At 32.7% G+C, this 72089-nt stretch overlaps 5 protein-coding genes across 5 annotated transcripts in view; 2 read left to right on the top strand and 3 right to left on the bottom strand.

The window, feature by feature from the left end:
* The window catches only part of LOC132727504 (E3 ubiquitin-protein ligase TRIM71-like), a 10923-nt gene extending 8351 nt beyond the window's left edge, over positions 1-2572 (bottom strand). The window contains exon 1 of the mRNA XM_060713037.1: positions 2487-2572. The gene's annotated coding sequence lies outside the window, so the exon portion shown is untranslated. The remainder of the gene's footprint in view (positions 1-2486) is intronic.
* Positions 2573-11209: 8637 nt separating this feature from the next.
* Positions 11210-17846, top strand: LOC132727502 (pre-piRNA 3'-exonuclease trimmer-like). Its single transcript, XM_060713034.1, has 4 exons — positions 11210-11233; positions 15474-15562; positions 16558-16656; positions 17263-17846. The coding sequence occupies exons 1-4, from the start codon at positions 11210-11212 to the stop codon at positions 17306-17308; spliced, it is 258 nt and encodes an 85-aa protein (XP_060569017.1). The 3' UTR covers positions 17309-17846.
* A 4404-nt stretch (positions 17847-22250) lies between these two features.
* LOC132727503 (uncharacterized) lies at positions 22251-26448 on the bottom strand. The gene is made up of 2 exons (XM_060713035.1): positions 26327-26448; positions 22251-24245 (listed from the first exon to the last, which is right to left on the bottom strand). The coding sequence occupies exon 2, from the start codon at positions 24235-24237 to the stop codon at positions 22462-22464; it is 1776 nt and encodes a 591-aa protein (XP_060569018.1). The 5' UTR covers positions 24238-24245; positions 26327-26448; the 3' UTR covers positions 22251-22461.
* Positions 26449-40982: 14534 nt separating this feature from the next.
* On the top strand, positions 40983-61658 carry LOC132727499 (pre-piRNA 3'-exonuclease trimmer-like). Its single transcript, XM_060713028.1, has 6 exons — positions 40983-41020; positions 47770-47869; positions 55086-55175; positions 58055-58143; positions 60760-60858; positions 61471-61658. The coding sequence occupies exons 2-6, from the start codon at positions 47792-47794 to the stop codon at positions 61535-61537; spliced, it is 423 nt and encodes a 140-aa protein (XP_060569011.1). The 5' UTR covers positions 40983-41020; positions 47770-47791; the 3' UTR covers positions 61538-61658.
* LOC132727497 (uncharacterized) lies at positions 47382-52534 on the bottom strand. The gene is made up of 2 exons (XM_060713027.1): positions 52430-52534; positions 47382-50401 (listed from the first exon to the last, which is right to left on the bottom strand). Exon 2 carries the CDS (start codon positions 50391-50393, stop codon positions 48624-48626), a length of 1770 nt encoding a protein of 589 aa, XP_060569010.1. The 5' UTR covers positions 50394-50401; positions 52430-52534; the 3' UTR covers positions 47382-48623.
* Positions 61659-72089: the final 10431 nt, after the last annotated feature.

The following is a 72089-nucleotide window of genomic DNA, read 5'->3' as shown; positions in this document are numbered from 1 at the left end:
TTCTCTCTATCCGTTCAAAAGATACAGAGCAAACATAATATTTTGAAATTAATACATTATGACTAACTGTGACCTTGTCCTTGACATTAGAAAGGTCAAAACCTTTGCACTGCATATTGTCTTAATATTGTTAATATTTCTGCCAATTTAGTGATTTCAATTTCCTTAAATTTCATTCTATTGGTTCAAAAGATACAGACTGGACACAAAAAAAATGCTTACAGTATAGAGGTCATTGATGGACATGGTTTGTAGTTTTGGCTTCATGGTCCCAAACTTAAGTAACTTAGTCATACACCTAGGGTCAAAATTGCCAGCCCTTAAGTTTATATATGCTTTTACAGGAACATGTTCTTTAAAGCCTTATTTTATAAAACTGCAATGCCCAAAGTTTTGATATTTGGCACGTATCATTGCCAAGAAGACCTCTACAAGAGTTATATACGCATATCCCATAGGTCAAATTCAATTGGTTCCATCCTAGTGTTTACTTTATTGAAATAGACTTGTACAACAAAATAATCTTAAAATGTTCTCAAAAACTACAATGCCTAGGGTTTAAATATTTGACATGTCCTCTATAAATCATGTCACAGGGGTAAAAAAATTGACCCTGTTCCAGGAGTCACTTACTTTATAAAGACTTATACTTCTCTTGTGAATCTTCAATTCCAAGATCTTAGATATTTGGCATGTAGCATTACCAAGTGGATCTACACATTAGTTGTAATAGTCAAAAATTGCCCTGCAATGGGGTTTACTAAGTTTACATAGATCTGTGTAGTAAACATGTCTTAAACATATTCTTCCCCCCTGAAATTACAATGCCCAGAGCAGTGTAGAATTCTACACAATGATGTAAACCATGCCCATGGGCTCAAATTTAGCACAGAATCGGCCACGGGGTCACTTGATTTATATTATTACTTGTATAGGAGGAAAAACATTCAAGCCTGCTTTTGTAAAATTTCAATGCCAATAGCGATAATAATTGTCATCAAGCATTTCTAAGCCTTTTTGTTATAGTTTGGGCTGGTCTAAAAATACTTCATAAATTTCATTAAATTTTTAAACATAATATACGAGGGGTGTTCCAGAATTACGTGGACTTTTGCTGTAACTCAAAAACTACTTAAAATAAAAACAAACAAAATTAACATGAACAAAATGCAACTTTATTGCATTAGTACAAAAAAATTTCAAGTTGTCCGGCAACCGCAGATCAGTGTCTTGGGCCAGGGTAATGAGACAAGGGGTAGCGGGTGCGGGGGCAGTCCATTCCGACGTTACGGGACGTCATTCGGTGGCGTCGCTAGTTGTTAATAAATGCGTGTGTCGAATGTCAGTTTTTCTCAACATAGTCGCCGCCTAACTCAATACACTATGGGTGTCCGATATATCCACTGGTCGTAAACCGCCTGTATAATAATAATAAAGCATACTAATAACTTTTGTTATAATTGTGATAATAGTGTTAAAGACGACGGTGAAAATGCTGACGCCGTATTATTATTATTATTATTTATCATTATTATTTTTATTATTATTATTATTATTCTTTTTATTATTATTATTATAAATTATTATTGTGGAGTTTATTTTGTACGGGCAAGACAAGTGCGTTAACAAGGGAAAATAACCTATCATCCGCACTGCTTAACTATAGCAGTTTGAGTTTCACTTTCTTAAAAGCTGAAGCGGATAAACTTGCGTTTAAAATAATATAATTGTGATTAGCTTAATTTTTGAAAATCATTTTTTTTAAACACAAAATTATAGCTTTACCCTTGAATGGTACTTCAGCATTGACCTTGGTGTAACGCCTGTCCCGATCTATGACGTTCCTTTGACTTCCTTAATTGACGCGCCATCAACGTTGACTTTCTCCCACGCCCTTGTCTTCTCAAAATGTCCTCTCGGTCGTCTCGAAACGCTTATGCCACTTGAAAACGAGTGATCGACAAACAGGGAGGTCTCACTTTTGAAGTATCCTCAACTTTCCTGCGTCGTGTTGGCGTCTCCCAAAAATTAACACAAACTTGATGATAGTCCGATGTGCGCGTAATCCGTGGACGTCATTTTTTGTTAAATATCCAAAGAGCAACGGTTGTCAGTTCTCCGCTGGTAAACAATAACGGAAACAGCCATGTCGTCAAAATTTCAAACGAACGTTCAATGAACGTCACTGCATATGCCTTACGACGTCGCGCCATTTTTTACGTAAAATACGCAAGCATATACGAAAGTAAAGACAACTTATTAATACAAAATATTGGACTGCCCCGCCCTGCGCATACTGCGTTACTATAGCGACGTAAAATATAGAGAAGCAATATTAGAAATTTAAAAATAATGGAAATATTTATTAAGGATATGTTAAAGGTATTTTGAATAAATTTGCTAAAAATGCATTAAAAATAAAAAAGGTAAAGCAAAAGTCCACGTAATTCTGGGACACCCCTGGTATATTGAGTAAATTGACTCACCAGTAATTTATACTGCTCACTAGGCTATTGAAAAAAAGTATTTCCTTCTTTAATTTCCTATCTGACTAGTCACTTTCCTTCTATTCACTGCTATGTATTTTACCTGTGTATAAACTTTAATTTTACCAGTAAGTATCATCTTACAATAGATGATTGTACCTTAAACAGAAACTAATATACTACATTTAATGTAGTATTTTTGGGCTATTATTCCTTTTAAGCTCGACTATACGAAGTATATGGAAAGCTGTCCAACTTGTATCGGCGTCCGCGTCCAGATTTCAGATAAAAGTTTTAGTGCAACTAAAACTTTTTCTTTTCACAAGGTTTCAACTTCACTGCGTTCGTCATCCGTCCGTAAACTTTAAATTAAAACGACATCTCCTCATAAACCACTTTCCAAACCACAAAGCTAATTTCATCGCAACTTCAATTCACAGGAATGTTCCTTTGGTGATCACCTTAAAAAAATTGTTCAAAGAATTTGATTCCATGCAGAACTGTGGTTGCCATGGCAACATAAAGAAAAAAACTTAAAAATGTTCTTACTAAAAAACCAAGAAGCTAGAGCTTAGATATTTAGCATGAAACATGTTCTTGTGGGTGTCTACCAGGTTTGTTCGAATAAAAATTCAAAATTGGCCCTGCCCCAGGGGTCATTGATTTTCCTTATATGTATAGAGTAAAATCAAAAAAATCTTATGGTAAAAAAGCCAAAGACGTATTATATATATATAATACTATTATTTATATATTTAGCACAAAACATCTGCCAGTTGGTGTCTATTAAAGAAGTTTATGGGAGTTTTAGCTCGAGTATACGAAGTATATGAAGAACTGTCCTACTCGCCCCGGCGTCGGCGTCCGCATCCAGATTTTAGTTTAAAGTTTTGGTGCAGTAAAATATTTTTCACTATAACTTGTCATTTCTTAAGTTATCAAGTTTTACCTTCAAATATATGTTTTTTATCATCAACAACATCTATGTGTTAAGCTTTATTTCTTAAGGAATCAACTTCAAACTTCAAATTTATGTTTCTTATCATCAACCACATCTTATGTGTCAAGGTTCTTAACTCTAGCACCAATATTTTCAGATTTATCTCCCCTAGAACTTAGAAATTTCCTTAGAAAATACATTTTTTTCTGTAACTACTTTATTTCTTAAGGGATTTAACTTCATACTTCAAATATATGTACCTTATCATCAACCATATCTTATGTGACAAGGTTCATAACTCTTGCATCGATATTTTCAGATTTATCTTCCCTTGAACTTAGAATTTTCCTTTAAAAAAGTTATTTTTTAATGTCACTTATTTATTTGTTAAGGGATCAACTTCATACTACAAATATATGTACCTTATCATTAACCACATTTTATGTGACAAGGTTCACAACTCTAGCACCAATATTGCAAGAATTACCTCCCCATAAACTTAGATTTTTTTACTTGAAAAATATTATTTTTTTCTATATTTTTTTAGTTTTAAAGGTATCTACCTCAAACTTCAAATACTTATTCCTTATCATCAATTACATTTTATGTGACAAGGTTCATAACTATTGAAGCAATATTTACAGATAAATCTCTCTTTGAACTTAGGATTTTCTTTATGAAACATTATAACTGCTTTACTTTTTTATCTACTTCAAACTTCAAAAATATTTTTCTTATCATTTCACACATGTTGTGTGACAAGGTTCATAACACTTGCGTGACTTTTTCCAAAATTATTGCACTTGATTTTGGAATTTACGTTAACAATGTTATTTTTTACAATAACTTAAAACATAATTATACATAATTGATTTTTCTTTCATAGTTTTGTCTTCCTTACTGCGTCCAGTATTTTATTGTCGAGCTTCGCTGTCTTCTGTGACAGCTCTTGTTCTATATACTAATAGGCAAAATTTAAACTCTGCAATAGAATTTCATAAAACTTGGCATGTTGTTATAATATATATTAAGTGAAAAATGGGGTCACCGCCATGCTCATTAACTTATTGAGTTATTTGCCCCTGAATTGAACCTTTTTGCCTAAATCAAGGACTGATAGTTCACAATCAAGGTAAACAATACTTTTTTGTCGCTTATTTTATAAAGTGTACTTCAGGTTGAGTCAATGTGGAAAATTTCAATAAAGAAAAACAAGTGGATTGGCTTTTTCTCTTCTTTTCTTAACCTGTGACTATTTTTCTTAAAATATAGCAAATTTTTAAAGAATATTAAGTCACTTTATTCAAACTGAAATACTTTAACGTAAATTAGATATGGTATAACCTGTAATTATGTATTGTGATAAAAAAAACATAACCAGAAGTAAAAACACTATTTTAAAGATAAACGTATAAGTTATCTGCCCTTGAAATGACCTCGAATAAGTAAAATATTCTGAATCAGGGGAGATAACTCAGAAGTCAGAACGGTGACACCCAAATTTGTTTCGCTTAACATGTTTTATTATTATATTCTAACAACATGTCAAGTTTAAAGAAATTCTATTGAACAGTTTTAATTTTGCCTGTATGTTTATATGGAAACTCCTGAGTGTCTTCCAAGTTTGTTCAAATTAAATCCCTCGGGTCAAAATTTGCCATGACCCAGGGGGTCATTGATTTTTCTTTTATGTTTATAGTAAAAGGGAAAAAAAATCTTCACCTAAAAAAAGAAAAAGCTTGAGCTAAAATATTTAGCATGAAGCATCTTTTTAGTGGGCGTCTACCGAGTCAGTTCAAATAAACTTTCAAGGATGAATATTGACCCCGCCCCAAGGGGTCATTGATTTTCCTTAAATGTATACAGGAAAAAAATCTTCTAAAAAAGCTAGGGATTAGGTATTTGGCATGTAAGGGTTTACCAAATTTGTTCAAATAAAAGCCCTTTGGTATAAATTGGCCAGCCCTAGGGGGTCATGGGTAATTTTCCTTATAATTTCATGCATATTGAAAAACAAAAAAAAACTTCATCTTAAACAACTGAAAGAGCTAGAACGTAAATATTTAGCATTAAACATCTTTTGGTGTCTACCAAATTTGTTCAAATGAAAACCAAGGGGTAAAAATTTGCCAGCCCCAGGGAGTCATTGGTTTTCCTTATTTTTATTTAGTAGAAACAAAAACGTCTTCTATTATACTATACAGCCTTTAGCTTAGATAATTGGTATAAAACATGTTCTGGTGGACGGCTATAAAAATTGTTCAAATTAGTGCCCTTAAAATTACCCCGCCCGTGGGGAACATAAATTTGTCTAACATAAATATAAATCTACAAGAGTTTTCATAGAACTAGTGACTTCATAGCAGCTATTTACTTTTCATAGTAAACTGTAAATTTTCAAAGCAAATACTAAATAATGCCCTGCATATATAAGAAATAAGAAGATCTGAACATTAGTCAGATTGATTTTCAAAGCAACTAACAATTATTAACTTTCCACAGCAACAAGTTAATGTACTTTTGATTTTCATAGTAGGCACTGACTTCTAATGAAACCATTTATTTTGTGTAGCAAACAGTGACATATTTTGGAACTTTTATTATCCCCCGCCGAAAGGCGGTGAAGGATATAGAAATAGTCTCCGTCTGTCCGTCCTTCCGTCCATCCGCACTCACAGGACAGTAATTATGTGGCTAGAGGGACAATAGGTAACTGTTCTTTCTCTTTGTTGTCATTCATTCCGTAATGCTTTTATTCGGTTATTTTCTTTTGTGTGGCTAAAAAGAACAATAGAGAGAACAATAGAGTAGCCCCATTATTACTTTCCTGTTAGAACGTCCGTTCTTCAGTCTAGCATTTTTGTCCGGAGCATATCTCAAAAAGTGTTTTAGGTATCAACTTGAAACTTCATAGGTGGTTAGATCATATTGATTGTAATGGTTTATATTAAGACGCAAGCAAAATTTGGACATTAGACCTTGAAGGTCAAGGTCATTTACAGATAAAGATCAAGGTTAGTGTGGTCTACTGAAAGGTCTTGTCCAAAGGGTTTTTGTGGCCATGTATGACAATACACCAAGAACTTAAAAAGTTAAGATCTAGGTTCAAGGTTAGCGTGGTCTACTGAAAGGTCTTGTCCAAAGGGTTTTTGTGGCCATGTATGACAATACACCAAAAACTTAAAAAGTTAAGATCTAGGTTCAAGTTTGCGGACAGCAACGCCGCCAGGACTATAAAAAAAAGTCAAGCTAAAAAGAGGGCCATGATGACCCTATTATTGCTCACCTGAATATAAATATTCTCCATGACAAGAAACAAGTAATAATATAAACCATTACTATTACTATTTTCGGCGGGGGAAAATAAAAGTTCCACACACACACATATATATTCAGAATTCATAGTCAAAACTAATGTGACAGACAGACCGATTAAATTTATAAAAAGGATACATTAAGATTTGTTCAAACATTTCTTTGTTTGCTTTTAGAAAAAAGTAAAAAGTCGAGCGTTGTCCCCGCCAGGCGGTGGCTCTTTTTTGTATTCATGTTGTATAAATGGATTGATTATTGAAACGTCTGAATAAAGAATGAATTAAGCGCTCGTAGATAATTAAGAGTTGAAATCTTATAACATAAAAACAGTAATTTTGAACAAAATACCAATGATATAGCAGGTTTAAAATATTGATTTTATAGGTCATGGTTTTACCAAACTATTTCAATTTAAATCAGTTATTGTAAATTTCAATCAAAATAGAAGTATAATACTTACGATATTTTTGTGTTATATTAATGGGACAATTTAAAAAAAATGACATTTAAAAAGATCATTTATCTTGATTTTGTTTGTTTGGCTGTTTGGGTAGTTATGAGTTACTGTTAGGTGCAAACTAAAGAAAGGGGAATGGTGGTCTAGTGGTTATGGTGTGTTATAACGTCTGCAGAGTCCCGAGGAACGGTTGGTGCCCGAGCCCGGTAGGGCGAGGGCTCCAACAGTTCTGAGGGACTCTGCAGATTTTATAACACGAAATAAACGTGCGTTGACGCTATTATAGCTTAAAATTTTTAAACAGACTCGTGATGTATAGTTAATACAAAACACAATTACATTAAACTCTTGTGCTTGGACGGTATTTATCCAATTCTACATGTTTTACGTATGCGTTTTATTTTTCCGTGGCTAACAACTTAGAAAATTCGCAGAACCGAACGAAATTTTGAATTTTAATTGATTTAACAAAGCTTGACATTGGAGATTTATTATCTCAAGAAAAAAACAACGTTACATTACTCTACCCTCTACCCAAGACAAAACATGACCCTCAGAAATTCTTAGAATGATTTCAGATTGACGGAAGAAAAAAGATCAGTGACATCAGAATCGTTTTTTTTTCAAGCAAACAAGTTTATAAAAAAAAAAATCAGACACTAAGCATTATTCTCTCAAAGAAATATAAAGAGCATTTATCAACATTAATATAAATAAAACAACATTTTCTCATATTCAATTTTTGTTATCTAGTTTTGTAAGTTAATCGGAGTGTAAAACTGAATGACAGGTTCTGTATTTGTTTACATTGACAACTGTCCGTTTCTTAGAAAGGGCGACAACCAAGATTAGCAGCGATGTCTATGCGCCGTATTTCCGGCATAGTTACTTGAATGCTGCTCGTCGTTATATGCGATTGGGGACATCGAATCAATAATTTCAATATAACAAAAGCGCATGACTCTTTGGCAAACAGGCCATATCGTCAATTTTTTGTTTGTTTACTGGGCACTGTATGTATTGCGCATAGGTGAAACCGGGCTATAACAAGAGCGCGTGACTATGTTAACACATGGGTTTGGTCCCGTTATAACATGGGCAAAATAGGGGAAAATAGCCGATTTTATGCTATAATTATTATAATTATATATATACATATATAGTAAAAACTTAAAAAATCTTCTTGTGAAAATCCAAAAGAGCTAGAGCTAAGATATTTGGCATAAAACATGTTCTGGTGGATGTCTACTAAGTTTGTTCATATAAAACCCCTTGGGTAAAAATTCTCATTAAAATTATTATTAATAATAATGTTAACACGGAAATGCTTTTTATCATGTTTTATTGAAGTTTTTAAAGTTAACCTACGTCGGAATTTTGAGGAAAGTTTATAAGATGAGGAGTTTGAAGTAAGTATCTATAAAGTATATTCTTATAGAATTAATTAAAGGGATACTTAGACAAATGAATGACAAAAATAGTTAACTGATGTTATTTACTCAAATAATGCTAAAATGTCATTCTCTAAAGTCCTAGCATAAATTTCTGTATAAATATACTATATATTTTGGGTTTGAAGCGTAATTATCTGTCCATATATTAAACGAAATTAATTAAGACGCCGACAGAGTCACCGAGTAGTTTTAAAACAAATCATATAACTGGAAAACCCTCATGAAATTACAATTACAGATATTATGGATATTGTTAGATTAAAATAAGTATTAGTCATTCATTTGACAGATACTTAAACGTTTTCATAGTTCTCTATAACAGCTATTTTGAATTCTAAATGCTATAACCTGACCTAAGTGGGTCAAGTCGGGAAACCACAATTTTATTCATTATAAAGAGGTAGGTTTTGTTCCTCTGACTGCTTAGTGTTTTCATCTCGAGGACTTTTATAGAACATTGAAAGAAAATTCAAATCGTAGAAATGAAACTTTTGCCTGTGTCTCCCTACACTTAAGAATTGAAAAGCATTAACTAGTGCCATATGTTACCTATTCAGGTGATATCGTGATTTTTTTTACCGTAATTATAAAGATCGTTGCTTTAATAAAGTTCAAATGCGCTGTTTTTACCTCTATCTTCAATGTACATTATGCGCAATGGTTGAGTTCAATTGACTATATATATTTAAAAAGATGGACTATTATAATGGCCATTGAACAATAGTTGATTATGAAAATTGCCAAGGATAAAATATGATTAATAGCCTGAAATATAAAAGGCCGGCCCACTCTTTTTATCAAAGAAACTTTAACGACATATTCCGAAGGATATCTATAGAAATTATCGTGATTCATGTGGGTTATTGATTATTCAAATGGACTTTTATCTATAATTTAAAATTGAAACCTATTATGGAAAACCCAAGTTGTTTTGACTTGACCTTTTCAGTCACCATTTATATTTGGATAGTCATAATGTCACTTTAATTTATGTTTAACTATTGGTCTTTTTTTTGTTATTTGATAGGTAATGAGGGTACACGGCGTAATGTTGCCACACGTGACACTGAAAAAATGTTTGACCTTCAATCAGAATGTCAGTTTGCCTCTTTTTTTCTCACCAGATGGGCTGAATATACTTTTTAACCCTGCGTTAAATCCAGACTGCCTACAACAACTTAATTTCCTGAACGACGGAGGTCAAACGATTGGTTCAGTCGGTAAAGGGACCTGACGCTGTGCTGTCGATTGTAGACTGGACATTTCAGAATCAAGTTAATCAGACTCCTGCGAGTAATGAAAATCTAGAAGTTGTCGAGAAATTCAAATAGGAGTATTATTTAGTAAAAGTGGTAGTTTCTTTAAAGCGAAGACTTAGGGCTTTCTTAAGGTATTCTGTTTTTCACTATTTCATTATCACATCCGTGTTATTTGTGCCGTGTGGCGGCTGTAAAAAGTCTCCCCGAACATTTAATCAATGATGTTTTATTTTCGATCCTTGAAAATCGTTCAGCACTACATTATTGTTGTGAATACATTTTACATGGTATTTTTAGTTTCTTGTATTTGGCCTTTATCAATTTGGGTGGTTCTAGTATTCCTACTTGAATACTGTATAATCACCCTTAGGATATGTTGCCTGCTTTTTAAATTTGTCTTTTGACGTCTTGTATGTGATATGCAGGCTTCATAACCTCAGATCCTCTTACAAAATTCCATTTTATTCACGTCCGCCTATTGTTTTCTCGTTTAGAGCACACGCATTTTTTTCCTTTGGGACCATACGTCGCGTTTCATGGCATGACACTACTGTCTCACATTTAAGGTTCAATGATGACTGCCGTATGAACACATCTGTGGATGTTTGTAAATTCAAAATTTCACCACTTAAGTGTTTTAATGTTGAATTCTGCTTAAGCCGGTGCTAGGGGGCGTGGACGGTAACTTGCAATTTCCGTTACCGTCCATGAACGGGCTCAATCAAACCGAGCCTGCAACATTTTACAATTTGCCGTGTTGGGCTTTCTTTAGGTTTCTTTTTTCAGTATTTTATATAGCTAACCGAACAATAAATGCCTTGTATTGTTTAATTGAAAAAAAAACAACAAAACTTCAATTACCTTTGAATATGTAAATAGATTTGTTTGACAAACTTGTAAAACCAATTTTACTATACGGTTGTGAATGCTTGGGATATGGTAATAACAGTATACTTGAAAAGCAACAATTGAAATATCTTAAATATATATTAGGCCTTAAATCCAGTACACCAAATTGTATTTTAAACGTCGAATGTGGTGTTAAACCAATTTCTATTTATATTGATTTTAGAATAATTAATCTTTGGTGTGATCTAGTTGTACATAATGAATTAAAACTATCTAGCACACTTAATCTAATTGCTCTTAAAACTTATAAAACAAGTAGTTATGGTAATAGACAGACATTTCTGTGCTTTAAGAATATTAAATATATATACTTGTCAAATGTGGAAACCCCAATCTATGGACATATCAGATGTTTCCGTGTCATAAGCGGTTGCTAATGTGAAGCAAAAATGACTGGTATTGTAAAGAATCGAGTAAATGTAAAAATTATAAATTATTTAAAGAAAATCTATTTCAAACCCTATTTAACAAATACACCAAAAAACTTACTAAGATATGTAACAACAAACAACAGGCTTCCTTTAGAAACCGGAAGTTGGAATGGTCAAAATTTAAATTTATGTAAATGTACACTTTGTTACAGCTCCAGAAGTATTGGAGAGAAATTCCATTATCTCTTTGAATGCAAATAATTATCTGTATTAAGAATAAGAATGTTAGATCGTAGTTATGTACGACATCCACAATTTATTAACTTTTAAATCTATTATGAATATAAATATAACTCATTGTAATGAATACAGTAATTTTTGTTTATATGTTAAATATGTTAAATATAATATGGAAATAATCACAAAATTTGATAACAGATTTCTACATATTTGTTCATCATGTCCTTCAAAATGTGTGTCCTTCTCCATTTTGGTAAGAAGAATTGTATTAAATAAATATTATTATTTTCCTGTGTATGCTATGCCTCTTTATGTAATGTATGCTTATATGCTATAGCTCATATTGTCATGTGTGTACATGAATTAAGTTCTGAAATAAACTTTGAAACTAACTTTTTACAGTTAGATCAAACTTAGAGTTGATTTAAGATAAATAAAAATTGCCGCTTTAAAATTCTTCAATTAATAAACGTCAACTAATTTCTTCGACGTCATTTGTTAATAAAGTGTTCAAATATATGACTTTCTCAAATATTGGTTATTCATATGTAGAAGCCAATATCTATTGATTTAAGGGTCACTAGGTCAAAGGACAACGTCACATGGGCCTTTATAGTGAGAACTGTTTCCCCTCATTATCTTGACAACTATTTATGACAAAGTCTTCGTATTTACATATTGATTAGTCATATGTAGTAGATGACCCATATTGATTTTTTATGTGACTAGGTTCATGTTCAAGGTCACATGGGCCTTAAATGTCAGAACAGTTTTCGCTCATTATCTTGACAACTATTTCTCGCATAGTCTTCATATTTCATATAATTATTAGTCATATGTTTTGTTTGTTTGTTTCATTTAACGCCTTTTTCCAACAGTATTTCAGTAATATAGGCGGGTAGTTTCCTAACCATCGTTCCTGGAGAGTTACACCAGTACTAGACTACCTTCCTCCGTGCTAAACTACCAAAGCATCTCCCGGGGAGAGGTAGTAACTGGATAAGAAGTCATCGACTCTAACCCCTAGACCAAGGAGGCGGCCGATTAGTCATATGTAGTAGATGACACCTATTAATTTTGGTGTTGCTAGGTCAAGGTAAAAGGTCAAAGGGGCCTTAAATGTCAGAATGTTTTCCGGTCATTATCTTAAAAGCTATCTATCACAAAGTCTTCATATTTCACAAATTGTTTGGTCTTAACTAGAGGATGACCTTTTTAGCTCACCCGAGCTAGCTCATGGTGAGCTTTCAGGATCTTTGAATGTCGTCGTCCATCCACACTTGTTCGTTAACATTTTTGCGGTCACTTTTTTGCCTCAATTATCATCAAACTTTGTCAGGATGCTTATGTAGGTAATAGCTCAGATGAGTTCGAACATGGTTCATCTCGAATAAAAAACTAGGTAACAGGAGCTTAAAATAGAAAAACATTGTTAACACTATAGGGGTCGCATTTTTGTCTCGATCATCATCAAACTTTTCAGAATGCTGTGCTAGGTAATTGCTCAAATAAGTTTGAACATGGGTTATCTCGAATGAAAAACTAGGTCACATGAGCTAAAAATAAAAAAACATTGTTAACACTCTAGCGGTCACATTTTTGTCTACTTTGTCAGGATGCTTATCTAGGTAATAGCTCAAAGACGTTTTAAAATGGGTCAGTCATCTCGAATAAAAAACTACGTCACAGGAGCTAAAAATAGAAAAAGCTTGGTAACACTGTAGCGTTCACATTTTTGCCTCAATCATCATCAAACTTTGTCAGGATTCTTGTCTAGGTAATTGCTCAGATGAGTTCGAACATTGGTCATCTTGGATGAAAAACTAGGTCACAGGAGCTAAAAATAGATTAACCTTGTTAACACTCTAGTGGTCATATTTTTGACTCATTTATCATCAAATTTGGTCAGGATGCTTGTCTAGGTAAATGCCCGGATAAGTTCAAAAGTTGGTCATCTTAGATGAAAAACTATGTCACATGAGCTTAAAATAGAAAAATCTTGTTTACACTCTATTGGCTACTGTTTTAATCCAAATATCCTAGAAATTGGTCTCAAAGTTTCTTTTGATGATTTTAAGGTCAAGTTTTAAAATTGGTCATCTGAGGTAAAAATCTAGGTCACACTGCTCAAAAATGGATAATCCTTGTTAACAGTCGTGGTCAAATTTTTGACTCACCTGTCATGAAACTTGGTCTGAGAATGCTTGTCTAGGTAGTTGTTCGGCTGAGTTAAATGGGTCAGGTGAGCGATGTAGGGCCATCTTAGCCCTCTTGGTTGATTTTAGGTTCAGTAGGTCAAAGGTCAACATCACAGTAACCTAAAATATAAAAGTGGTTTTGAATTAATAACTTTTGAATGGCAAGTCTTACAGATGTCAAAGTTGGTAGAACACTTCCATGTACCCATTTATGACATGTTTCTTTTACAAAATTACCAACAGTATGAGCCAAGTTCTTTAACAAAATTACCAACAGTATGAGCCAAGGGCAAGAAGGGGGGGGGGCATATGTGTCATTCGACATTTTTGTTTCTGTTTTATTTTTATTCATAGAAATAGAAATTAGCTGGCTGTTGTTTTAATTCTTCCTATTGACCAAGCATTTGTGGAGATTATTGTTAAAGTCAATTTTATATGAAACGCTATCCAACAATATATATTATGCTTTGCATCATTACCCACATGAACTTAACATTATGATGTTAGTCTGAAATCAAGGGCAGGTATTTGTCTGCCAAGAACTTTTTTTGCAGATTTATGCCCCTTCTCCTTTTTCAATTTCATTACCTAGTATACTTTCCATATCTGACAAAAGTGAAGAGTTATGTCCTGTGATAAACGACAGTTAGGACATATTTGTTGCTTTTCTTGCAATCTGTTTGATTAAACATGTCATATATATGTGTTTAAGAACTTAGAGGGCGATGACCATAAATCAATATGACCAGAGCTACTGTATGTACGTGGGAGAATGTTTAAACAAAAATTAAACATTGATCAGGTACAGGTTAGCTAACTTGACCCTCTATTTATAAATGTTTATAAGTAAATGAAGTGCTTTCTTCCATGATTTTAATTTTAACTAGAAACAAAATTGAATTTAAATGAATATTGCGACTTTTTCATGAACCTGTATTCATGTCCTGCACAACAAAACGTGATTCCAATGGTCGTTGATTTTATCTAGGTGACTGCTTTTGAATAATTATATTAGGTCTGTTTCAACTTACATGGAAAGTCGTCTTGCAATCTAACAGTGTCAATTTTCGTGCATTTTTAGCCCAATATGAGTGAAAAGCGTTGCAACACTTTTTGTTTTTGTGCCATTTTACACATAAAAAATGATTATTCTGGTAAAACAAGGTGGGGTTATGAACTGGAAATGTGCACATAAGTAATGAAGTTATTCTTTTCACATCAAATGATACATACGATCGTATAGGAAAAAAAATTCAGTCGAACCAGGCCAAAAAATTCTGTAGAGTGCCTTTGATTATATAAATAAAAGCCCAGGTCAACTTGCATGTCTGAGAAATGAGTAATCCGTCCAGACTCGCGATGCTGAATTTTATTATTAGTTTCTGAAATTCTTGTTAGACCGATAGTTTACAGTCCCAAATTCAAAATAGAATGTGTTCTTTTTTGTAGTATAGAAGTTGAGAACGTTAATGTGTGTTTTTTTAAACTACGATTTGAACATAATTTTAGTCATTTTTGGCACTAATATGATCAGCCTTAACGGCTTTCTTTGATAGCAACGCACTAAACCAGTAAATTTTATTTTCTCTGCAAGTGACCAATTAAACCCATATAATTTCTTAATCAGCTGTGAGTGATAATTGACAATAAGACACAATGTCCGAATTCAGATTTAATGTCCGAGTTCAGACTGAATGTCTGAGTCAGACTGAATATCAGTTCAGTTGTCATTTAGCCTGTTCGGAGGATCAACCAAGCAACACCTTGATTAAAAATCCTTTGTATTTATAATATAAAATTGTAGTTGTATAGAGAATAATTTTATCGTACTTGTATTGTTACAGTTAGCAAAATGGTTCTCCCTCTATGTAAATGTTGATGTGAAAGCGTATGGCCAAAATAAAGCATTGGTTGCTACATCAAACCACTACTGGTAAGACATTTAATTCTGTTTTTATTTTTTTGTGCCCATATCTGAATAACTAAAATATTTTGTGTTAAAAAATAATATATGCCAAAATAATACTCAAATAAATACAATAATTTTGAAATATACTTCATGTGCTTCCTCAGGCCTGAAAAAGTGCACTTTCTAACAAAATCTTTATGTAGTGAAAAACCCAAAGAAAAATAATAACATTATATTTTATCTCCAAACATAACACAATGTTGGTTAGATATGAGAACAGTAGACTGTTTGACTGAGAAATTGATAACATAACAACAGTTATTATGAAATATCAATCCATAACACACTATTTAAAGCCCATTTAGAATTAACCTTATAATAATTACTGAAAATCTCAAAAGTTATAAAAAACAAAACTTTTTAATTCATTTATTCTATTGTATTATTCTTGTATAATACTAAAGAATGAAAAAACACCATCTACGCCATGTATTTATCCAACCAAATCTCCAAACTAAAGAGTATCAAAGAATGGCCACTTATGGACTCATGTTTTAATATATAAGACCAGAAGAGTTAACTTTCTTGAATGCTTAATACAGTACACTGACTATGTTTCCTTGCTTCTAATCAGGGACTTCTCGGGGCTTCCTTAGGCATTTTAAAAGCTGAATAGATATCTATATTACATTAATTAATATTGTAAGCGAGACCTTAAATTTAAGTCACCCAAAACCCCCTAATAATCATTGTTTTAAAAACACAATTTGTGTTTCGTGAAGCATTTGTTTAATTTATTGTTTGAAAAGGAACATATTTCATGATAAACATGTTTAAGGTCATAACTTATTTAAACTGTAATGTCTAAAGGTTGTTAACTTGTTGTGTGGATTTACGTGAAATTCTTTATGAAAGTGACTGAAATGTTTTTCTTTTGAAAAGTAACTATAGATAGTTTTATTCTTTAATTAATGTTATATCGTAGAAAATGTTTTTGTATTTCATTATTATTTTTACAGTGCCAAAGATATTTTACGAGCATTTAAACAGCACAACACAATATATATGACATATTATAGTGTATGGAAACACTCACCTATTGCCAGGGGACTTTTGTGGTAAGTTTTTGTTTTAGATAATATTCTAATCTCGTAACTAGAACTGGTGAATTTGGATCAGAAATTCATCCAATTTTCTGCATTCTATGCCTTATTTTAAATGTTTTGCTTCAACAAATCAATTCAAGGTATTATTATCATTTCATCTGCTAATAGCATATTACTTTATATGGTAATAAAAATAATGAATTGAAAAATCTTGCTTCTATTAAAAAAAATATTTCATTTGCTACTGCTTTTTCTGATTTTGCATATAACAGTGTTGAAAAAACTTCATTTACCTAAATGACTCATTTAAATGAAAACTTATTGTTTTATATATTAATGCTCTAACTAAGTATTATCGAGGCATCTCTTTTACCAACTTATGTCAAATTTACATCGAAATCAACTAGTTTTGACTGGGTTGTACATAAACGCATTGTATGAAGTAAATAATTTGCCTTTACTCAATATGTAAATTATTGAGTTCACCAAAGAAACTCGATGCGAACATAGTTGAAACTGTAAGTATGTACTTTATAAAGGAAAAAATATATAATGAAAATCCTGTAGCAAACATAAAAGAAAAATACAAGAGCTTAAACTTCTTTCCTTATATTTTAGGACAGGGGTTTTGCTATCAGGAAATGATTGTGTTGTTGCCTTATGACTGGTGATAAGAAAACATGACCCAAAAGAGACTTAACTAAAGGAAAAGATTTGAATTCAAATAAAAGATGTGAAATTGACAGAAAAGATGGAATTAACATAAAAAAACTTAAGTTTACCAAAGAAATGAAAAAGCTTGAGATTTTCATACTGATGAATCTTGTGTGGCAGGTTAGGGAAATTATAATTACTGTTGGAAATCTTGTAGATGATATTATGGAAAAAACAAGATGTCAACATTGAAAAATTGGATGTAATTTTTATATCTCAAGCACTTCGGGGTAGGGGCAATCATGTAGAATTTTCATTGTCCGTTTTTCATACTGTCCTGTTGTAGGTCAGTAGACTGACAAAGCAGTGAAATTTTGGGGCATTTGTGTCCTATGGACACCCTGTGGACACATTTTTGTGCCCCCACTTAAGTGGCGGGCATTTAGATTTACCCTTGTCCGTCCGTCCTTCATTCCGTTCTCTTTTGTGTCGCACGTAACTCAAAAAGTATTTGACCTAGAGTCATGAAACTTTACAGGAATGTTGATCAGCATGTGTTGTTGTGCACCCGTGTATTTTTGTCTGGATATTTTTAGTTTTTTTAGAGTTATTGCCCTTGACTTAGTAAAATTTTGCAATTTTCAACTTATGTCGCATGTAACTTAAAAAGGATTTGACATAGAGTCATGAAACTTTACAGGGATATTGATCAGCATGTGTAGTTGTGCACCTGGGTATTTTCGTCTGGATTTATTTAGTATTTTTAGACTTATTGCCCTTGACTTAGAATTTTTTTGCAATTTTCAACTTGTGTCACATATAACTCAAAAAGGATTTGACATAGAGAGTCATTTATCCTTATGGGAAGGTTGCTCAGCATATGTTGTTTTGCACCTGAGGGTTTGCTTGTGAATTTATCCAGTATTTGAAGAGTAAATTCCCTTGACTTAGTAAAAACCGTTTAATTATGTTGTTATTTGTTCCTTGAGTGCTTGAGTTAGAATCAACCAACTTTACAGGATTAATGATCAACATCACTAAATTACAGGAATAATGATTTACATCACTGTGAAGCTTTGCATGTGGATTTTTTTCAGTTTTGTTAGAGTTATTGCCCTTGACTTACAGAAGTATAAATTTGCAATTTTCAACTTGTTCATGCATAGCTCAAAAAGTATTTCACTTGTAGGCCTGAAAGTTTACAAGAATATTGGTCAGCATGTGTACTTGTGCACCTTGGGTTTGCTTGTGGATTTATTCAGTATTTGTAAAGTTCATGCCATTTACATAGTAAAAGATTTTTATATTTCAAAACATATTTGACCTAGAGTCAAAAGATTGACAGAATAGTGTCGCGGTGGGGCCATCCGTGTCCTATGGACACACTTCTAGTTTATTATTACAACAAATGTATTCGGGAAAATTCAAAACTGAAATATGAATCAGCATGACTTTAAATCAGTAAATTGTTTGATTGCTTTAGGAACTGGCATACTCTATCAAGAATGAAGAAATGTTTTTGCACTGTAAAGCCATGGTAGTAGGCTTTAATAAAATATTTTGATCAAATCATTGAAATAGTTTATTAACAAAAAGTAAAGAAATTTGTTATTAACTTTTTGTTGTTACCGGTTTTAGAAATTTTATTTTCTTCTTTTTGAATAAAATTCAATATCTCTTTTATATGTTAACTCCATGTGGTTTATCGTTTAAAGTGTAACAGGGTAAATGTACATACGATTTTAAGTATTGTCATTCATTGAAAGTGTAGAGATTATTAAGGCATTTGGTAAGATATTTTCTTTACAAAAAATGTATGTTGCCATCTAAGATACCTTGTATGGTTATCAAAGATTTCCAAACAACACCTGTTTGATTTAAAATGCCTCATTTTAATCACATCATTTGTTGGAATTTTAAGGATTTGAATTCATTATTTTAAAATCTGATGAAAAATAATACTAGGCACTCCGAAACAACAGTGACCCCAAAACTTGATAACTTGCTTCTCCCGCTGTTTCCATGTCATCCTTCGGTTATACATCGGGAGGAAGATACAAACCCCACCTACCATATCAACCCTAGATTATATGTGTAGCGGAAGATACTGTTGAAAGTTTCCCTATCCCACTACCTCAACACAAACCCTGATTCATGCATGTTTGCGTTCATACATGTATTTGGGTTGTAGCATCATTATTTGGTCCAAGATGTCCTCTGCGAAAGTTATGTAAATCATTCTTCTGTGGTCAAAACTGACCCCTTCACAAATGAATATTACATATAGACTAATACTGGAAAATGCATTTATTTCTGCTTGTGGAAAACTACAACGCCATGAGATTATAAATTTGGCATGTATCATTGTGTAATGAATCAACAAAATCTAATGAATCATTTCCCTGGGGTCAGCACACTTAGTTTTACACAGATTTAAATAGTAAAAAAAAGCATTAAAGTTTTTCTCCTTCAAGGGTCAGAGCTACCTCACTGTTGTACAGCGTTAACCGGAAATAGCCCCTTAAATCGAAAAGAAAGTAAAAACGCCATACAACAGTGTACCTTGTGGTCATCAACAAAAGTTATATATAAATCATTCCCAGGTGTCAAAATTGGCACGTGTTTGGAATATACATACTCGTGCATATAAAATTGTATAGGAAAATACCTATAATTATGTCTTCTTGAGTCAAACTTCAATACCCAGAGGTTAAATATTTTGTATGACCTCTAAGAAATTGTTATTAATCATATCACTAAGGCCAAAAAATGGTTCCCGTCTTTGGGGGAAGTTAGTTGACGTACACGTGTAAAGTGTACATGTATGCCTTTTTCATCATCTCTTAAATTACAGTGCACTTGGTCGATGATATAAAGAAATTCACATAATTATAAAGAAATTCACGAAGCTCAGGCTCAGATCTTAATTGTTTGCCTTTCAAAACGCAACATAATCATAATTTACTATGGCAAATTAAAAGTCTTAGATTTGAGACAGAGCTCAGAAAATTGTTTTACAACAAAGATATTAGGCAAGTTTTATCACCTTGATGTTCTCTACAAAGGTTATAGAAATCATGCATCTAGGGCCAAAAATGAACAAAGTCTAGAAGTCACCTAGTTTATAAAAACTAAATGTTTTAAAGACACATTTTAATATCCATCCTGTGGGAAACTGCGATGTGCCAGTCTTCACATTAATGCAGTATGACAAGGTTCTTTACTGTTGGTACCTCCGTTTATGTAAATCTATAATGAAATATCTTAAAATCAGCTGGATATCAACTGTTGCAATTTAAAAGTTGTGTAAATTCAGCAGTACGGGTTTTTTAAGTAAGTCATTTTAATGCAAAACAGCTTAAAACTCGCTTAAAACATACTTTATTGTTTGTAACTATTGATGCATATTACATAAAAGGGGAACGTCTCTATGAACTTCTGAAATAAAACTATGTGGGCGGCGAAAGTGTCTAATTTTGCCTAATTTAATGTTCAATTTTGGAATTAGGAATTGAGGTAAATACTGGGAAATTTTGTAGATGGGCTTACCTTCTAGAGAGATTAATGGTCTATTTGCGACCTTATTTTAAACAATTCATTCAAATATATGTAATCATTTAAACAGAACAACAACTCAACATGAGCATGGTATACAGCAACAATGTTGATAGCGTAGTTAAATGTTTAATTTGTTGTGAACTAGCGAGATTATATATTTTTGTATATAGCCATTTTGTTAAATCAATATAATATAACTAACATTTAAAGACTGATAGTGAAAGAAGAAATGAGAAATATGGCAATAAATACCATTTCATTGCCTAACTAACTGTGTTTGTACGCATTTAAAAAGTGCATTATATCTAGTTATATATGCATTTGCATTACTAATTAAAGTCAGTTAATAAAAAGGAATGCACAGCAGTACGCTCATCTCCTTCAGGAACAGTTTTCGCAAATGATGACGTCATATCCCCGTCGATGACATGAATTGTTTCTGAAATCATTGAAGACAGACCACTTAGAAAATACGACATTGGTAAGGCTATTTCCTGTTCCTCTAGGAGCCGTTCTAAAAATAACTTTATCGGATGACTTTGCGCAATAAAATGATTTGGCCCCCTGTGTCATGACCATAGTCGGATTCACGGAGTTCACATTCACGGAGTTCACGCGAATGTTTTATGGTCCTAGTTCCAATGCAAACGGTTTCGTCATCATATTCATACCCGCTTTTGGCACATTATATACCAGATACCCTGGAGCTGATTACAGTGGAAAATATTGAACACATCTTTTACACCTATAGTACCTCATCTCTAAACTATTCTTCTTTTTAGGTCCTCAAATGTTATACCATGTATGTTCAGAAAATATTTACAAATATTAGAAAATAAAAAAAAATCACTTTCTAAGAGCTACTATAAATCACATTGTTAGATTCATACCATTTTATCATATGTTAATTGTAACAGCTTAAAATGACGTACAATTAGTGTGCATTTTTAAAATTTAATTGCAAAATTGCTAAATTTGGTTAGTAGTGGCATGCTTTCTCCCATCTTTCTTGGTTGTTCGTCTCAGGTTGGTGTACAATACCAGTTTTAAATATTGTGACTGATTATATGACCCAGTTAAATTCTCATGTTAGACAGGGTTTATATGGCAAGCAAGCATTTAAATAAGCTCACACTATAGATTGACGATAATATATATTATTATATTTTCTTTATCCTCTTGATGATATTGTGAAACCATAGAGGTATGATTAAATTACATAAATTAAACAGATCTTTGTTATTATAATTTCTATTTATATTGTATTATATATAGATGGATTTAAAGTCTTTAGAAATGTTTAGTATAAAATTTAATTTATGATATTGCATAGAATTCTTGTGTAAAGAGAATATATAGAGGTGATTGAATGAGTGTACAAATAAGTTAAATAATGTAGTTGAATTAAATTTTATTGTACAAGCCTCAGGCAAGCATAATATTATTTCATTGAAGGAGTTTGATAAATTAGTAATGAAACTACATAAATATAATTTTCTATTTAGCACAAATACAATATAAGAACTGCTTATGGGGGTATTATTAAAACTTTAAGTAATGATAATTATGTTTTGTTATGTTTGCAGTGATTACCATTGCTTGGTTCTACATCATTTTGTACATTTTGATAATATTTTCATTACTCTCTATAGTGATGCTGCATGTACTTAAATAAAGTGTTCTGGTCTCAGCACACCAACATACAGCTTTAGGATCCTCTATATTCTCCAGTATAGTTGTCCTGTCTTTACAGTCAGCACTTACTCTATATATACATTTAGTCATTTCATCACTCACAAAGAAGGACCCGTCATCTAACAGTGAAATACCCCTTGGACTTGTAATGTCTACATTCCTTCCTATCATCTCTCCCTGCCAGTTAAACCATGTGACTTCCTTTTTGCCTGCATCAGATACATAGAGTGAATGGCTGTTTGTGGTGACACACCAAGGTTCACTGAAAATATTGTCACCATTTGAATCTTTCGTTACTGTAATTTTGATATTACCTTTCAAGTCCATGATTTGGAGTTTAGCATAAATTGAAAATGTAACTGCAAGTTTCCCCTGATGATGGCTTATTCCAAGGCACTCTCCATCTACTTTCAGTTTGTTTTTCAATGAGAAAGAGTTTGAGGAGAAGGAAATGAATTGAATTGTGTAAATGTTTGGTAATGTAACAGCAAGTGTATCTTTGGTCACTATAGTGATATTCCAGGGGTTTGATTCAAGTTGTAGTTGTTTGATTGCTCCAGGTTTTATGTCTATCATTTTAATTGAGAAATTATTGTAATCTGCTATAAATAATTGGTTCTGAGGAGAGACAGTTATACCATTTATCCAGCAATCATATTTATCTGAGAATGTTTCAACATTCATGTATCTAGGGGTAGACATTTTCATTCGTAATGCAGCTTTATCCTTTGGTTGGGCTGGTTTCTTTAGTTCCTTTTTTCGCAATGTTCCTAATGATTTCTCATTCTGAAGGAGTTTTTTTATTGCTTGATTGGATTCAAAAGTGTATTCATCAACATCATTGGTTGTTGGTAGTTGTTTTGCCATATTTTCATTGTGTAATATCAGTTGCTGAGCAATTTTCAATTCAGTAAACAGTTGGTCAGTTTTCTTGTTGGAGTTGAGGTGTTTTAGAGTATCCGCTGATGCTTGAAGAAATTTGTTGATGTCATCACATGTTGTTTCTGTTGTTTTCAACTTGTTGTTGTTGTCATGTTGGATTTTTGTTGCAGTATCTTTAACTTCCTTTTCTAGTTTATCTAATCTTTTGTTCATCTCTTTTCTAAAGTTGTCTATTTCTACTATAGCATCTTTCAGAGAAATTGTTGATTTAGCAACTCTTTGTTTAAGATCTTTTGTTATCTTGCAGCATTTGTCTGTTAATTTGTCAATATCTTTTAGAGTTTCTTTGAACTCTGTGCTGCCTAAAATCTGTCGTGATATATCAGGTATGTAGTCCACATGGCAGGATGTTGGTGTGTGTTGAAGGGTTACACAAACGCTACATATAAGTGCATTATGGTCATGACAAAAGAACTTGATAATTTCATTTGTATGTTTAGGACAAGACTTTGTCAAATCAGCTGTCTTTCCACCAGAAGTAGGTTTGAATGACTTACGGAGGTTTTGTTTATGTGGCATGTGATCTTTATCCAGAAGTTGGTGATGGCGTAGTGGTCTTGGTTTTCTGTGAGTGTTAAAGCAAGTTTGGCATAAATGTTCCTCACAATCGACACAATAACCAAAGGCTGGTAGTCTGATGTCATCTTGATCACATATTTCACAGAATATGTCATAATCTTCAGCACCACCTTGAGATAGTGTAGATGATAATTTCTTGGATGACTTTTTACCAGGCACAGCCATAATGTAACCTAGAAAAGAAAGTTATTTATAAATATTCAACACTGAATATTATGTATATATATAAAACTAAATAAGAAAAGGAATATTTTGATTCAAATACTTAATTACCATTAGTGCCTCTTTTCTATATTTTATGACACCCTTAATCCAGTCTTTCAGTTAGAGAAAGACTGCTCACAATATGGCCAAAAACAGAGCTACTACTAGACATCACATCATTCATGTGTGAAGTTTTTATAATTATCTTGAAAATTTTGAAATTTTATATGCATCATTTAAAACTTGATATTTTTAAGTGAATTAAAATAATTTAACTAACATCAGTTTTAATAGTAAGATTAATGTTTTGTTTTAAAATAATAAATCATATAAACATATTTCTACTCAATGATTATAATCTTAACAGAAACAATCTAAAAGTACAAAGTTGATAAAAAAAACATAATAAAGTTTTCGATTTTGGGATATAGGGAGGGTACATACATATATCGTCACCTCAATATCTGCTTCTATATCTATATGCAGTTATTGAGTTTTTGCACTAAGGTGACGATATATGAATTTAACTCACAACTGGTGGAGCAGTATAATCATTGAAAAACGCTTGTTTTGAACAAAATTTCTACATGCAAAGAGAAATTTTATTTTATCTTGGTAACATGGTACATCATCATTGTGAGGCAGATACATGATCCAGTTCAAGGGTCAAGGTCACACATAACTATAGCTCTGGATTCAGATTGGAGATCATTGATTGTCTCTATATGTATACAGTAAAAACTTCTTTTAAAAAACCCAAAGAGCTAGAGCTTAAGATATTAAGCATGAAAAATCTTCTAATGGGTGTCTACCAAGTTTGTTCAAATAAAAGCCCTGGGGTCAAAATTTGCCCCTCCCATGGGGGTTATTGATTTTCCTAAAAACTTAAAAATCACTTTTAAAATCCAATAGTTAGAGCTTAGATATTTAGAATGAAACATTTTCTAATGGGTGTCTATTTTATGAAACTGCAATGCCCAAAGATTTGATATTTGGCATGTATCATTGCAAAGAAGACCTCTACAAAAGTTATATAAATCATATCCGATAAGTCAAATTCAATTGGTTTCATCCTAGTGTTTACTTTACTGAAATAGACTAGTACAGCAAAAGTATCTTAAAATTTTCTCAAAAACTACAATGCCTAGAGTTTAAATATTTGACATGTCCTCTATAAATCATGTCACAGGGGTGACACTTGGCCCTGTCCCAGGAGTCACTTACTCTATAAAGACTTGTAAAGGAAAAAAACAGTCTTCTCTTGTGAATCTTCAATACCAAGAGCTTAGATATTTGGCATGAAGCATTGCCAAGTGGATCTGTACATAAGTTGTACATGTATAAGTCAAAAAATGGCCCTGTAATGGGTATAACTTAGTTTACATAGATCTGTGTAGTAAAAATGTCTTAAATATATTTTTCCCTGAAATGACAATGCCCTAAGCATGTAGAATTCTACAAAATGATGTAAATCATGCCCATGGGCTCAAACTTAGCACAGAATCGGCCAGGGTGTTACTTGATTTATATCATTACTTGTATAGGAGGAAAATCATTCAAGTCTTAGGTGCTAGGGGGCGTGGACGGTAACTTGCACTTTCCAGTACCATCCATGAACAGGCTCAATCAAACCGAGCCTGCAACATTTTCAATTTTGCCGTGTTGGGCTTTCTTTAGGGATTCTGTATTTATCTATTTTATTCTTTTGTACAATTACAATGCCAATAGCGATAATAATTGTCATAAAGCATATCAATACCTTTTTGTTATAGTTTGGGCTGGTCTACATTTGTGGCAATAGCTAATCACTTTTAAGTTCTGTTTACAATTAAACCAACAGATGGTTTAATGACTGTGATGTTTAGGTCATTGACTTTTCAAAGTAGAGGTTTGAATTGTGGGTGGGGGTACAAAAATGTCTCTGAATGTTATTTAAACTGTATGACAATGATAAATCATATTAAAGTAATATACATACATTTTGGTACTTCATAAATTTTCATTAAATTTTAAACATAATATATAAATTTAAATACATAAATTGACTCACCAGTAATTAATACTGCTCACTAGGCTATTGAAAAAGTATTTCCTACTTTAATTTCTTATCTGACAAGTCACTTTTTAGTCTATCCACTGCTATGTACCAGTATTTTACCTGTAAATTACCTGTATCATCTTACAACAGATGAGTGTACCTTAAACGGAAAATCAATATACTACATTTTTAAGCTCGACTATACGAAGTATATGGAAAGCTGTCCTACTTGCCTCGGCGTCCGCGTCCAGATTTCAGATTTAAGTTTTAGTGCAACTATAACTTTTTCATTTCTTAAGGTTTCAACTTCAACCTTCAAATAAATTTTCCTTATCATCAACCACATCTTATGTGACAAAGTTCATTACTCCAGTACCAATATTTTCAGATTTATTTCCCCTTGAACTTTTTTCCTTAAATAAAAATTATTTTTAGCTCACCTGTCACAAAGTGACATGGTGAGCTTTGTGATTTCTTTTCGTCCGGCGTCCGTCCTGCGTCCGTCTTTCGTCTGTAAACTTTAAATCAAAACCACATCTCCTCATAAACCACTGAGCCGATTTCATCAAAACTTTACAGGAATGTTCCTTTGGTGATCACCTTTAAATTTAAAACCACATCTCCTCATAAACCACTGAGCCGATTTCATCAAAACTTTACAGGAATGTTCCTTTGGTGATCACCTTTAAATATTGTTCAAAGAATTGAATTCCATGCAGAAGTGTGGTTGCCATGGCAACAGAAAGTCAAAAAAACCCTTAGAAATCTTCTTATAAAAAACCTAAGAAGTTAGAGCTTAGATATTTGGCATGAAACATGTTCTTGTGGGTGTCTACCAGGTTTGTTCGAAAAAAAATGATTGAGTCAAAATTGACCCTGTCCCAGGGGATCATTGATTTTCCTTATATTTATATAGTAAAAACAAAAAATCTTATTGTAAAAAAGCCAAAGACGTTGAGCTTAGATATTTAGCACAAAACATCTGCCAGTTGGTGTCTATTTAAGAAGTTTTCGGTAGTTTTTATATCGACTTATTGGCAAAATTAAAGGCAAAATTAAAACTCTGCAATAAAATTTCATAACACTTGGGATGTTGTTAGAATATGATAATACAAACATAGTAAGTGAAAAAATGGAGGTCACCGCCCTCGTCATTGACTTACTTGCTCATTGAGTTATTTGCCCCTGAATTGGACCTTTTTGCTTAAATCAATGACAGACAGTTCACAATCAATGTAAACAATATTTTTTGTCGCTTTTTTTATACTGTTTGAGTCAATTCGGAAAATTTCAAAAGAGAAAAACAGGTTGATTTCCTTTTCCTCTTCATTTCTAAACCTGTGACTATTTTTAAAATATGGCCTATTTTTAAAGAATATTAAGTCATTTTATTTAAACTGAAAAACTTTAACATAAATAAGATATGGTATAACCTGTAAATATGTATTTTGATAAACAACAAAAAGAAAAACATAACCGGAAGTAAAAACAATATGTTATAGATATACATATTGGTTATCTGCCCTTGAATTGAACCTCAGATATAATGTAAAATATCTGATCCAAGGAGATGAGACTTCCAGAAGTAGAAAGGGTTGAATCTTAAATTTGTGTATCGCTTGAACTATGTTTTTTATTATCATTCTAACAACATGCCATGTTTAAAGAAATTCTATTGAACAGTTTTTATTTTGCCTATATGGAAACTCCTGAGTGTCTACCAAGTTTGTTCAAATTAAATTCCTCAGGTCAAAATTTACCCTGACCGAATGGGTCATTGATTTTTATTTTATGTATATAGTTAAAAGAAAAAAAAAGAAAGAAAAAAAGATAGAGCTAAAATATTTTGCATGAAGCATCTTCTAGTGGGTGTCTACCGAGTCAGTTCAGATAAAATTCCAGGGATCAATATTGCACCCGCCCCTAGGGGTCATTGACTTTCCTTACATGTATACAGGAAAAAAAATCTTCTAAAAAAACTAGGGATTAGGTATTTGGCATGAAGCATCTTATAGAAGGTGTTTACCAAATTTGTTCAAATTATAGCCTTGGGTTAAATTTGGCCAGCCCCAGGGGGTCATTAATTTTCCTTATAATTTTTTGGATATTGGAAAACAAAATAATCTTCATCTAAAACAACCAAAAGTGCTAGAACTATAATATTTAGCATAAAACATCTAGTGGGTGTCTACCAAGTTTGTTCAAATGAAAACCCAGGGGTAAAAATTTGCCAGCCCCAGGGAGTCATTGATTTTCCTTATTTTTATTTAGTAGAAACAAAAAAGTATTCTATTATAGAGGCTTTAGCTTAGATATTTGGTATGAAACATGTTCTGGTTGACCGCTACAAAAATTGTTGAAATTAATTGCCCCACCGGGGAACATAGATTTGTCTTATATTAATATGAATCTACAAGAGTTTCCATGGCAACTAGTGACTTAATAGCAGCTTTTGACTTTTCATAGTAAACTGTAAATTTTCATAGCAAATACTAAGTAATGCTCTGCATATACAGTTAACTTTACTTATAGCGAACACGGTTATAGCAAACTTCCGGTTTAGGGAACAATTTATTTTGGCCCAAATTTTGACCTTCTATATTTTATATAAAAATATATGGTTATAGCGAACACGGTTATAAGGAATTATCGCTTATAAGGACTCTTAGTCCCTATTTATTTAATAGTACAGAAAATTACACTTTTATAACCAACTCCAAAATATTGGCTATTCGTAAATAGATCCCACATTTTTAACTTTCGTTTTCATTCGCACGGATTAAAACTTGTTCATCGTTGTATGTACTTCAATACATCTATTCAAATGAATTTGTATAGTTTTCTATTTAGGATATTTTTATCATGAGCTCTTTTCACCAAGATAAAACGGTTATTTATTTATTTTCTTCAATAGTTTTGCTCGAGTAAAATAATTATAATAATTTATAATCGTTTTTCAACATAATCATGCATGCTTGCAAGCATGATCCATTGCAAACTGCAAAGTACGCTTGATTTAAATGAAAAGAAATCTATATTTTACATTAGTAAAAGTCACCCTTAAATAATAAAAGAGGATACTGTATTCAATATAAAAGGAAGGAAAAATCGAAAATCTTGTTTATTCTCAATCATGGAAAGAAAACGAAAAGAGTTTAGAAACAAAATATTATATTTTATGTGAAATTGAGATAGGGAGTAAAACTAAAACTGAAATAGCAATGATTTTCAAATTCCAAAAAGTGCGCTCTCGGGTATTATGTCTAAAATATAAATAAATGACAAATATTTCTATTTCTTAATCAAATGCTCTTCAAAAATGGCGGACAATGGTAAACAATCAGTTCGTTATATGTAAATCTATTCGCTATAAAAAAACTCCTGATACAAGGAACTCATTCGCTATATGCTAACAAGGAACTCCGGATATAAGGAACAGGTTTTGAATGTCCCAGTGAGTTGGTTATAAGCGAAGTTTACTGTATAAGAAATAAGTAGATCTGAACTTTAGTCAGATTGATTTTCATAGCAACTCACAATTATTAAATTTCCGTAACAACACGTTAATCTACTTTTGAGTTTCATAGTAGGCACTGACTTCCAAGGAAACCATTTATTGTGTGTAGCAAACCATGACATGTTTTGGAACTTTTATATTTTCCCGGAGCAAAAGTTTTTACAATTTACAAATACAAACTTTGTGATAGATTAAGATTTTATTCATTTATGGTTTACAATATTACTTGTTCTTTGTCATGAAGAATATTTATATTCAGGTTAGTGATATTGGGGTCATCATGACTCTCTGTTTTGTATTCATGTTGTATAAATGAAAAGATCTTTAAACGTAGAAAAAAAAATAAGCGCTAGTAGATAATTCAGACTTTAAATCTTATAACATAAAACAAGTCATTTTGAACAAAATGGTATAGCAGGTTTAAAATATTGATTTTATAGGTCATGGTTTTACCAAACTATTTCAATTTAAATCAGTTATTGTAGATTTCCATCAAAATAGAAGTATAATAAAATATTTTTGTGTAATATTGATGGGACAATATAAAGATTATGACATTTAAAAAGATCATTTATCTTGATTTTATTTGTTTGGGTAGTTATCGAGTTACCCCTCTGTGCAATGTGATGTTTAAAATGAATGAATATGCTGTCGAGAACAGTTTATACGAATTAATCTGTCACAAAATTCTTAGGTTGGGAATTCGTATTAGACGAAATTTAAGGGCAATTTAGACTTATGACTGTTTGCTTTTCCTAGACAGACCTTGTCAAATGCTACTTTAAAACATGTGACAAAACTGTCCAACAGAGAGAAATAGTTAACATATAAGTGATATAGCTGTCATAATTATCAACTTTGTACTTTTTAGGTTATTGCCCTTTAATATGAATTTTAATTGGTGTGTGAAATGGACAAAAGTCTTTTCATAACATTATTTTGGCAGGGGATTTGACAGTTTGTAACTTTTTATGTTCACTTTATTTTTAGAAATATGAAGTGTTATTTCACTGGGAGTCACCTAGTTTATGTATATAAAAACTCTTCAATTTTTTTTGTATGTATCTGAAATGCAGTGGTGGAGACTGTTTCTTTATGAAAATTAGTCTCTCTCCTGGGGATAACGTTAGTTACATACAACTGTATAAGAAAAACATACTAAAATATGTTTGTACTTTTATCCCCTCCTTCAAAGAAGAGGGGGTTTATTGTTTTGCTAATGTCCATCTGTGGTCTGTCTGTCGGTGGACCACATAGTTTCTGCTCATAATCCTGAAAGTATTTATTACAAAGTATTCATATTTCGCATATTGATTATTCATATGTAGAAGATGACAACTATTGAATTAGAGGTCACTAGGTCAAAGGACAAGGTCACATGGGCCTTAAATGTCAGAATGGTTTCCACTCATTATCTTGACAACTATTTATCACAAAATCTTCGTATTTCATATTTTGATTGGCCATATGTAGCAGATGACCCCAATTGATTATATGGTCACTAGGTCATTGTTCAAGGTCACAGGGCCTTAAATGACAGAAAAGTTTTCGTTCATTTCTCACAAAGTCTTCATATTTCACATTCTGATTAGTCATATGTAGTGGATGACACATATTAATTTTGGTGTTGCTAGGTCATAGGTCAATGTCACAGGGGCCTTAAATGTCAAAATGGTTTCCGGCCATTATTATCAACAAAGTCTTCATATTTCACAAATTGATTGGTCTCAACTAGAAGATGACCTTTATTTGATTTCAAATTAAAATTTTTGAATGGCAGGTCTTACAGATGTCAAAGTTGGTAGAACACTTCCATGTACCCATTCATGACATGTTTCTATAACAAAATTACCAATTGTATGAGCCAAGGGCTAGAAAGAGGGGAAATGCGTCATTCGACATTTCTTGCTTCTGTTTTGTTTATTCATAGAAATGGAAATCAGCTGGCTGTTGTTTTAATTCTTCCTATTGACCAAGCATTTGTGACGATTTTCGTTAAAGTCAATTTTATATGAAATGCTATCCAACAATATATAGTATGCTTTTCGAGGTCACCCACATGTACTTAACATTATAATGTTAGTCTGAAATCAAGGGGCAGGTACTTGTCTGCCAAGAACGTTTTTGCAGATTTATGCCCCTTCTCTGCCTTTTTCACTTTCATTACCTAGTATACTTTCCATATCTGAGAAAAGTGAAGAGTTCTGTCCTCTGATAAACGACAGTTAGGTCATATTTGTTGCTTTTCTTGGCAATCTGTCTGATTAAACATGTCACATATATATATGTGTGTGTTTTAGAACTTAGAAGGCGATGGCCATAAATCAATAAGAGAACCAGAGCTGATGTATGTAAGTGGAAGAATGTTTAAACAAAAATTAAACATTGATCAGGTAAAGGTTAGCTAACTAGTCCTTATATTTATAAATGTTTATAAGTTAATTAATTGCTTCATTTCATGATTGTAACTTTAACTGGGAACAAAATTAATTTTAAAGGAATTTTGCGCCTTTTATGAATTCTTATTCATAAGTGTCATGTGGAACAAAACATGTGATTCCAATGGTCGGTGATTTTATTTAGGTGACTGCTTTTGCCTGGAATTGTATGAAGTATGTCTCAACCATTATTCTTGGATAGTTGTCATGCAATCTAACAGTGTTCATTTTTTGTGGATTTGTAGCCCAATATGAGTGAAAAGCGTTGCGACACTTTTTGTTTTTGTGTCATTTGCACATAAAAAATATTATTCTGGTAAAACGAGGTGAGGGAATGATCTGGAAATTTGCACACAAGTAATGAAGTTATTCGTCTCAAATCAAATGATACATAGATTCGAAAAAAATATTTTCAGAGGCATCAGGCTAAAGTGAAAGTCCCTTAAATTATATAGATAAAACCTGCATGTCTGAGTAATCCGTCCAGACTCACGCTGCTGAATCTTATTATTTTCTGAAATTTTTGTTAGACCGATAGTAAACAGTTCCAAATTTAAACAAGAAATGTAGAAGGACACATATGCCGCCCCTTTTAGCCCTGGACTCACATTATTGGTAATTTTGTTATAGAAACTTGCCATAAATGGGTACATGGAGGTGTTCAGTTGTGGAAAAAAGAAAAATATTGAAGACTTTGTGATAAATAGTTTTCAAGATAATGAGCGAAAACCATTCTGACATTTAAGGACCCTGTGACTTTTGAACTAGTGACCCAAAATCATTAAGCGTCCTCTTATAGTTATGAGCAAGCAATATAAGAAATATGAAGATGTCGTGATAAATTGCTTTCAAGAAAATAAGCGGAAACCATACTAACTTTCAAGAACCATGTGACCTTGACCTTTGACCTAGTGACCCCAAAATCAACAGGGGTCATTTACTAGTTATTACAAATCACTATGTGAAATATGAAGACTTTGTGTAATAAATAGTTTTCAAGATAATCAGCGGAAATCATTTTGACATTTAAGGCCCCTGTGACCGTGACCTTTGAATTAATGACCCCAAAAGCTTTACGAGTCAGCTGCTTGTTATGACCAATCACTATGTGAAATATAAAAACTTTGTGATAATTATTTTTTAATAAATTGAGCTGAAACCATTCTGACATTTAAGACCCCTGTGACCTTGACCTTTGAGCAAGTGACCCCAAAATCAATAGGAATCATCTTCTAGTTATGACCAATCACTATGTGAAATATGAAGACTATGTGATGAATACTTTTTAAGATAATCAGCAGAAACCATTCTGACATTTAAGGCCCCTGTTACTGTAACCTTTGACCTAGTGACCCCAAAATCGAAAGGGGTGACCTACTATTTATGGCCAAATTACTATGTGAAATAAGGTGACTTTGTGATGAAACGTGACTAATATAAAGAGTTGAAACCATTCTGACATTTAAGGCCCCTGTGACCCTGACCTTTGACCCCAAAATAAATAGGGGTCATCTACTGGTTATGACAAATCACTTTGTGAAATATGAAGACTTTTCATGATAATTTGCGGAAATATTTCTGACATTTAAGGCCCCTATGACTTTGACCTTTGACCTAGTGACCCCAAAATAAATAGGGGTCCTCTACTACATATGACCAATCCTCTACTACTTATGACCAATCAATATGTGAAATAAGATGACTTTGTGATGAATTGTAACCAAGATAATGAGCAGAAACCATTCTGACATTCAAGGGCCCTGTTACCTTGACCTTTGACCTAATGACCCCAAAATCAATAGGGGTTATTTACTAGTTATGACTAATCAATATGTGAAATATAAATACTTTGTGATGAATACTTTCCAAGATAATTAGCAGAAACTATTCTGCCATTTAAGGCCGCTGTTTACTTGACCTTTGACCCCTAAATCATTAGGGATCATCTACTACTTATGACCAATTACTATGCGAAATATGAAGACTTTGTGGTAAATAGTTTTCAAGATAATCAGCGGAAACCATGTGGTATACCGACCGACCGACAGACAGTCAGAGAGACCGACGGACAGGCATTAGCAAAACAATATACCCCCTCTCCTTCGAAGGGGGCATAAAAAATGTGTTCTTTCTAGAAGTTGAAAACTAAGGGTATTTCTTACTATGATTTTAAGGTAGTTTTAGTCTTTTTTGGTACTAATATGGTCCACGTCAACAATTTTCTTTGATAGCAAAGCTATTTCCTCTGCAAGTGACAAATTAAACCCACATAATTTATTAATCAGCTGTGAAATAGACTTTACGTCAGAGTTAAGACTGATCGTCAGTTAAGAAGGCCTACATGATTAATAAAATTTATTTATATATTATTTGGAAAGGTTTGTGATAACTTTGTCATAAAATAGCTGCACACAAATATTACACTTAATGCCAGAGTTTTTTTTTTTGACTGAATGTCAGTTTAGTTGTCACAGAGAAATTTAGCCTGTTTTGAGGATCAACCAAGCCACAATTGGATTAAAAATTCTATGTGCTCCCTGTTAAGCTAAGCAGTGTGACTGAAAGGAAAAATAACGTAGATATGAAGATTGTGTTTATAATATAAAATTGTAGCTGTGTAGAGAACAATTTTATGTTACTTATTATATTGTTTCAGTTAGCAAAATGGTTCTCCCCGTATGGAAATGTGGATGTGAAAGCATATGGCCAAAATAAAGCATTGGTTGCTACATCAAACCACTACTGGTAAGACATTTTATTCTGTTTTTATATTTTGTGCCCTTTCAAAGTCATGATATGTGAATAACTAATTTATTTCAGTTAAAAATACTAAATGCCAATATAAATGTTAAATAAATACAGTTATTTTGTAGTAAAATTCACGTGCTTCCTCATTCCTGAAAAGGTACACTATGTCACAAAGTCTTCATATAGTTGACTGGAAAACACAACGAAAAATAAAAATGATATTAATTTATTTCTAATGAAATAATATTTTGTCTCCACACATAATATAATGTTGGTTAGATATGAGAACATTAGACTGAGAAATTGATTACAGAACAACAGATGTCTATAACACACTATTTAAAGCCCATTCAGAATTAAGCTTTTGATAATTACTGAAAATCTCAAAAGTTATAAATAACAAAACTTTTTAATTCATTTATTTTATTGTATTATTCTTGGATAATACTAATCTATGAAATGACACCATCTACGTCATGTATTATCCAACCAAATCTCCAAACTGAAGAGTATCAAAGAATGACGACTTATGTTCTCATGTTATAATATATAAGACCAGAAGAGTTATCTTTCTTGAATACTTAATACAGTACATTGACTACGTTTCCTTGCTTCTAACCAGGGACTTCTCAGGGCTTTCTTACGCATTTTAAAAGCTGAAAAGATATCTGTATTATCTTAATATCGTAAGCGAGACCTTTAATTTAAGTCGCCCCAAACCCCAAAATAATCATTGTATTTCAAACGTGAATCATTTGTTTAATTTATTTGTTTGTATTGTATGAAGTTATATTGAATTCCAACTATTAGTCTTCAAGGAAAATTCAACGGACCGCTGTACCGACCGACCACCGGCGACTCCTATTTATCCCCCCCAACTTTGTTTCGGGGCTATAAATATATGACAAAATATCTGAAAACTACACTTTCGATGGCAATACTCCTCTTATGTACATTTACCTTGTAACACGTTTAACGATTAACCCCAGAGGTGACGGAAAGAACATATGAAAGAGATTTTGAATTTTATTCAAAAAAGAAGAAAATAAAATTTCTAAAAACCTTTAACAACAAGAAGTTTAATAACAAATTTCTTTACTTTGTGTTCATAAACTACTTCAATGATGATCAATATATTTTATTCATTAAAGCCTTCTACCACGGCTTTACTCTGCAAGAACATTTATTTATTCTTGTGTGACAAACTAAATGTAAGCTACAGTATGCTAGTTCCTTAAGGAATCAAGCAATTTACTGATTTAATAGTCCAGCACAGTAAGAGGAAGTACAGTGCACATAAACCAAACTCCATCTTGACTAATTACAGAGTTATTGCCCTTGGATTCTTTTTCTTGTCCAGTGCATAACTTGAAAATTAATGGTTTGAATAAAATGCATCATACAATGGTCAAGCGCAATGAGAGGAAATGCAGTGCTCAAGAAGTGTAACTCTTTCTGGACTTAATACAGAGTAATTCAATAAAACTCCATCAATGGTCAACCACAGTGAAAGGAAATGCAACATACAAGAACCACAACTATCTTTAATTGCCCTCAACCATAACTATAAATTTAATTCTTTAACAAGGTATTTTGTTACTTGTTACTTCCTCATCCGAATCAGTCTTACGGGGTATTTATCACATTTAGTGATAGTTCTAGTTTCTTGACAAAGAAAGTGTGTTGCCATCTTAGATACCTGGTATGGTTATCAAAGATTTCAAATTAACAATTGTTTGATCTAAAATGCCTCATTTTATTCACATCATTTGTTGGAATTTTAAGGATTTGAAGTCATAACTGTGAAATTTGATCAATAATAATACTGAAATTTTCCAAAAGATAGTCACCCCAAAACTTGAAATTCTTAGTTCCTCTACCAATTTTCATTATAGTCCTGAAAAAGAAACAAGGCCCACCCACCAAAACAAACGTATGTTATACCAGAGATTTTTATTTGAATATTGCTTTTTGGTGTTACCGAGAGTACCGTCGAAGGCTTCCCTTCCCCACTACCTCCACACAAACCCGGACTATAGACATTCTCGCATAAATAATTTGGTTGTAGGATCGTCTTTGGTTCTCTTAAAATGAATAAAAGTTATGCGCCGTGGTCAAAACTGACACCACCCCAAAGGGTCACACATGTGTAGAATAATATTGGGAAATATATTTAAATATTCTTGTGGAAAACAGCAATTCTATAGGTTTATAAATTTGACATGTACACAGGGGGGAACCCCATATGGATCCCAAATTGAGCATCGGTAAAATATGTTTCAAAAAGAGTTTATTTGAATGTTAAGCATTGTTTAGTGGTAAACTTTTGTTAAACTGTATTTTAAGTCCGTTTAGCGACATTTTCTTCATACGCACGAAAACTGAATACAGATCCAGAACAAATATGGGTAAATATTAAAAAAGTCAGAAGGGTAAAATATAATTTGGATTTACATGTACTTAAAAAAAGCTTCTAAATTTTATATAAATGTTCAAACATTAAAGTGGAAAACTTACGATTAACTTATTTTCTACTTCACATATCGTTATAACGCATATCTGGATTAGCGGAAATTCGCATATATATTAACCGATGCTCAATTTTGAGATCCATATGGGGTACAAACCCTGCAATGTTGCATTTTAATGAATCTATATAATTGTTTGAATCCCTGGGATGAGGATACCATGGGTTCCACTAAGTTTTTCATAGCTTAAAGTGACATTATTGGCTTCATCAGAATAACTTTTTAAGGATTTCAATGATTTTGTTTATATTTATTTGAGAAATAAAAGCAAAGGAAATATTTGCCTTTAATGGAAAAGTCGCAATTTGAGCTGTTTACAACAAATTCGAAAATATGCTGGATACGATTTGAGTTGCATTTATACTCCTGAAAAGATTCACCGCAAATATTTTCTGAAAATATTTTTTTGAAACCTCCAGAGAGGAAAGTGTTGCTTCATCCGAGAAAGCGGCATTGTTAAACAAGTCCATCAAGTGTCACAACCTTTTCACAATCTTTTCAGTCTTATCTCTCATTTCATCTCTGTTACCAACATCCGCCTGTAAAGAAAGCAGGCCCGTCCTTACGAACTTGGAAAAAATGAAAACATGAGCAAGGTGATAAGTTTGGATCCAATAATGATTTCTATTTAAACAACATGTGTTGCAAATCCTGAAAGTTCATTGGTTTTGTTTTGTAAGGATAAGGATTTGTGGAATAATATATTGTTCATGATGTGGCGCAGACTTGGATGCTGCAACAAACAAGCTTAGGTGAACAGATTTAGAAACGTAAATATGTTGATCATCTTTGACTTCTTTATAAAGAAGTCCTAAACCTTTTCATGTGAGGAATCTATCGTGCTATGTTATGGAAGGCCGGTGGTTCTGCCTGGTTGTGTCTTAAATAATGCGTGGAGGAGCACCTGAAAGCTTGCTCCATTAGTTGATGTGGAAATTGGCCAGATAATTTTATAACCTTAGCAGTATCTTTGTGACTAAAACATCATTATGACATTATAACAGATTAAATCATACAAAAACAAAGCAGGTTATGTTTTAACTATCTTTTCTTTTAATTGATGTTATAATGTTTCATCTAGCCTGCATTAGTTGAAAAATTTATGTTTAGGTACAAAATTTATAAAATTTTTAAACAATTAATTACTTAAGCCCATCTTATTATTTATCTTGAAGTGATGAAAAATGCTATACTCAGGGTTATCTTTGTATTGATTTTGGCCATAATTATATTATTTTAATGTGTTATTTATAGTGAGAAAGGACGAACGATAGTGTTACATTCACCTGTAGTTAACCATGCCGAGGGATTTGACAGATATAGTGAGTGTATAAAATATATTTATTTATGAAACAAACAATTGGTCTGTCTGCTAAGTTCAATTATAAAAGTAATCCATAGATTGCTGCTCCAATCATTAGTTGAGGCGTAATTTCTATGTGACAGTTGATCATAGACATTGCGTCTAAATAAGTCATTTATCTGTCACCGCTGACTCAGAAATCTGGTGGCTATGTAGCAGTCAGTTTTATAGAAATTGGTAATTATTGATTAGTTATACATAAAAACTGGTTAGGAGGTTTTACTGTCGAGATATTGCCAAAACATGGTGAAATTGACTTAAAACTCCAGAGAAACAAACAAAGTAGTCAAGTGCATGTGTAACACTTCCTCAAAGACTCTCAGCTGTTAAGTTTTTACTTTAAGCTTTTCACCCTAAAGCCAGATCCATGCAGAGGTTTTGGGTTAGGTGGGAAAACAGAGGTTTGATTACAAGTAGTTTAGATCCCGTTATACCTTGGTATAGGAGTTGATTTACAATAAACGTATGCATCATGACAATTTTAATAAATGATCTAAAATAGGAAAATAGCATTATTCCAGAATCATGTTAAAATGGTTTTTTTTTTTTTTTTAATTTAGAAAGTTTTGTTGTTTTTTTTTTGTTGAAAAATTAGCATGTGTTAAATGTAATGGCCATAGAAACTCGGTGTGCGTTTTTCCCATCTTATCAAGAGGTACAAACATATATTAATAACTTTGTAAATATATAAAGACAGATAAGTGCAACACTTGAGTATGAATGATACTGCACTTGGAAGCTATAAATGTAAAAGTTTGTTTGTACTTCATGATCAGAAAGGGTGGGGGTGGGGGGATCCACATTTATGAGTTTGTGATAACACCTGTTGGCAGTTGTTAGTATTGTATATACAGTGACTTTCATTCATTATGCCAGTTGTCAGATAAACAAATTATTTATTGTAGTTATATTTGAATCGTATTTTGTTGCTTTCCTCCAGGATCTGATGAGTTACCACATGAAGCAGGTTTTGACGCGTATATGTGTGGAGTTGGTAAGCATTACTCTTAAAGCAGCATGCCTCCAGATTCATGCTAATTTTCATGAAAATTTTGAATTTTTTTTTAAAATTCAAATATTGTGAAGTGAACAAAGAATGTAATATACACATTGCAAACGGCACTTACAATCCACAAAAATTATCAAAAAGAGGTCAAAATACACATAAATACCTCTTACTGCGTTAGTAACACAGTAGAATTATAGTGATTGATACTACAAAATCATTCATTAATCGCACATAACATGTAAATAATTAATTAAATATTGAATCATTTTACTTTTCTTAAGTTCTTAATAACTTTTTGCTAAAGATTGAATTTTTGAAATATTTTGGCTCATCTGGAGGCATGCAGCTTTAAATGATAAAGCTTCCGGAGCATTAACATTATAGTTTTGTCTATTACTGTATAAGTGGTTAAGTTAGCAACACAGAAATATTGGGTAATTTTGCGAATGGTAGAAAATCGCTAAAATTTTCTCTAGTATAAATGTCGACCAACCTTACAATAATTTCTACACTTGCACATTTTCCTTATATATCCTTGCACAAAATGTCTTGAATTTTAAATTTGCTAACTTTTTTGCGGAAATATCCACTTATTCAGTAAATAATTGTTACTTCTACTGACATAAAACAGTTCTACAATTTCTGAAATGCACTCCTAAAACTTTATTCTAAGTATTAATTTTCTTTAAGCCACATATCGATAATGGTTCAACTTGTTTATCCTGTCTGTGCTTAAAGTGAATACTATGCAGAATGCATTATGTTTGTTTACAAAAGCTTTGGTATTATTACAATTATGTATCGAAACAAAGACTTGCCCTTGTTGGGATGTGAACCCACAAGGCCAGCAGTCCTGAGAGTACTCGGTCATCCTTAGCTTACTAGTCTCATGTGTTAAGCACTCAACTGATGAACCTTATATGTCAGATTCCTGTTTATATAATGGTTTGAGAGTTTGGACCCAAACTCGACCTTTATAATGGTATGCCTGTGTATTTTATAAATATATATACTTGTAATAGACAATGGTGTGCATTTGATGCACGTTATTTTGTTTCAGTATTTCTGAGAGTTGGTCATATCCTGACATTCAAAAATAATAAGTAAGTTAACCCTTTGAGCACATATTAGAATACAAATAAACATAGGCCATAAGTATGTACAGGGTAGGCTGGTTGGTAGGCTTCATTATTAAATCACTGCTAAAGAAAGGCCGCAATGTGGAAATAATGAAATCATGAAATAATAATGCTGCATTATGCAATTTTATGGCAAAATGAGTACAAGGGTAAGTAAATTACCAATATATTATATTTTTTTTATTAAATTTTTTGGTCTGTTTACTTCAAGTGTTACTCATTTTGACCACAGTGTGTTGCACAGATTTGGCATTAACTTATGCCACTAAATTTCCCTGCATTACCTGATATACACAGTGTAAATGGGCAGATCTGATTTTAATGCAGGGCAAGATTATTTCAAAAATTTAAATGTGCATGAGTTTAAAGTCCAAGTTTTAGTTTATAAAACAGAAGCAAAGTTGAGGAAGCTGGAGTTAGGTAATGGCACTAAAGTATAGTGCAGAAAGCAGAAGTTAAGTTTATAAACTAAAGTTAAATGAAGGAAGCTATTGTTAATTTTTTAAAGCTACATTTATGTTGGGGAAGTTAAGTTTTGAAAGAATTGTTGCTAAAGCTTAAATAAAGGCGATGAAGTTAAGCTGTTGAAGATTAAGTATTTATAAAGAAGCTAAAGGAAATATTGTGGAACTACAACGATTTTTTTTGCAGTAACTAACAAGGGGTGTTTGATAAACCAGGAAAAGAGTTATTACTTAATTATTTAAAGATCCTGTATGTTGCAATTAAGGTTGTTACCACACTGAAGTAAAATTTTATATATGTGTAAAATTATGCTTCTAAAACAATTTTCAAACATTGAAGAATATAATAATATGTACTGCAAATATTTGTGCACATTATATGTAAACAATTAAATATATGCATTCCTTTCTGTGGTCGAGGGGTTAGAGTCCATGACTTCAAATCCAGTTACCTCTCAGGTGTTGGTTCGATCCACGGGAGATGCTTTGGTAGTTTAGCGCGGAGTAAGGTAGTCTAATACTGGTGTAACTCTTAAGGAACGATGGTTAGGAAAGTACCCGCCTATATGACTGAAATACTGGTGGGAAAAGGCTGTAAATGAAACAAACAAACAAACAAGCATTCTTTTCTTATTGAAATAAAATGACTTACACTTTATAGAAAATAAATTTGTTATCACATCCCTTTATTAACATGAAATGTAAATTTGGTAGTATCTTTCATTTGCTTTTTTGAACTTACAATATTGATAAATCTTCATTTGAGCATTATGTTTCTGATAAAAAAAAACATAAAAAATAAGTTACAGACTCGTTAATGGCATTGTTTTTGTGCCATATTTACAGTTTCCACAAAACAAGGGTTCTTAGCTTCCATTGTTTACAGGAATGATGTTTTTTTTAAATTTTTCAGTTGTTGCTTCTTTTAGATCAACATATCATCCGTCCGTTCGTAAACTTTTACTTTAAATGACATCTCCTCATAAACCACTAAGCCAATTTTATCCAAACTTCAAAGGAATTTTCCTTTGGTGGTCACCTTTAAAAATTGTTCAAAGAATTTAATTCAATGCAGAACTCTGGTTGCCATGGCAACCAAAAGAAAAAACTTAAAATATCTTCTTTTAAAAAACCCAAAAAGCTAGAGCTAAGATATTTGGCATGAAACATCTTTTAGTGAGTGTCTACCAAGTTTGTTCAAATAAAAGCCCTGGGGTCAAAATTGGCCCCGCCCCAGGGGGTCATTGATTTTCCCTATATGTATATAGAAAAAGCTAAAAAAATATTCTTTTAAAGAACCGAAAGAGCTAGAGCTAAGATATTTAGCATGAAATATCTTCTAATAAGTGTCTATCAAGTTTGTTCAAATAAAAGCCCTGGGGTCAAAATTGGCCCCGCCCCAGGGGGGGTCATTGATTTTCCCTTTATGCATATAGTAAAAACTTAAAAAATCTTCTTTTAAAGAACCCAAAGAGCTAGAGCTAAGATATTTAGCATGAAACATCTTCTAATGGGTGTCTACAAAGTTTGTTCAAATTAAAGCCCTGGGGTCAAAATTGGCCCCGCCCCAGGGGGCATTGATTTTCCCTATATGTATATAGTAAAAAAAAACTTCTTTTAAAGAACCCAAAGAGCTAGAGCTAAGATATTTAGCATGAAACATCTTCTAATGGGTGTCTACCAAGTTTGTTCAAATAAGAGCCCTGGGGTCAAAATTTGCCCCGCCCCGGGGGTCATTGATTTTCATTATATATGTGTATAGCAAAAACTTAAAAAGTATTCTTTTAAATACCTAAATAGCTAGAGTTAAGATATTAAGCATGAAACATGTTCTAGTGAGTGTCTACAATGTTTGTTCAAATAAAAGCCCTTGGGTCAAAATTGGCCCTGCCCCGGGGGTCATTGATTTTCCTTATATGTGTATAGGAAAAACTTAAAAAAACATCTTTGAAAAAAACCCAAATAGCTAGAGTTTAGATATTAAGCATGAAACATGTTCTAGTAAGTGTCTACAAAGTTTGTTCAAATAAAAGCCCTGGGGTCAAAACTGGCCCCGCCCCAGGGGTGTCATTGTTTTTAACTATATGTGTATAGTAAAAACTTAAAAATCTTCTTTAAAAAAACACAATGAGCTACAGCTTAGATGTTTAGCATGAAACATCTTCTTATGGGTGTCTTCCAAGTTTATTCAAATAAAAGCCCTAGGTTAAAATTGGCCCTGCCGGGGGTAGGGGAGGGCAGATCATTGTTTTTCATTATAAGTGTGTACATCATGAAACGTCTTCTTATAGGTGTCTTCCAAGTTTGTTCAAATAAAAGCCCTGGGGTTTAAACTGGCCCCGCTCCGGGGGCCTACATACAGGTGAGCGACCTTAGCGCCATCATGGCCCTCTTGTTTGTTTTATGAGCTAATTTTGGAGTTTTTGCCCTTTGTTCATTTTTTATACTTTCCAGTGTCCAGAACTTTCTCGGGGAGCATCGACCGGTTCAACCTGTTCTTGTTTTCAGACTTGTTAACATGTGATGTATTTCATGATTTACAGATTTGCATGGCTAAACATAACCCTGTGTTGCCATAGTTACTGTAGATTTTGCATTATTGCAACAAGTATATTTTTATGCCCCCCTTCGAAGAAGAGGGGGTATATTGTTTCGCTAATGTTGGTCTGTCTGTCTGTCGGTCCGTCGGTCTGTTGGTCTGTCCGTCGGTAGACCACATGGTTTCCGCTGATTATCTTGAAAAGTATTAATCACAAAGTCTTCATATTTCACATAGTGATTGGTCATAACTAGTCGATGACCGCTATTGATTTTGGGGTCACTAGGTCAAAGGTCAAGATCACAGGGGCCTTAAATGTCAAAATGGTTTCCGCTGATCATCTTGAAAAGTATGTATCACAAAGTCTTCATATTTTACATAGTGATTGGTCATCACTAGTAGATGACCCCTATTGATTTTGGGGTTACTAGGTCAAAGGTCAAGGACACAGGGACCTTAAAATGTCAGAATGGTTTCCGCTGATTATCTCAAAAAGTATTTATCACAAAGTCTTCATATTTCACATAGTTCTTGGTCATAACTAGTAGATGACCCCTATTGATTTTGGGGTCACTAGGTCAAAGGTCAAGGTCACAGGGACCTTAAATGTCAAAATGGTTTCCGCTGGTTATCTTGAAAAGTATGTATCACAAAGTCTTCATATTTCAAACAGTGATTGGTCATCACTAGTTGATGACCCCTATTGATTCTGGGGTCACTAGGTCAAAGTTCAAGGTCACAGGGGCTTTAAATGTCGAAATGGTTTCCGCTGATTATTTTGAAAAATATGTTTCACAAAGTCTTCATATTTCACATAGCGATTGGTCATCACTAGAAGATGACCCCCATTGATTTTGGGGTCACTAGGTCAAAGGTCAAGGTCACAGAGGCTTTAAATGTCAAAATGGTTTCCGCTGATTATCTTGAAAAGTATGTATCACAAAGTCTTCATATTTCACATAGTGATTGGTCATCATTAGTAGATGACCCCTATTGATTTTGGGGTCACTAGGTCAAAGGACGTGGTCACATTACCTTAAAATGTCAAAATGGTTTCAGCTGATTATCTTGAAAAGTATTGATCACAAAGTCTTCATATTTCACATAGTGATTGGTCATAACCAGTAGATGACCCCTATTGATTTTGGGGTCATTAGGTTAAAAAGGTCAAGGTCACAGGGGCCTTAAATATCAAAAGAGTTTCCGCTGATTATCTTGAAAAGTATTCATCACAAAGTCTTTATATTTCACCTAGTTATTGGTCATAAGTAGTAGATGACCTCTATTGATTTAGGGGTCATTGGGTCAAAGGTCAATGTCACATGGGCCTTAAATGACAAAATGGTTTTCGTTGATTTTTCCATAATTGAACACTTCCATTTACCTATTTTTGGCAAATTTCTGTAATAAAATTACCAGTTATGTGAGTCAATGGCTAGAAAGGGGGGTATATGTGTCGTTCGACATTCTTGTTTCTGTTGAATTATAAACATTATACATCTAGTATCAGTTTCGATTTTTGATTTAGATAAGCGTATATATCCTTTTCTAAACCCCTCATACAGTAGTTGAAGTAACTTTTTATTTAGACTTGTCAATATCTCTTGGTAGTGTCAATGTTGTCAATGTTCTCTTTATTTTGCTATTGTACATTTTAAAACTTGAATGATAGATTTGGGTATGACATGGCATTTTGGCGGGTGGGCTGACAGCAGGCTGTTGGATTCTGGTTCAGATTAACTATTTGCAATCAAACTTGGTGTACAGCAAGCTTATGTGAAGACCTTGCATGTGATTGCTTTTGGGATTCCTAAGGTCAAGGTGATTGCAACTAAAATTTGAAAAACAGTTTTCTGTCAATTACTTGAGTTTGGAATGAGATATTGTTTAGACCTCACTTGGCATCGGTTTGTCAATGTCTTTGTAACTGGAAATATAAAAATGGTTTACAGCCAATAGCTAGGTAAAGAATGAGAAACTGTAATCAAACTTGGTGTATAATAAGCTGATGGACAGACTGATCTCACTTCGGATATATTGATAATTGATAATATGTTGAACTATTCAAGTGTTGCCTTGACCTTAAAATATATTGAGTGTAAGGTCCAGTTATTATCCCAAGCCGATGGAATTGTGAGGGGGATATTGTTTTGGCGTTGTCCATCCTTCACTCCATCCGCGCTATTTCTCTGCAATTACTGGCTGAAATTCTTGCCGAAACTTTTTTGGAACCATCAATACCAACAGGAGATGCGCATATTGTCCCCTTGATCTGGTGTGACCCTTCTGAAGTTATGGTCCTTTATTAGTTATTCAGGGTGTATATAGAGCAATAATTGTTTCCAGGCTTTTTCGCTGCAACTGCTGGCTGTAATTCAATGAAACTTTATGGGAACCATCAATACCAAGAGGAGATGTGCATTTTGCTACCTTGTTCTTCTCAGGCTACTTAAGACAGAGTTAAGGCCCTTGATTAGGTCTCAGTATGTATAAAGAGCAATAATTGTTTCTGCCATATTTCTCTGCAACTACTGGCTGGAATTCAATGAAACAATTTGAAACAATCAATACTGAGGGGAGTGGGCATATTGTTGCCTTGTTTTGGTCAGAAACTTCAAGACAGAGTTATGGCCCTTGATAAGCTGTACAGTATGCATATAGAGCAATAATAGTTTCCGCCCTATTTCTCTGCAACTACTGGCTGGAATTCCATAAAACTTTATTGGAACAATCAATACCAAGTTGAGATGCGCATATCGTTGTCTTATGTTCCAGTCATAAACTTCAAGACAGAGTTATGGCCCTTGTACAGTATACATAAAGAGCAATATTGCTTTTTGTTTGCAACTGCTGGATTGATTTCAACAAGACTTAATGGGAACCATCAATACCAAAAGGAAATTTGCATGCCATGATAAATATATAAATAAAGCCTTATGTCTCCAGTTGTTGTGAAAGTAATAATCAGTACTCGGCTTGGGATATAAATTCAATGAATTTGCTTGTTATACTTTGAGCCAGCCCGCATAACTCAATCAGTAGAGCGCGAGACTTGTAATCTCGACATTGTGGGTCCGATTCCCAGGCTGGCCAACTAAAATTACTAATCAGTCTTTCTGATGAGACTTTAAATCGAGGTCACGTGTATGAGTGCTTTAACACTTGGCACGTTAAAGTACCAGGAGAAGCTTCTGGAATTGGGGCATCTTTCTGTATCTGTATCTTGCACTATCCTCCAAAATATAAAATGACTAATATTCTTCTGGAGGACTTGCCCATATGGGCAACCAGTGGCGAGTATAAATAAACTCAAATACACACACCATTTTACTTTGCTTTTATTTGCAGTTTGATTTAATTCATACATAGACAAAACAACATTTATTACCAAACCTTTATATAAATTAATTACAGTGAGAAAACTTGAAAAAAATATCATTTACTGGCATGGTCAAACATGAAAATTTATTTTCATGTTGTAGGTTTTGGACCCTGCTTTTTTGAAAACCTGGTTTTGCCATTACTCTTTCTTTATATATTTTTCAGTCATTCTCAGTAACTAAAAAAAATGAATTTCTTAGTGAGATTTAGTGCATATTCAACACAAACAAATATCCCCCATATCTCATATTTGCATTATATCCAACAAAAGTTAAAAACATTTTTTTTACACCTATAGTATCTCATTTTGAAACTATTCTCATTTTCAGGTCCTCAGAAGTTATACCATGTATGTTCAGAAGATATTTACAAACATTAGAAAAGAAAAGAAACAAAATCAACGTAATAAGAGCTACTATAAATCATATTGTAAGTTTCACACCATTTTATCATATGTTTGTTGTGCCAGCTTTGAATGTCATAGAATTAGCATGCGTTTTTAATTGTTTTTCTCTTTGCGAATTTTGCCATTTTTTTTGTAGCAGTGACATACTTTCTCTTATCTGTCTTGGTTGTTTCTTCCAGGTTGGTGTACAATACTAGTTTTAAATATTGTGACTGATTATATGACCCAGTGAAATTCAAATGCTTATATAACCAAGTCTATTAGACAATGTTTATATGGGAAACAAACATTGATTATAGCTCACGCTATATATGGACGTCGTTTCCATATTAATATTTTATTATCCTAATGATTTTGTGAAACCGGAGAGGTATAATTAAATTACATTAATTAAACAAATGTTTGTTATTATAATTTTTACTGATTTATATTGTATTATATATAGATGGATTTAAAGTCTTTAGAAATGTGTAGTATAAAATTTAATTTATGATATTGCATAGATGTTATGTGTATTGAGAATATATAGAGGTGATGGAATGAGTGTAGATCTACATACAAAATGAAGTTAAATGAAATTTTTATATCATACAAGCCTCTGACAAGCATAATATTATTTCGTTGATGGAGTTTGACAAATTAGTAATTGAACTACACAAATACAATTTTCTATTTAGCACATATACAACATAAGAACTGCTTATGGGTGTATTATTAAAACATTAAGTAATGATAAATATGTTTTGCTATGTTTGCAGTGATTACCATTGCTTGGTTCTACATGGTTTTATACATTTTAATATTATTGTCACTCTCTATATTGCTGCATGTACTTAAATAAAGTGTACTTGACTCAGCACACCAACATACAGCTTGAGGATCCTCTACATTCTCCAGTATAGTTGTCCTGTCTTTACAGTCCAAACTTACTCTATGTATACAAAAAGTCACGTCATCATTCACCATAAAGTACCTGTCATCTAACAGTGAAATACCTTGTGGACTTTCAATGTCTACATTCCTTCCTATCATCTGTCCCTGCCAGTTAAACCATATAACTGCATTCTCGCCTTTATCAGATACATAGATTGAATGGCTGTTTGTGGTTACATACAAAGGCCTACTGAAAATACTGTCACCATTGGAATCTTTCTCAACTGTTATTTCAATATTACCTTTCAAGTCCATGATTTGGAGTTTAACAGGAGTTGAAAAGGTGACTGCAAGTTTCCCCTGATGATGGCTTATCCCATAGCAATATCCATCTACTGTCAGTTTGTTTTTCAATGAGAGAGAGTTTGATGAGAAGGAAATAAACTGTATTGTGTCAATGCCTGGTAATGTAACAGCAAGTGTATCTCTGGTTACTTTGGTGATATCCCAGGGATATGTTTCAAGCTGTAATTGTTTGATTGCTCCAGTTTTTATGTCTATGATTTTAATTGAGTTATTTTGGAAATCTGCTGCAAATAATTGGTTCTGGGGAGAGACAGTTATACCAGTAATCCAGCAATCATCTTCATCTGAGGATAATTTAACATTGATGTTTCTAAGGGTAGACAATTTCATTGGTACTGGACATTTATTCTTTGGTTGAGATGGTATCTTCTGTTCCTTTTTTCTCAATGTTCCGAATGATTTCTCATTCTGAAAGAGTTTTTTGATTGCATGATTTGATTCAAAATTGTATTCATCAACATCATTGGTTGTTGGTAGTTGTTTTGTTATATTTTCATTGTGTAATATCAATTGCTGAGCTTTTTTCAATTCAGTAAATAATTGGTCAGTTTTCTTGTTGGTGTTGAGATGTTTTAGAGTATCAGCTGATGCTTGGAGTGATTTGTTGATGTCATCACACATTGTTTCTGTTGTTTTCAACTTTCTTTGATTTTCATGTTTGATTTTTGTTGCAGTCTCTTTAACTTCCTTTTCTAGTTCATCTAATCTTTTGTTTATCTCTTTTCTAAAGTTTTCTATTTCTACTATAGCATCTTTAAGAGAAATTGTTGATTTGTCAACTCTTTGTTTTAAATCTTTTGTAATCTGGCAGCATTTGTCTGTTAATGTGTTAATATCTTTAAGAGTTTCTTTGAACTCAGTGCTGTCTAAAATCTTCCCTGATATATTAGGTATATAGTCCACACGGCAGGATGTTGGTGTGTGTTCAAGGGTTACACAAACGCTACATATAAGTGTGTTATGGTCATGACAGTAGAACTTGATAATTTCATTGGTATGTTTAGGACAAGACTTTGTCAAATCAGCTGTCTTTCCACCAGAAGTAGATTTTAATGACTTATGGAGCTTTTGTTTATCTGGCATGTGATCTTTATCTTGAAGTTGGTGATGGCGTAGTGATTTTGGTCGCCTGTGAGTGTTAAAGCAAGTTTGGCATAAATGTTCCTCACAATCCACACAATAACCAAAGGCAGGTAGTCTGATGTCATCTCTGTCACATTGTTCACAGAATATGTCAAAATCTTCAGCACCTCCTCGAGATAGTGTAGATGACAGTTTCTGAGATGCCTTTTTACCAGGCACAGCCATAATGTAACCTAGAATAGATAGTTATTAATCAAGTCAAGTCAAAATTTTATTTGCAATTCGGCAGATATCTGCCTTTGACAATACAAACATAAATATACATATGGCAAACACATTAATAAATGTTCAATACTGGATATTATAAATTTTACTCATTAAGAAAATAAAAAACAAAGATTTTAATTCTAATACTTAAGTACCATTAGTGCCTTTTTCCTATATCTTGTGACAATTCAAAAACATTGATTTTAATTCTAATACTTAACTATACCACCACAAACGAAGTATAGTTGTTTGTTGGTGGGTCTCTTTCATGATTTTCTGACAATAACTAGAGTTTGGAAGGAGATGTTGTAATCAAACATGGCATAATAGCAACTTTAAGTGGGAACCCCCGTCAATGAAATTGCTTTAAGACCCCTTATGATCAAGGTCACTGTTACTAAAAATTTAAAAAATGGTTTCCAGACAATACCTTAAGTTAGGAATGAGTTATTGTGATTAAACTTGCTGTATATAGGAAACTTATATGAAGACCCTTGTCTCGGTATTGCATTAAGATTCCTGAGGTCAAGATCATCACTACTTAAAAAAGAAAAATGGTTTCCGGACAATACCTAGAGTTAGTAATGAGATATTTTGATCAAACTTGGTATAAAGGAAGCTTATATTTAGATCAAGCTTTGGATTGAATTTAGACCCCCATGGATTCAAGGTCACTGTTACTAAAAAGAGAAAATGTTTCAGACAATTACTAGTTTAGAATGAGAAACTGTGATGTGATTAAATTTGGTATATAGTTAGCATACATGAAGAACCAGGTCAATTTTATACCTTTTGGACCTCCTGTGGTCAAGGAAAATATCGCCATTACTAAAATATAGAAAAAATCGTTTCCAGACAATAACTAGAGTAAAGATTGAGATATTGTAATCACACTTCCTATTTAGAAAGCTCATATGAAGACCTGGGTTGGTATTGCATTTGGATACCCTTGGGTTAAGAACGCTATTACTAAAAATAGAAAATGGTTTCCTGACAATTAATAGAGTTATGAATGAGCCTTGGTTTATAGCATGCTAATATGAAGACCTTGGTTGGCACTGCAATTGAACCCCAGAGGTCAAGGTTAAGGTCACCATTATAAAAGACCTAGGCTGGCTTTGCTTTTGAACCCTTAGTATCACGGGTAACTGATACTTTACATAGAAAAATGGTTTCGGGAGGATAACATTTGTTAAGAATTACAAAGTTGATACTTAGTGAATTATAGGTTGAGTTCAAATTTGTCTTTAGGCCACTTATTTTTCAAAAAGTCAAGGTTGCTGATTGGTGTATTTATCACCTTTAGTGATAGCTCTAGTTACCATTAGTGTTTCTTTATACTCAGCATAGATATTTGGCATGTAGCAAGGCTCACTATCCATGGGGTCAAAAATAGCACTAAATCAGCCTGGGGGTCTTTAATTTATAAATTTATACAGACGTATATTGGAAAATACTTTTCTGTGTGAATCATCAAGACCAAAAGCTGAGATATTTGTCATTAAGCATTTCATAGCAGACATATATCTGAAGAATTATGCTGCTTTAGGAAAAAAAAGAGAGGAAAAAAAACAATAAAAAAAAACAAACAAAAAACAGATGAAATATGAAGTCATTCCTGACTTTGACATTGAAAATAATAATTGTGACCTTTCCTAGCAATATATCTTAGGTGAGCAATCTAGGTACAAGATTACCTTTTTGTTATAGTTTAGTGTCTGAGGTGTTTCAGATCATACCATTTGAAAGTATAGGTAACCTTATTGTCATTCCCCTTTAAAGAAATTTTAGGCAGATCATAGTGTCACATTAAACCCATCAAAATAAAATTGAAACCATAAAATTTTAGTTAGTAAGAGTTGTGGGTGGGGTACAGAAAATTTCTCTCAAAGTTATTTAAAATGTAGGGCAAATTTAAATCAATTTAAAGTAATGTAAATACTTGATAAACTTTATTTAATTTTAAAACATAGATATTGAGTAAATTGACTCACCGGGTATTTATACAGCTGGCTAGAATATCAAATATTGACTTCTTTAGTTTCTTATCTGACTAGTTACTTTCCGTCTATCCACTGCTATGTATTTAACCTGTATAAACATGTAAAGATAATATTTGATAAATATTTAAACCAGGAAGAATCATGTTACAACAGATGATATTACTCTAAACCAATATACATTACACTTAATGCGTTCGTTTGAGGTTTAACCAGAGGTTACTTTAGGTTTACCTTCTGTCTGTCAATCCGTCTGTCTTCTGTCCGTCCACAAAACTGAATCCCATGATGATGCAAAAAGTACTGAAAATATTTCATGAAACTTAATAAATGTGTAGATGGCTATGGCTGTCTGTGGATTGTGCATGTCTTTTTCTTTTCTTCCTATGTTGAAAAATTTGGTTGCTAAGGCAACAAATACATGTTTAAGATATGACAAATAAAACAATTATTTTGGTGTACTAAAAATATTTTTTGTGAAACTTGAGACATGGTAGATGGTAGTATTTTTAACTTTCTTATTTCTTTGTTGATTTACTTCAAGTTTAAAAGATACATTCATTATCAACACCTACATATACTATAAATGATATAATTGAAAAGTGTTATAATTTCACTTTTCTTATTTGTGAAAAGAGTTGGTATCCACTTTAAACTTAAGATATTCGTTTTGGGACAGTAGTCTATTTCCATTGACAGTTTTCTTTTTTATATTCATGTTATAAAAAAATGATTATTTAAAGAAAGGAATAAAACAATACAGTGCTTGTAGATAATACAAATTTGAAAATATTAAACATATCTTTTGAGCTATGTCTTTTTAGACAAAATCCCAATGATATAACAGGTTTAAAATACTATTATGTAGGTTTTGGTTTGTTTTGTTTTACAAAACTATTTCATTTAAATGATTTAAGGTCAGTTATCATAGATTTCAATCAAAGAAGTATGTATCATGCACAAGGTTTTGTTTAGTATTAATGGGACAATTTTAAAAAACATTTATGAAGATCATTTATCTTGAATTTGTTTGTTTGGCTATCAAGTTGGTTGATTCTTTCTTGAGGAAAATGTAGGTTAAAGACTTATAAGTGTTTTGTACATCCTTGTTTTGTATAGACCTTGTCAAATGCATCATTAAGGCACGTATGTTAAAAGCTGTGACAAAAGTGTTCAACACAGTAACATTTAACATATAAGTGAATAGTTCTCGAATACCATCAACCTTGTGTTCTTTGGGTAATGTCCCTTGATATGAAATAAATTTCGTTGTTGTGTGCAGTGGATGATCGTCTTTTTGTAACTTTTTTTGGACAAAGAATATATCAGTCTGTGACTTTTGTGTTCACTTTATTTTTAGAAATATGAAATATAATTTTGATAATTTAATTTGTGAAAAGCATTTCAATGGGAGTAACCTTTTAAGTTTATATAGACAAAGAAAACGTGTTAAATTTTTTCTTGTATGACCCTGCAATGCACATGTTATGTGGCTCATTAGGGGGCGTGAGGGATGTTGCACTTATTCAGTATCTCTCATGTACAGACTCAATCAAACCGAGTCTGCAATTCTCTTGTAATTTTGTTGTGATTAATGCTTCCGAGAGATCACTTTGTTTTCAGATTTTTGTTTACTCTTGTGGTGGAAACTTCAAATAATGATGTTTTTTATTGTTGTTAATAAGTCTTTATCTTGGGGATTACTTAATTTATATTGAGTTGTATAAGAAAAACATACTGAAATGTATTTGTGTGTTGTTTTTTTTTGTTTGTTCATTCAAGGAAACAGAAATAAGGCTGCTGTTTAAATTTTCTTACTGGCCAAGCATTTGTTTTTGTGTAAAAGTCAATTTTATTAAAATGCTATCCAGCAATATATTATTATTTTCACCTTTACTTGTTAATATCCACGATGCAAGTCTGAAATCAAGGGCAGATAAGTCTGCCAAGAACCTTTCATGTCCGGGATGCACATGTTCTAGTATGGTGAATGTCGGGCGAGTGGGTGGCGGGCGGGGAAAAAACTTTCTTAACACGTAGTCCCATACTGTGGTGTTCGATTTCAGGTCTGTCACTCAATTTTCAACATGAATAGTCAATGGTAGGAAATTTTCATAACAGTTTTCTCAGCCTCTTGATATTTGGTATACAGCAGTAACACATGGTCCCATACAATAGGATTCTATTTCAGGACTGTCCTTCATCCACTTCTTTTTTACAGACTTAGTTAAATGTTCGACATTAATGGTAGGAAATTTTCGTAACACTTTTTTTCAGCAACTTTGTATCACAGCCTCTTGATATATGGTACCGGTATACAGCATTTAAAGGTGGTCCCATATCTTGGTATTCGATTTCAGGTCTGTTGCTGATCCACTTCCTGTTTACCAACTTAAATAAATTTTCAGCATTAATTGTGAATGGTTTAAAATATTCATAACATCACTGAGACTCGTGATATTTGGAATACAAATGAAACCCAGCCATTTCTGTCTTTGACCCATTTTTACAGATTTATGCCTTTTGTCTTTTATAATCTCCAGCTCTGAGAAAAAGTGCTGCCCTCATATAGCTTATATTTGTTGATTTGTGTGATTCTACATGTTGTATGTTTCTATTTGGGTCTACATATATTATGTTTCTGTTTTAGAACTTAGAAGGTGACGACCATAAATCAATAAGACCAGAGCTGCTGTATGTAAGTGGGAGAATGTTTAAACAAAAATTAAACATTGATCAGGTAAAGGTTAGCTAACTAGTCCTTCTTTTTATAAATGTTTATAAGTAAATGAAGTGTTTTCTTTCATGATTTTAACTTAAACAAATTGACTTTAAAGGGACTCCACTGAGGTTTTAAAGCCTAAAACATAGCATTTGAATTTCTTACATCAATGAGCCGGGGCATTTTAAACGGAAATATATGCAAAGATAGTTAATAAATATACTTTGAAATAAATTGCAAAATCGTATTTGTATGCGTTTCTTAGCCCAATTTGAGTGAAAAGCATTTAAACGCTTTTCATTTTGGGTCATTGTTTTACAATTTGAATAATTATTCTAGAAAAAACGAAGTGCGTGAATGATCTGAAATTTTGCACAAAGATTAGTGGTCTAAACCTACATCAAATGGTACATTTATCTGAAAAAATATTTTCATTCCCATCATGTCAAAAAAACCTCAGTGGAATCCCTTTAAACGAATATTGTGCATTTTGCATGATTTCCTTTTTCATTAGTGACCTGTGGAACAAAACGTGATTCCAATGGTCGGTGACTTAATTTAGGTGACTGTTTTTGCTTGAAATTATATTAGGTCTGTCTCAACCATTATTCTTGGATAGTTGCCATGCAATCTTACAGTGTCCAATCAATGGTCACTTGGAGTATTTCATTTCGATAAATAGTTTTATTAACTTGTTAATGTATTCAAATAAGTTAAGTGTCGGGAATAGCTAGAATAGCTACTGGTCACAATTAAAGGTAATGTTTACTGTAACATACTGTAAAGTTATCTCAGTCATTCATTTGCTCAAGTTAATTCACACTTGAAATTTTACAATATAAACTGTTCATGTGATTTTATTGTACATGCACATGCCGATGGTGACTTTAAAAGGAGCTCATACAGAGCAATTTAAAGCACTAAAAATGAAATAAAAAAACACTGCAAGGATAATAATAAAAAATTCTCAGAATGAAATTAAACATCAATTTTTATGCAATTTTTAGCCCAATATGAGTAAAAAAAGTTGTAGAACTTTTTAGTCCTCTACCGGTTTAACCGGAGGGGACTTTAGGTTTACCCTCCGTCCGTCTGTCCGGCCGCACTCACAGGAAAGTAATTATGTGGCTAGAGGGAAAATAGGTAACTGTTCTTTCTCTTTGATGTCACTCATTCCGTAATGCTTTTATGTGGCTATTTTCTTTTGTGTGGCTAAAAAGAACAATAGAGAGAACAATAGAGTAGCCACATAGTTACTGTCCTGTGAGAAAGTCCGTCAGTCCGTCCACAAAACTGGATCCCTCGATAACACAAAAAGCACTGAAAATATTTTTATGAAACTTGATATATGAATAGATGGCAGTATGGAAATTTTGCACGTCTTTTTTTCTTCCTATGTTGAAAATTCTGGTTGCTATGGCAACAAATAGTCTGAAAATATGGCAAATTTAACACATAAACTGGATCCAGTGATAACTCAAAAAGTACTGAATATATTTTTATGAAACTTGAAATATGGGTAGATGGCAGTCTGAAGATTAATTTGCACTCCTTTTTCTTTTCTTCCTATGTTGAAAATTCTGGTTGCTATGGCAACAAATAGCCTGAATTTCAAGATTTCTGATTTAAATTTTTCAGCTTTTTCACTATAAGTTCTTTGTTTACTTCAAACTTTAAATATAAGTTTCTGGTCATCAACCACATCATATGTGACAAGGTTTACAGTCATCAACCACATCATATGTGACAAGGTTTACAACTCTAGCACCAAAACTTTTCAGTATTACCTCCCTTGGACTTAGAATTTTTACGAAAAAAAAATGTTGTCTTTTTTAAATAACTTCTTTATTTCCTAATGTATCTACTTCAAACTTCATATATATGTTTCTTATTATCACTCAACATTTTTGATAAGGTTAAATACTCTAGCAAGACTATTTCCAGAATTATGCCCCCCCCCCCCTTGAACTTAGATTTTTTTCGGGAACTTCTTCATTCCTTAAAGGATTTACTTTAAAATCCCACATCGTAATAATATGACAAGGTTGTATAAATATAATTTCCTTACTAGGCAGGGAAACTTAACACATTACTGTGATATAGACAAACTTAGAACTCAAAAGATTTAAGTTCATTCATGTCATTCATTCACTGGTAAAATTGAATGGCCAATTGCCCATCAGAATGTTGCTGGGGTTCTAACCGGTAGGGGACTTATGGAATAGAATGTGTTCTTTGTAGGAGTTGTTTTCTTGATAGATCATCTAGGGCACTTTAACAGAATGATATTCTAAAAATAATTCAGAAATATTCTGTGAAATAAATTGCAAACTGTATTCTTATACTATTGTTAGCCCGATTCAGGCGAAAAGCGTTGCATTGCTTTTCAATTATAAGTGTTTATACAATAAGAATACTTATTCTGATAAAACAGAGTAAGCAAATGATCTGAAACATAAATCTCGAAAATTTATTTCATGTCCTGTCATGTCAAAAAACCTCAGTGGAGTCCCTTTAATCAGCTGTGAGACATAGTTGACTATTAGACTTACTGTCAGAGTTCAGACTGAATGTCAGTTAAGGAGGCCTACATGATTAATAAAATTTCTTCATATATTATTTGGTAAGGTTTGTGTTAACTTTGTCATCAAGTTGCTGCACACAAATATTAGACTTAATGTCAGAGTTCAGACTGAATGTCAATTAAGTTGTCATAGAGAAATTAAGCCTAATCTGAGGATCAACCAAGCAACACCTAGATTACAAATCCTATGTGCTCCCTGTTAAGCTAAGCATGTGGACAGAAGTGGGAAAATGTAGAGATGAAGACTGTGTTTATAATATAGAATTGTAGCTGTATAGAGAGTAATTTTATGTTACTTATTGTATTGTAACAGTTAGCAAAGTGGTTCTCCCCCTATGGTAATGTGGATGTGAAAGCATATGGCCAAAATAAAGCATTGGTTGCTACATCAAATCACTACTGGTAAGACATTTCAATCTGTTTTAGCTCACCGGTCACAAAGTGACATGGTGAGCTTTTGTGATCCGGTGTCCGTACGTAAACTTTTGCTTTAAACGACATCTCCTCATAAAGCACTAAGCCAATTTCATCCAAACTTCACAGAAATGTTCCTTTAGTAGTCAACTTTAAAAATTATTCAAAGAATTTAATTCCAAGCAGAACTCCGGTTGCCATGGCAACCGAAAGAAAAAACTTAAAATATCTTCTTTTAGAAAACCGAAAGAGCTAGAGCTTAAATATTTGGCATGAAACGTCATCAAGTCAGTGTCTACCAAGTTTGTTCAAATAAATGCCCTGGGGTACAATTGGCCCCGCCCTTTAACTTATTTGTTTATAGTAAGAAATTTTCGAAAATAATGGTCAGTGGTAGGAAATTTTCGTAACAGTTTTCTCAGGAACTACTTATCACAGCCTCTTGATATTTGTCATACAGCATTGACACGTGATCCCATACTGTGAGATTTAATTTCAGGTATGTCGCTCATCCACTTCCTGTTTATCAACTTAGTTAAATTAATGGTCAATGGTAGGAAATTTTCGTAACAGTTTTCTCAGCAACTACTTATCACATCCTCTTGGTATTTGGCATACAGCATTTACATGTGGTCCCATACTGTGGGAGCCGATGTCAGGTCTGTTGCTTATCCACTTCCTTTTACTGACTTAGTTAAATTTTCGACATGAATGGTCATTGGTAGGTAATTTTCGTAACAGTTTTCTCAGCAACTACTTATCACAGCCTTTTCATATTTTGCATACAGCATTGGCACATGGTCCCATAATATGGGATTCGATTTCAGGTTTGTTGCTTATCCACTTCCTGTTTACTGACTTAGTTAAATTTTCGACATTAATGGTCAATGGTAGGAAATTTTCGTAATAGTTTTCTGAGCAACTACTTATCACAGCCTCTTGATATTTGGCATACAGCACTGACATGTAGTTCCATACCTTGGGATTTTATTTCAGGTCTGCTGCTCATCCTTTTTCTGTTAACTGGCTTAGTTAAATTTTCGACATTAATGGTCAGTGGTAAATTTTTTTCTTAACATCACAGAATCATGATTTTTGGTATACAAATGCAACCCGGCCTTTTCTGTCTTTGACCCATTTTCCTTATTTGTATATATTAAAAACTTTAAAAAATCTTCTTTTTAAAAAACCAAAATAGCTAGAGCTTAGATATTAAGCATGAAACATCTTCTAGTAGGTATCTACCAATTTTGTTCAAATAAAAGCCCTGGAGTAAAAATTGGCCCTGCCCCAGGGGGTCATGGTTTTTCTCTATCATGAAACATCTTCTAATGAGTGTCTACCAAGTCTGTTCCAAAAAGGGCCCTTGGGTAAAAATTGGCCACACCTCGGGGGTCATTGATTTCCCTTATATGTATATAGTAAAAACTTTAAAAAAATTCTAATAAAAAAAGAGCTAGAGTTTAGATACTAAGCATGAAATATCTTCTAGTGAGTGTCTACCAAGTTTGTTGAAATAAAAGCCCTGGGGTCAAAATGTTAGCCCCTGGTTTAAAATTGGCTTTGGCCCAGGGGCCTTTATACAGGTGAGCGATTTCAGGGCCATCATGGCCCTCTTGTTTATTTTTTGTGCCCTTTACAAAATCCTGATATCTGACTAACTATAATATTTAGTGTTAAAAAATAATATACTGTATGCAAAATAATACTCAAACTAATATAATTATTTTGAAGTAAACTTCAGGTGCTTCCTCGAGCTTGAAAAAGTGCTCTATGTCAAAATCTATACTGTATGTGGTGAATTGAAAATCCACCGAAAAATAAACATAGCAAGAAATTTATAATAAAATTATATACTGTCTCCACACATAACATAATGTTGGTTAGATATGAGAACAGTAGACTGTTTGACTGAGAAATTGATTACAGAACAACAGTTATTATGAAACATTAATCTATAACAGACTATTTAAAGCCCATTCAGAATTAAACTTAAAATAATTACTGAATGCCTCAAAAGTTATAAATAACAAAACTTTTTAATTAATTTATTTTATTGTATTATTCTTGGATAATACTAAACAATGAAAAAACACCATCTACGCCATGTATTATCAAACTATATCTGCAAACTAAAGAGGATCAAAGAATGACAACTTATGTACTCATGTTTTAATATATAAGACCAGAGGAGTTATCTTTCTTGAATACTTAATACAGTACATGTTTCCTTGCTTCTTACGGCTTCCTTATGCATTTTAAAAGCTGAATAAATATCCATATTACCTAAATATTGTAAGCGAGACCTTAAGTTGCCCCAAACCCGCTAATAATCATTGTTTTAAAACACGATTGTGTTTTGTGAAGCATTTGTTTAATTTATTTGTTTGTAAATGAACATATTTCATGATACACATGTTTAAGGTTATAGCTTATTTAAACTGTAATGTCTAAGGGTTGTTAACTTGTTGTGTGGATTTACGTGAAATTCTTTTTGAAAGTGACTGAAATGGTTTTCTTTTGAAAAGTAACTGTAGGTCTTTTTCTGTAGAAGTAAATTTTATGCAGTTGAAATATGTTTGTATTTTATTACTATTTTTACAGTGCCAAAGATATTTTACGAGCATTTAAACAGCATAACACAATCTATGTGACATATTATAGTGTATGGAAACACTCACCTATTGCCAGGGGACTTTTGTGGTAAGTTTTTGTTTTCACAAGTTATTGGATAAAATTCTAATCTTCTTACTAGAATGCTGAATTAATGTCATATGTTGAGGTTCGGATCGGAAATCCATCCAATTTCCTGCATTTTCTGCCATATTTCAAATGTATTACTTCAACAAATTATTGTTTCATAGATATTATTGTAATTTCATACACTTTTATCTTCTAATAATAGCGTATTACTTTACTTTTTAACATCAAAACAAAAATCTTTTATTTGGTATTGCTATTTCTGATTTTGCATATAACAGTGTTGAATATACTTCTTTTACCTAAATAAGTCATTTAGATGAAAACTTATTGTTATATATATATTAATACTCCAACTCTCTATTGCCAACTTATGTCAAATTTACAGTGTAAATCAACTAGTTTTGACTGGGTTTTACACAAACGCAATGTAAAAAGTAAATAATTTGCCTTTACTCAAAATGTAAATTATTGAGTTCACCAAAGAAACTCGATGCGAACATAGTGGAAACTGTTAGTATGTACTTTATAAAGGAAAAAAATATATAATGAAAATCCTGTAGCAAACATAAAAGAACAATACAAGAGCTTATACTTCTTTCCTTATATTTTTAGGACAGGGGTTTTGCTATCAGGAAGTGCTTGTGTTGTTGCCTTATTGACTGGTGATAAGGAAACATGATCCAAAAGAGATTTAATTAAAGGAAAAGACTTGAATTCATATAAAAGATGGGAAATTGACAGAAAAGATGGAATTAACATAAAAAAGACTTAAGATTACCAAAAAAAAAAAAAATGAAAAAGCTGGAGATTTTCATACAACTACTACTAAATTGATGATGAATCTTGTGTGGCAGGATAGGGAAATTACAATTAATGTTGGAAATCTTGTAGATGATATTATGGAAAGAGACAAGATGTCAACATTGAAAAATAGGATATCATTTTTATATCTCAACCACTTCGGGTTATGGGCAGTCATGTAGAATTTTCATTGTCCGTTTTTCATACTGTCATGTTGTTGGTCAGTAGACTGACAAAGCAGTGAAATGTTGGGGCATCTGCGTCCTATGTACAAATTTCTTAATTTTACAACAAATATATTCGGAAAAAATCAAAACTGAAATATAAATCAGCATGACTTTAAATCAGTAAATTGTTTGATTGCTTTAGGAACTGGCATATTGTAGCTTAGTTTGTCACACAAGAATAAATAAATGTTTTGCAGTGTCAAGCCGAGGTACATGTAGAAAGCTTTGATTAAAAAAATATATTGATCAAATAATTGAAGTAGTACATGAACACAAAGTAAAGATATTTGTTATTAACTTTTAGTTGTTACTGGTTTTAGAAATTTTATTTTCTTCTTATTTTGAATAAAATTCAATATCTAATTTATATGTTCTTTCTTTACACCACTCCATGGGGTTTAAAGTGTTACAGGGTAAATGTACATAAGTGAAGTATTGCCATCGCAAGTTAGATATTTTCTTTCAAAGAAAGTATGTTGCCATCTAAGATACCTTGTATGGTTATCAAAGATTTCCAATCAACACTTTTTTTATTTAAAATGCCTCATTTTAATCACATCATTTGTTGGAATTTGAAGGGTTTGAATTCATTATTTTAAAATCTAATGAATAATGATACTAGGTTCTCCGAAAAATCAGTGACCCCAAAACTTGATAACTTGCTTCTCTCGCTGTTTCCATGTCAACCTTCGGTTATACATCGGGAGGAAGATACAAACCACACCTACCATATCAACCCTAGATTTTATGTGTAGCGGAAGATACTGTTGAAAGCTTTCCTATCCCACTACTTCAACACAAACCCTGAATTATGCATGCTTGTATTTGGTTTGTAGCATCATCATTCGGTCTTCTGCGAAAGTTATGTAAATCATTCTCCTGTGGTCGAAACTGGCCCTTTCACAAATGTATATTACATATAGACTTATATTGGAAAATGCATTTACTTTTGCTGGTGGAAAACTGCAATGCCATGAGCTTATACATTTTGCATGAAGCATTGTGTAATAAATCTACAAAATTTTATAAATCATGTCCTTGTGTCAGCATACCGCCAAAATCCCTTTTTTAAAAAAAAAAAAAAAAAGTTTAAAATAGAAAAAAAATTTTAAACCCTTCCTCCTTCAGGGTTCAGAGCTCCCTCACTTTGTACGCGTTCACCGGAAATAGCCGTTCAAAACATTGAAAACGAAAGTAAAAAGATGTACATTTCCTTCCATCATAACATAATCGATTTTACCAAACTTAACAATTTTGTGAAGCTAAATATGTCTAGTTTTATAGCAGTATTTTCTTTTTTCTGCAAATTGAATACATTTTGTTAAATTGTAGATAAATTGTAGCAAATTTGTTGACATTTGCAAACGATGTTGATATTTACCACTAATCAAGCCCAAAACGCAGTTTCTACATCAAAATCCGTCTTAAATACAAAATATAGACTTCCCTCTACTTGTATTTGAATGGTCACCCATCAACTCGACCTGCATTTAGCAAAATTGCAAAAAAAAAAACAGTACTGCCTATTGTTGTCAGTTCAGAAACAGAGGATATTGAATGAGTGTAAGTTCAGCACTCGTTGAATAAAATAATATTATGATCGCCAGAGGCTCGCATAATATAATTTTATTCAACCGGTGCAATACGAGTACAATAGGTAAGTAATGAACTTACACGAATTTGATATTCTATTTTTTATCACATACCCAAAATAAAGACTGTTTAAAATGAAATAAGAGTCATTTTTCATTGACGCGCCTACAGTATATAACGCTTCACATTTATTGCGTATTTACACTATGTTTGTATAACACTAACGACGTCTCGTCAAAATATATGCTAGGCCGTGCAATACCATAATTACGGAGTCGCTTAATCGGCACGCGTACGGGTGTGTGATAAAAATCGATTAAGTTATGATGGAGAAATAAGTTGAAACATTACCTCGGGTGAACTTGACGTACACCTTTTTACTTTTGTTTTCGGTGGTTTAGGGCTATTTCCGGTAAACGCTAAACAAACCCGTTACCCCGTTTCCCAAAAAAAGGGTTTTTTAAATTTTTGCCAAAGGTGTTTCCCAAAATTGGGCCCCTGCTTGAAATTATTACTTGTGTATTTAAAAATTTTAGGAAAAATCCCATAATTTTGTCCTTTTTTTGATTAAAAAAAAACATTTTATCCCAGAGGTTTAAAATTTTTGGGTTGGGCATCTAAAAAATTATTTTTAATCATTATCACTTTTGGGGGCATAAAAGGTTTCCCGCCTTTGGATTTTGGGACGCTTTTACCAATACACGTATAAAGTGGACATTTGGGTTTTTTTAATCATCTCTTAAATTTCGAGGGACTTGGTATTATACAAACAAATTTACGGGGGAAACTCAGGCCCCCCCAAAAAATTTTAAATGTTTGCCTTTTTTTAAAAATTAAATTTAAACTAATGTCACTGCAAAAGAAAAAGTCTTGGATTTTAATAGATCTCAGAAAAAGTTTTTCCAAAAATTAGGGATGTAATATCACCTTGGGTTCTCTTTCAAAAATTATAGGGAAAACAGCTCTAGGGCCAAAAAAAAAACCAAAACCCCCGAAGTACCTAGTTCATTAAAAAAATCAATGTTTTTGGGCACAAAAACCCGGAAAAAATGCGAGTTTAAGGTCCCCCTTTCCTTTTTTGGGGGGTGACAATCCCCCCTTTTATTGGGAAATTTTTATTTAAAGAGAATAAAAATTCCCAAAAATTTAACTCAGGGAATTAAATGTTGGGGAAAATTAAAACCCCCCCCCCCCCCGGTGTAAATTTAAGTACACCAAAATTTGCAAAGGGCGAGTTGTTAAAGTAAAACCTTTTTAAAGGGGCCAGAACAGCTTATAATTAAAACCAGCTTTATACTTTATTGTTTGTAACTATTGATGCATATTACATATAGGACGATCGTCTCTTCTGAAATAGAACTATGTGGGTGGCGAAAGAGTCTAATTTTGCCTAATTTAATGTTCAATTTTGGAATTAGGAATTGAGGTAAATACTGGGAAAATTTGTAGATGGGCTATCCTTCTAGAGAGATGAATGGTCTATTTGAGACCTTATTTTAAACAACTTATTCAAATATATTTAAACAGAACAACAACTCAACATGAGCATGGTAATAATGTTTTGATAGCGTAGTTAAATGTTTTATTTGTTTGTGAACTAGCCAAGCATTATATAACACGTGATTTATTTTGTATACAGCCATTTTGTTAAATCAAGACGATATAAGTAACATTTAAAAGACTGGATATCGAAAGAAGAAGAAGAGAAATATGGCAAGAAATACCATTTCATTGTCAAACTTACTGTATTTGTACGCATTTAAAAACATGCATTATATCTAGTTAAATATGCATTTGAATTACTATTAAAAGACACTTAATAAAAAGGAAAATCACAGCATTAAGTTCGTCTCCTTCAGGAACTGTTTATTTAAATTTTGTTGCAAATGATGACGTCATTCCCCCGTCTGTGAAACCATTGAAGACAGATCAATTTTAGATTAATACGAAATTTATTAACTTTCCCTTTTTCTAGGAGCCGGGAAACATTGGCGTTCGTTCAAAAAATAACTTTATCGGTTTGACTTTGCCGCAATAAAATGATTTGACCCTTCTGTCCAAACACCAAAGTCGGATTCAACGGAGTTCATTGCGAATGTTTAGCGATCCTAGTTCCAATGCAAACTGCTTCGTCATCAAACTCACAGCAGCTTTTGGTGCATTATTTACCAGATACACTGGAGCTGATAACAGTGGAAAATATTGAACACATCTTTTACACCTATTGTACCTCATCTCTAAACTATTCTCATTTTCAGGTCTTTAGAAGTTATACCATGCATGTTCGGAAGATATTTACATACATTAAAAAAACAACAATAAAACAATCACATACTAAGAGCTACTGTAAATCACGTTGTTAGTTTCATACCATTTTATCATATTTATTGTGACAGCTTTAAATGACGTTGAATTAGTGTTCAATTTTAATATTTAATTGTTTTTCCCCACTGCAAAATTGCTTAATGTGGTTAGTAGTGACATGCTTTCTCTCATCTTTCTTGGTTATTCATCCTAGGTTGGTGTACAATGCTATATTGAAATATTGCTACTGATTATATGACCTTGTGCTTATATGGCCCCAGCTTTAGACGAGGTTTATATGGCAAGCAAGCATTTATACAAGCTCACATTATTTATTGGCGTCGTTTTTATTTTTGATTATCCTCCTGATGATATTGTGAAACCAGTAAGAGGTATGAATAAATTACATAAATTAAACATATGTTTGTTATCATAATATTTTACTTATTTATATTGTATTATATATAGATGGATTTAAAGTCTTTTAAAATGTATAGCCTAAAATTTTAATTCATTTATTATTGAATAGATTTCATTTTGTGTATAGAGGGAATAATTATAGAGGTATTGAAGAGTGTTTAAATGTAAGTTAAATAATGTGTTGAATGAAAAATTTTATTGTACAAGCCTCAGGCTAAGCATAATATTATTTCATTGAAGGAGTTGATAAATTAGTAATGAAAACTAACACAAATATAAGTTTCCTGATTAGCACATATACAAAATAAGAAACGGCTTTTGGTGAGTATTGTTTAAAAACTTTAAGTAATGATAATTATGTTTTGATCTATGTCTGCATTGGGGTTACCATTGCTTATTCTCATCATTTTATATATTTTGATAATATTGTTTTACTCTCTGTGTTGTAGCTGACTTAACTAAATAAAGTGTATGTTTCAGCAACACCAACATACGGCGGGGGGTGGGGCGGGGGGGTGGGGCTGAGGATCCTCTACATTCTCCAGTATTAGTTGTCCTGTTCTTTACAGTCAACACACTTCTCTATATATACATTTAGGTTAGTAATCACCCACAAGAGGGACCCCTCATCTAACAGTGAAATACCGAGTGGACTTAATTTGTCTACATATCTTCCTATCATCTCTCCTTGCCAATTTAACCTTATAACTTCGTCATCAGATACATAGATTGAATGGCTGTTTGTGGTGACATAATCAGGGTCACTGAAGATATTTTCGCATTGGATTTTTTTTAACTTTTAATTTTTAAAATTACCCTTTTAAAACCATGATTTGGATTTACCCGGGGTTTAAAAAATGCTGCAAAATTTCCCCTGATGATGGCTTTTTCCACTGCAAAAATTCCCTCTACTTTTAGTTTTTTTTTCATGGGAAAAGGGGTTGAGGGGAAGGAAATGAACTGGGATTGTTTTTAATTTTTTGGGAATGTAACAGCGTTATCCCCTTTTTTTACTTTTGGGGAAAATTCCATTTTTTCCCGATTAAGCTGTGTATTTTGAAATTGATCCACTTTTAATGTCTATCATTTTTAATTAAAAGAATTTTTGTAAATTTGCTACAAATAATTGGTTCCTGAGGAAGAACACGTAATACCAGTTATTATTGCAATCTTTTTATCTTGAGGAGTTTAACATTGATTACTTCTAAAGGGTAAGACATTTTTCATTGGTAATGCCAGCTTTTTATCCTTGGTTGGGCTGGTTTCTTTCTTTAAGTTTCCTTTTTTATCAAATGTTCCTAATGATTTCTCAAATCTGAAGGAGTTTTTTGAATTGCTGATTTGATTCAAAAAGTGTATTCATCAAACCTCATTGGTTTTGTTAGTGTTTTTGCCTTATTATTTTTATTGTGTAATATTCCAGTTGCTGAGCTATTTTCAATTCTAGTAAACAGTTGGTCAGTTTTTTGTTGTTGTGGTTGAAGATGGTTTAGGAGTATCAGCTGATGCTTTGAAGTGATTTTGTTGATGTCATTTCACATGGTTTTTGTTTTTTTAACTTGGGGTTGTTGTTCATGTTGGATTTTTGTTGCAGTATCTTTAACTTCTTTTTCTAGTTATCTAATCTTTTGTTCAATCGCTTTTTAAAGTTTCATTTTCTACTATAGCATCTTTAAGAAAATTGTTGATTGCAACTTATTTTCACAGATCTATTGTAAAAATTTTGCAGCATTTTGTTCTGGTTAATTTGTAAATCATATTTAAGAGTTTTTTGAACGCAGTGGCTGTTAAAGTCTGTCCTGATATGTTCGGTAATGGTAGTCCAACCACGGCAGATTTTTGGTGTGTGTTCAAGAGGGTTCACACAAAACACTACATATAATCATATGGTAACGAAAATAAGTAATTTCATTAGTTTTTGGGACCAAGACTTGTTCAAATCAAGCTGTCTTTCCCTGGGAAGTAAGATTTTTAATGACTTCCGGATGTTCTGTCATGTTGGCATGTGATCTTTGGTCAGAAGTTGGTGAGGCGTATATTTTGGGGCTCTTGGTTTAAAGCAAGTTTAAATTCCCCTACCCGAAACCCCAAGGGGAAAAGGGGTTTTTTTTTGTTTTCTCGGGAAAATTTTTCAAAAATTCAAAAAACTTTGAAACCCCCTCGAATGTGAGAATTTCACAGAATTTTCCAGGGACAAACCCAAATGTTTAAACCCAGAATAGATAGGTTTAATTTTTTAAATTTTAATTTTGGAATAAGAAAATTTATTAAAGGAAAAAAAAAACATTTTAAATTTTAATTTTATATTAAACCTTTTTCCTCTTTCCCTTTTAAAATTTTTTGACACCCCTTTATTCAGTCAGGAAAGGGAAAAAATTTTCTTTTAAATTTTAGTTTGTTTTTTGAAAACAAAAATTTTTAAGTGTTTTTTATGCTGATTGAATTTGAAAACTAAATTTCAGAATTTTTTAAAATTGTGCGAATCCCCAAAATTTGGGGGCTTGCTTGAACTGAATTTTGTGATTCTGGGGAAAAATACTTTTTCAAATGTTTCCCATTTCAAATTTTAAATTGTTTTTTTTAATGGATTGTCTTCACACTTGAACACAAAAATTTTTTAGGGTAGACCTTCAAATTGGCGACAGGCCTTGGGCCTTTTTCGTAAATTTAAAAATTTACCTTATGGTTTAAAATTTTTGAAAATTTTTTCTCTTTTTTCTGGTAATCAAATTTTCATTTATTTGATTCATTTCGATTTTTTTGAAAAAAATTTTAAAATTGATTTTAAAGTGTTTAAAAAATTTTGAAAAAAATTAAAAAAAAAAAATTTAAAGGAAAACATTTTGGGACATTTCAATGGGAATTACTCCCACGTTAAATTTCCCAAAAAAAGGGGGCATCCATGGGAAAAAAAGCGTTAAATGTTTTGAACACAGACAAATATAGATATAAATGCTGAAAAAGCATCCATTAAACGCACATAACATGTAAATAATTACTTGAAGCTTTCATATTTATTTTTTCCTAAAATCTTAGTAAATTTGTTTCATGTTTGATTTTATTGAACTATTTTGGGTCATTCTAAGGCATGCAGCCTTAAATTAATGAATTTTGGTTAAATTGTCACATTTTTTTTTACTTATGTTGGATATGATTAACTTTATACTTTGTGAAAAGAAGACTTGCAACCAAAGAAACATGTTTTATAGTTAAGATGTGATCTTGACCTTTAATAGACCTTAAATGTCAAGGTCAAATTAATGAAAGTAATTAAGTGGTTGAGGTGAGGTATGGTGATTGGTCTATGTCTGGCAATGTCAACAGTTTGTTATCATTCTATCAGACACAGTTTTGGTTGGATCATAATGCTTGTCTTAACGAAATACAAGTCAAGTTTAAATATTGGTCAACTCCAGTCAAAATGTAGATCACAGGAGCTAAAAATAAAGAATTAAATAAAATGTTGACGCTTTAGTGGCTACTGTTTTTGATTCAAATATCCTGGAAATTGGTCATGAAGGTTGTTTTGATAATTTCTTAGTAAAGTTTGAATATGGGTCTCCTGGGGTCAAAAACTAGGTCACACACACAATATATGGAAAAAAACCTTGTCAACAGTCTAGGGGCTATCCTAGAATATCCTGGAAAATGTTCAGAAAGGTTGTTATAATGATTTCAAGGTCAAGTTTGAATATGGGTTACCTGGGATCAAAAATTAGTTGTGATCCAAATATCCTGAAAATTGATCAGACAGGTTGATTTGATGATTTCTAGGTCTAGCTTGAATATCGGTGACCTCGGGTCAAAAAGTAGGTCACAGACCACATTTTGAAAAATCTTGTTAACACTCTAGATGCTGCTATTTTTATCCAGATATCCTTGAAATTGGTCAGATCATTTCTATCTCAAGTTGGAAAATAAGTCGTTGACGGTCCAAAACTAGGTCACACAGCCCAGACATTAACACTCTAGAGGCTATTGTTTTGAACCAAATATCCTAGAAACTGGTCAGTAAAGTTGATTTGGTGATTTCTAGGCCAAGCAAGAACATGGATCACCTGTTGCCAAAATCTACGTCACACAGCATAAGTATTGAAAAACATTGTTAACACTCCAGGGGCTACTGTTCCAGTCCAAATATCCTGGAAACTGGTCAGAAAGGTTGTAATTATAATTTCTAGGTCAAGTTTAAATATGGGTCACTTTTGTTCAGAAAGTAGGTCACACAGACCATATCTGGAAAAACCTTATTTACACTCTAGACACTACTGTTTAGATTCAAATATCCCGGAAATAGGTCTGACAGCTTGTATAGGTGATTCTTAGGTCAGTCTCAAATATTGGTCAACTGGATGAAACTAAGCCAACACCCCAAAAAATTGGGAAACCCCCTTTTTGGAAACAAATAGGGGCTTTTTTTTTGAGGGCAAATTTTCCCTTTAAAAATTTTTCGGGAAAATTTGGGAATGAATATTTCTATGTAAAATTTGAATATGGGTCATCTAGGGTCAAAAACTACTTCACACAGGTCAGCCCATTTGATATGGGATTGAACTTTCATAATCAAATTTGTAATATAAGAGCCATCATGGCCCACTTTTTTATTTAGACATATATTGTAAATGTCTACAAAGATTGTTCAAATAAAAGCCCTAGAGTCAAAATTGGCCCTGCCCCAGAGGGGTCATTGATTATCTTTATAAATACATGTATGTATATAGTAAAAACTTAAAAAATCTTGTGAAAATCAAAAGGTTTATAGCTATAGCTTTGATATTTGGCATAAAACATCTTCTAGTGGATGTCTTCCATTTTTGTCCAAATGAAAGCCATAGAGTCAAAATTAGCCCGGCCCCAGGGGTCATTGATTTTCCTTATATGTATATAGTAAAAACTTAAAAAAAATATTTTTGTGAAAATTCAAGGAGAGTTTTGGCATGAAACATGTTCTAGCGTATGTCTACTACATTTGTTGAAATAAAACCCCTGGGGTCAAAATTGGCCTGTTCCCAGTGGATCGAGGTTGACAGTTCAGTCCCTAGCCAGGTCAAAGGTTTGTATTCCTTCTCTTTGTTTGTCATCATTTTATAAGCTCACTTCTCACTAAGTGACAGGCTAAACTGTTTAATGAAATGGCTTCCAGAGCTAAAATTAGCAATTAACACCTAAACCACTGGTTTAATTCTGAAATAAATTGACACGAAAATGTCCTAGGTAACAGTGTGCAAAAATTGTTCAGATTTAGCTGTCCCTTGTTTTCAAATTGTGCTCTTAGCGTGAAAAGGGGCTCCACTTTGACCTCTCATATGAGTGATCCAGGGCCCTCTGGACTCTATTGTTTTGTAAAACTACAATGCCAAGAGCTAAGATATTTAACATTAAGCATTTAATAGCAGACATCTACAAATATACAAATACAATAAAGGTAGACAAAATATGAAGTCATTCGTGACTTTGACATGGAAAATAAAAAAAGCAATATATCTAAGGTTTGCAATACAGGATAACAATGACCTTTTTGTTATAGTTTAGTGACTGACGTGTTCAGGTTATTTCTAGTTATATGCCCGAAAGGGCATATTATGTAATACCCCCTGGGGTCCGTTTGTCTGTCCGTCCGTGAGCAATTTGGTTTCCGGAGCATAACTTAAGTTCCATTTGGCCCGCAATATTCAAATTTCATAGGATGATTGTCCATATTGGGTAAAAGACCCCTACTGATTTTAAGGTCAAAAAGGTTCAAAAGGTTTTAAGGTCACCTATTTTTCCTTAAAATAACTGAAAACAGTTTTCCGGATGCATAACTTAAGTTTTCAATTTGGCCCACGTTAAATTAAAATTTCATAGGATGATTGTCCATGTTGGGTAGAAGACCCCTATTAGATT

The sequence above is a fragment of the Ruditapes philippinarum genome, unplaced genomic scaffold, assembly GCF_026571515.1.
Source record: "Ruditapes philippinarum isolate M1 unplaced genomic scaffold, ASM2657151v2 ctg4752_1_1_1_1, whole genome shotgun sequence".
NCBI lineage: Eukaryota > Metazoa > Mollusca > Bivalvia > Venerida > Veneridae > Ruditapes > Ruditapes philippinarum.
The sequence above is the reverse complement of the archived record's forward strand: the minus strand, read 5'-3'. Positions and strand labels throughout refer to the sequence as shown.

Coding starts and splice junctions, on each gene's coding strand:
- LOC132727502 (XM_060713034.1), top strand. CDS start 11,210: ATGACTGGTATTGTAAAGAATCGA. Junction 11,234..15,473: donor CTGGTATTGTAAAGAATCGA/GTAAATGTAAAA, acceptor GTATTGTTACAG/TTAGCAAAATGGTTCTCCCT. Junction 15,563..16,557: donor GCTACATCAAACCACTACTG/GTAAGACATTTA, acceptor TTATTTTTACAG/TGCCAAAGATATTTTACGAG.
- LOC132727499 (XM_060713028.1), top strand. CDS start 47,792: ATGTTCAGAAGATATTTACAAACATTAGAAAAGAAAAGAAACAAAATC. Junction 47,870..55,085: donor GAGCTACTATAAATCATATT/GTAAGTTTCACA, acceptor TTTCTGTTTTAG/AACTTAGAAGGTGACGACCA. Junction 60,859..61,470: donor ATTGCCAGGGGACTTTTGTG/GTAAGTTTTTGT, acceptor TTATATTTTTAG/GACAGGGGTTTTGCTATCAG.
- LOC132727497 (XM_060713027.1), bottom strand. CDS start 50,393: ATGGCTGTGCCTGGTAAAAAGGCATCTCAGAAACTGTCATCTACACTA.
- LOC132727503 (XM_060713035.1), bottom strand. CDS start 24,237: ATGGCTGTGCCTGGTAAAAAGTCATCCAAGAAATTATCATCTACACTA.